Source organism: Mastacembelus armatus, chromosome 7 (assembly GCF_900324485.2).
Source record: "Mastacembelus armatus chromosome 7, fMasArm1.2, whole genome shotgun sequence".
Classification (NCBI taxonomy): Eukaryota; Metazoa; Chordata; class Actinopteri; order Synbranchiformes; family Mastacembelidae; genus Mastacembelus; species Mastacembelus armatus.
This window is the reverse complement of record NC_046639.1, coordinates 20,331,183-20,403,271: the sequence shown is the minus strand read 5'-3', so window position 1 is coordinate 20,403,271 and position 72,089 is coordinate 20,331,183. Positions and strand designations below refer to the sequence as shown.

At 39.0% G+C, this 72,089-nt stretch overlaps 1 protein-coding gene across 1 annotated transcript; it reads right to left on the bottom strand.

Annotated features, from left to right (window-relative positions):
* Window positions 1–34,061: 34,061 nt before the first annotated feature.
* On the bottom strand, window positions 34,062–63,190 carry ntsr1 (neurotensin receptor 1 (high affinity)). Its single transcript, XM_026333262.1, has 4 exons — window positions 62,453–63,190; window positions 43,501–43,702; window positions 37,737–37,821; window positions 34,062–34,317 (listed from the first exon to the last, which is right to left on the bottom strand). The coding sequence occupies exons 1-4, from the start codon at window positions 63,119–63,121 to the stop codon at window positions 34,062–34,064; spliced, it is 1,212 nt and encodes a 403-aa protein (XP_026189047.1). The 5' UTR covers window positions 63,122–63,190.
* Between the last annotated feature and the right edge of the window lie 8,899 nt (window positions 63,191–72,089).

The window sequence follows — 72,089 nt, the reverse complement described above, 5'->3', positions numbered from 1 at the left end:
AAACACGCAAGCATCATCTGCGCTGACAGGACAGAAACACAGCACACGTAGGAGGAGGAGACAAAGACGATAGCTTGAAGGAGAAAGTGGGGAACAGGAGGAGGAGGAGAGGAAAGCCAATGAGATGAGAAGAGGAGGCGGCATGTGTCAGGGACTTTGTGAAGGTGAGAAAATGGAGAATGAGAAGATGGGTAGGACTGGAGGAGCAGAAGAATATAATGTGGACACATACAGAACTATGGAAAGACATCACATACATACACTTAGCAATTGTTCATCCCTCTCTCCTCCAAGGTTTCACTTGTGAAGGACAGTGTGTCCTTGTTAAGTACGACAATGTGGCCTTGACTGATATCAGCAGATAAAACTACTGTTCTTCAGCATTTATGTATTTATGCATTAAATTGTGCACGTAACAAAATGCAGCATAATGCAAGGAAAGCGTTTGGATGCAGTCGTGATGAAAAGGGGTATCAGAGCTGACGGAGCAGACTGCGGTGGAATTGTGTATGTGCATGTGAGAAAGTGTGACTCCCACTACCTACGCTCAAGAGTCTCCTTGAACACCCTGTGCCATCCCGCCGAAAATACAGCAAAACGCTGGTAAAGAGAGGGTTACAGCTGTTAGACAGCCCTGGGGGTCTACAGCACTAAGTCACTCCTGTTAAACCACAACCCCTTCAACAGTGAGTGTGTACACACTACAGGTGTGTTTGTGGGCCCCTCTGGTCCTTTTCATCATTTTTCCTGTGTGATGGTGGAACCTGGACAGTGACAAATTGACATTTAAAGTGTTTTGTAATAAATGTTTGGGTTTTACAAGAGAAAAGTCTGGTTGGTTTGGTAATGTGTGCCTGGTTTCTGGCCTCACTGCTGTCCTCTATGCAATGCATAAGACAATCAGCAACAGGACCTGTGTCTAGTGTGTAGACTGTGTGTTTATACACCAAAGTGGCTACAATTGTGAAGGAAAACATAAACCACCAGAGCAGACCAGACAGCAGTAATTGGTGGTTATGCTTTCCTTTATGCTGCTATTGTTATTTGGACATGCATGTACTCTAAGAAGATTAAAACAGCAGTGAAGCATACACTCACACTTTCATCATGAAAGTGGCCCTGTAATCGCAGGTTCAATGCAGATCTCTAATGATGACTACTGGTTTTCTCAGTGTACACACATCAGGCTAATCCTGCAGAGTCACCGTCCTGCTGCAGCGGATACAGGCTAGCTTAGCTAAGATCCAGCAGAGCACAGCAATACAGCTACTGCACAGCTTTTACCATCAATCAACATTTAACACAGAGGTTAAAAGAGAAAAGGAAGGAGAGGAGAACATAGAAAATAACCCTAAAAGAGATAAGCTTCAGTAAGTTACCAGATATTTCTGTTTACTGTCTTGAGATAAAAACAATTCTTTTAGACCTTTTACACCACAGTCTCACTAGATTATGACTAATTTTATGCCTCACTTGGCTGCAAGTAAAATGCACATGGCATTAATTGGACTTGAAAGACACTTTACACACAACTCTCATCTGAGACGACTGGGAAACTCAGATCTTCATTTAATTAGGTCAGAAGCTCAAAATATCCTACACCATGGGTTTATCATTTGTAAACCAAGCAGCAGTGACTGAAAGCATGCCAGAGCCTTGTAGCCTAGTCACTATTTTTCCTCAAAGGAAAGACAAGCAAAGAGCTTTGCTTAAAAAAGGGAAATCAATACTCTCAATCATGTTAACAGCATGTGGGAGGAGACAACACAGTCTCTTTCACTCTACATTTACATCAGGCTTCATTCAGGGTGAAGATGCATTGACAGATTAAGAGAGCAGTGAATCCTTATCCATTTCTTTATGGTAAGAACTGCACCACATGCAATTCAAAGCAATGAGCTCAGATAAAATAAAATGACTCCTTTCACAATGCACACAGCCAGAAAGATTAGTAGTGAAAATGGGAGAAAAGCTTAAAGTGGCTATAATCGATAGATTTATATTAAAAATGGATCACATGACAACTCTGCAATTCTCAGTTCTACAGTGCTATATAGTGACTTTCCAGTCATTGTTGTGGTTTTCTGGCTGGAAACTTCACTGGCAGGACCAGAAAGTGACTCAGGACTGAAACACTCTGTACCTGCTCTGCACCAACACCAGACAGATGTTAGCAACTGCATGGAGAACACTGTGCAGCATTAAGCAGCTAAAGAGTCAGCTATCACAGGAAACATGAAAAAATAAAAGTTGCCCCAGAAAATATTGCACATTTTGTTAATCGTTTCCCAACATAAAGGCTGACATACTGAAACCTCGATAAACTCTTCATTTACAACAGTCTGTGAATGGATCATCACCTGCTTTCACACTTCTGTATATCAAGAGTTGACAAGTAGATGCTATTCTCCTTAAAGGCAACAAGCCAAAGTGTTTAGGAAGCACTGCCCTATAAGTCATGGAGGACAGCTGCCTCATTGAGCTCATTATTATTTACAAATGTCTGCAGCACACACACACACACACATGCACACACACGCACACACACACGCACACACACACACTTGTCCATTTCCCCTCACAGCTGCGCAGCTATTAGTAACACCAAGTCCAATTAATGTGTAGTGCATACATCTGAGATTGACACCGACATGCTCTGCACAGAAGAAAGAAAACCAAACAGGAGCCTTTGGATATTTGAAAGAACTGAAACAAACTGTCGCGTCTTGTAGAGTCCCAGTGTTACACTCAACTATCCTGTTTGTGAGCTCACAGTGGAAAAAAGGCAGATTTAGAGATTTTTCTCATCATGGGCACATCTGAACAAATACCATGCTGTGAAAATGATTGCCAAATCACCATGACGACGGTCAGTCCACCACTTGTGCTGAATGTGAGCAGAAGGAGAGCTGCCATTGGCTGAGAGGGCTGACACAGAGCTCGTCTCCTGGCTTGTTTGTTGTTGGAAAGTCACCACAAAGACACTAAATGGCTGCAGAGAGACATTCAAAGGCCATTTAGCTAAAAACAAAGAACACAAACATCTCTGTCAGTCTGGCTCCTGTATTGGAAGGTCAGGAAGCCTTTTACATGTTTGTGCCCTCAAGCCCAATGGCTCAACAATATGTTCAATCAATAGTCATTTAGGAGGATGCCTGTTGTGTTGTAAAGCTGACAGACATCACCATTAGTTGTGTCAGTGTCAAGGTTAGAACCAAAACTATATGCTTTCCTTCCTGCGTGCTTACCTGAAACCACAGGCCTGTAAGCTTTTATCTCCCACATGTGGAGGGAGAAAGGTAGTAAATTCAATGAGCACTGAGCTTTGTTCCATACAGCCTCGCTGAAATGACATAAAGCTTTGATACGATCAGAGCAAACACAAAGATCTCGTTTCTGTTATATGTCAGGTGGGATGTGCTTTTCTGAAAAACACAAATGCTGCAAGGTCAAACACCAGCGCCACGCAGCCTGTCACGACTTTGCTGTCTGCAAACACGGATGACACTTTCTCTAAGACACACTGATCTATTTCTCCATACGGAGCCGGGGACGTTTCTAGTCACAAACAAAACACCACGGTTAAGTAACTCGGCTGGTTTGACCGCGTCACCGGTGGAAAACATGGATATGACACCGAAAGGCCCCCCGAGAGTTAAGCACTCAAACATGGGCGCACATGATGACGCGCAAACATCTGCCGGAGCGCACTGCGCAGCATCCCTCATCAGCTGCACCAAAGTAAACACACAGCTCGACAGCCCGAGCGTCGTCGTCTGTGTGCGGCTTCAAATGAATGTCCAACTCCATCAATGCACCATTTCTATTCTTTAATGCAGACAACACTCTCTCCACTACACTGGCGCATCATCCGCAAAAGGACATTTCGTCAGTGGCTCTGATGATTTTAATGACAAGCCCTGGCCTCGCTTACCTGTGCCCCGTTTCCCGTCTCGCTATTAATCCACTTCCATCGCCTCGGTTTTCACGGCTTCCCTGCGGGTCTTCGCCGAGAGCTCCGCTGGATGGAGCGGTGATCCTGGCTCACAGCCCGGGATGAGAGGGAGGAGAGGACAGGAGAAGGGGCTGGGCCAGGGGGACGCAGGAGGTGCGCTCAATGGCCGCCGCGTGAGGAGAAGCACAAGGGTATATAACTGGAAGCATCTGCGTCACGTTACGTCGTTTTTTTCTTTTTTTAAAGGCAAACACCACTTAGATAGTTGAGAAAGGCTCATTTGGCTCACGCAGGATGACTGTAGGTGTTTGGGTAGAGAAAACAGCGACAGCGGTGGAAGAGGCAGGTGTCACCTGAACATGAAGCGCTGGGTCCGCAGTAAACATTAACACTTCATGAAGATGGACTTTTACTTTGAAAGTAACCAAATTAATGCAAACAAGCTCAAACTGCAGCCTGTTATGACACGCGGGTGGAAAACACACTATTAAATGCGTGGCTCATGGTGATTAAAGTGAGAATCAAGCAGGTTGTAAAATAAATTGCTGTCACATTTTCAAGTTTGCGTTGACGTAGCCTGTTTTTAACGAGACGTCTAAATGATTTAAAGAAGCAGCACTGCAGAGATGCACTAAAAGCAAAAAAAAAAAGTCATGCAAATGCAGGGTAGAAAGCCTATCATACTGTACACTGTACATAATACAATACAATACAATATTGTATATATAACACAATATATAGACATTTGTCTCTTATATATTGGTTTGTTATGAACATATTTCTATGAGAATAAGTTCTACTAAAGGCAGCTTCCTACTCGACATAAGTCTTCTCTTGTTAATTTCCATTATTTCAGCATAATGTACTATAACTCTTTATGTTTGGCATCATAACTTCCATGACTGACATTTGGAAGTTTCTAGGGGCCAGTTTGCTTTAATAAGGTAGTCTGTAAAGGAGCAGTGATTAAAAAACTGAGACTGTTAAATCAAATTTGACTTTTTTTTTCAAATATCACTAGAATAATGTACTTAATATGTTAAAAGTTAAACTACAGTGACTTCTCTTGACTGCTGTATTAGTATTTATATTAGTTTATTGTATTACTTTAAGTGATCCATCAACAGGTATAGACCATATGAACTGGGTAGAAGCATGACCAGTCTTGTGATGACACAGTGTTACTATGATTGTAATGCAAAGGCTGCCATGCAAATATATTTACAATAACAATGCTTTTATTTTCAAACCATTCTATCACCATAACCACTGTATTAAGTTTTAGGAAGGGGGACCTGATAAACAGCAGACCAAGCAAAACAGTATAAACAGTATAAGTATGTACATCAGTGAGTATGCCGCTATCTGGTGGAAATATTGAAGAAGCACTCAGGTGGTAAAATATGAGCTAATTAATTATGTCACATGACTTTTGTTTGACTACGATGCTACACTTTCAACAGCAGAGGTCACCACAGCATTACTTTCTCCAGATGGTCCACATCATGTCAACTTTCTCAGCTTTGAAGCAGACATGCTTTAATTAACCAGAAAAGTTCAAACAACATATTATACAATAAAAAAGTCACTAATATGAACACTTTAAATCTACAAAGAGCATCACTAATTTTACAGTAATTGTTATCACTACTAACTTTAGTAGGAACTAGAAATGGCAGCACAGAGTTCAAGTTACTTGAGTCTGTATATGTGAATTTCACTCAGTTACTACAGGATGAAATTAGAAAGTACACAAAGTTACAGTTAATTATAGTACAATTAATTATAATAAACCACTGAAACAGTTGGAATTCTTTTCACTTACTTTCCTGATAAGTAAACTGATTTACAATTATACAAATAGATCATAGTCACTCTTTGCAGGATCATTTAGTTTGTCTCTCTGACTTCACTATTGGCTTAATACATTTTTAAAGAGCTGGGCACTGTAGTTTTTTTTTAGCAAACCTTGCTCAAACAGGAAGAACAGATACATTTGCTGGAGACTACTTTCAGCTGTGAACGTGTATCTGTTCTGTGGACTAACATCTGATATTAGATTTACACACAGTACTCATTTCCAGGATGTATCCCCTCCTCTTCTTGTTTAGTGGTTGATATGATGTTGCATCAGTGTGTATATCACTAAGTTTCTTTTCATCACTGCACATATTTTAGATGCATCCCACCATAAATGGTGGGATTCAATTTCATGGCTGATGTGTGTGGGAAAAGAGTTCCAGGAAGAATTCTGTGATCATACCTCTGTGTATGGGGGTTCACGGGGCTATCAAAGGCTTGATGGAGATAGCAAACTATTACGAAAAACAGATACAGGAGCTTCTACACCAAGTGTCTATTAACTTCCTCATCCAACTGACTTACAGTAGGTAGCCCTGTAGGCGCCGAGGCGTGCTACGTAAGAGAACTGAGCTGTGGCAGCATGGAAGGTGCAAAACTTTCAAACCTTCTTCTTCAAACCATTTGTTTCTTTAATTTGAGTCATTTTGCTGTTCCCGCTGGCTTTATTGTTGCCAAAATGCCTTAAGGATGACAGTTATTTCATGTGTTTGCTTTTTAGAGACATTCATTTCCAGAGATGAGGACGTAGTGTACTCTGACCTATATAGCAACAATAAAACATGATGTTGAGCCAAGATCAGTACAGCACATTTCCTCCAGTGGCTCCATAACAAAATCTTTAGGCATTTACTGAATATAGGACATCTGACAAAATCTCAGGAGTTAGTGTGGAAATTCCCAGATTTAAATTTTGATGGATGTTTTCATTCCAACCTGATGCTCAGATCATATTTTCTCTCTGCTGTGTACTGTGTCTCACTGATTGTGAATTAGTTTACAGAAAAAGGTTATATTCTTAGTAGTACACACACACATATCCTATCTCTGTGAGGGCAGTCATTGAAATACAACATTCCCTAGACACTTATGCTAACCTTACCCGTCACAGCTAAATGCCTAACCTCAGTCCTTACCCTAAACCCAACTCACACCTAAAGCTAACCTTATCCCTATAACCAAGTGTTAAACCTCAAACAGGTTTCTGAAAAAGTGAGGACATTTTGGCCTCAAGTACCAGAACACACGCATACACAGACACCATATATAGTGTATAGAATGTAGGCTTATACAATATACGATGTTAGAAATGTATTTACTGTAAAAGCTTACACACGTCTAATCAGCTTAATCTCTAAATTTAATAAAACATTGACAGCTTAAGGAAGATAATGATATACTTTCACTTTGGACAGCAGTGGTATACTGTATGTTAGTTTGCCCTTTCAGGCTCTATTGTAGCCTGAAAGGTGCGTGACACCAAATACTAAAAAAACTCAAAATACTCAATACACTTAGAAGTCTGAACATGATGTCTACTGAGAGAAATAAAAAGCTGAACTCGCTCATACCAATGAATCTGAGGTCAAACAACAAGAGAAACCAATTTTCAATGTTAACTTTCCATGGGTCAGTTGCCAATGGACTAAAATTATTTAAAAGAAACTTCCAGACTTTGTAACATTAACAAACACCAAGAAAGAATGGGTGCAAGTTCACTGCAACGTGTAAGCACCTGGGCGGACTCTGAGATGCTGGGGTTTATTTCTCGTAAATATATCTGGTATTGACTGATCCCCCTTTCTCTGTACATGCAATGTGTCCTCCCCAGTCAGTGTTTACAGAGGGAAGGAGAGAGGGAGAGAATCTGTGTGAGAATGTGACGCAGAAGAAATAATAAAAATGCTTCCATATTGTCAGAACACATTACATTTCTATTGAACAGGTGTGAAATGCTATGGCACACAGGTTTAATCACTCTTTTTTGCATGAAAGAGGAAAAGAGGAAACAGTGGATAGTTCAATTATAGAAAGGATTTTTGAATTTTTGGGTATTTATATTGAGCATCTGTCAAGAAAAAGCTTGAGTGACTAAAACAAGAAGATAGGATATGAGCCCCTTTCAATACAACACTTCAGACAGATTCAAAAGGCTGTGAAAATTAGTTCCCAAATTAATTATTAACTGAGAAAGCCCTTGACAAGGTAGTGTGTAATTTTTTTACCTCTCCACTTCTGCAAAAAATTGCAGAAAATTATGAAAACTTTTAGACAAAACAGCAGCTTTCTGACAAAAACTGTCAGGTAAATATAATTATTACACAAATGCCAATCTCTTAGTGCCACAAAATAATAATACCCCATAGTACCTTTCAGTGTAAATATTAATACAATATATATATGAAAGTTTCCACATATTTTTCATTAGAAAATATACTTTCAAAACCACCTCGAAGCAGGAGGAAGAAATAGCTTTATAATTGCTGCCTACCAGATAACGTCAACATAACCTTGACAGGCTTCTCTTTATTAGATTTATACAATAGTTTATTTATACAGTGATGAAGCCCTCCAAAGTGCGAAACAAGGACGGCAATAAAAGTGCTCTCATGCTACAGGAAAGTAGATAATGAAAATGCATAGAAATTTAAAATCTAAAAAAAAAAAAAATCAAATGCTATGTGATGCTGTAACTGTGCTAACCTTCAAAGTGACTGTGATCAATGTGTGGCCTTCTGCCTGTGTCTCCAGCTCTGATGCCTTGTCACAGAAAATCATGTTCATGGTCTGAGGACTTTATCGGTTCCCATAGTAACGCCCAAAAAAGTTTTATTTCTCTCAGTGTCCCTGAACACACCTCACCATCAGGCTGCACAGCTAAGTGAAGAGTGAAAAAAGAGCTTAATGGTGAACAGGTGCAAGTATTAATGTGGTTGTATATGCAGTGCATGTATGTGTAAACTTATACTGAGGACTCATGTAAAATTAAAGGGAAGATCAGGTTTTGTTTATACTTCCAGCATAGGGACAACGTGTTTTATTTATTTTTAGTGAAAGTTAACATTTCCATATATTATTCTTATACTTGGGCAGCACTTTTCTACACATCGAGTGCATTCAAAGCACTTTTACACTATTTGCCCATTCACCCATTCGCTCACACACATACACCAGTGGAACAGCCACCCGGAGCAACTTGGGGTTGTCACAAAACTACTGATCAAAAACATCAAAAACAAAACAAAAGAAACTTTTTTTCAGATCAGAAACTGGAGATAAGCCCTCAGTAATAGACAGCTGAGATGTTCAGGCCTAAATCATTTTTAAACACCAAAGAGAATATTGTAGTTGTGTGTATGAAGCACAATGTTGACATACAGTCTTTGACAGTAATTCATGTTGTAAAGTGCATGTGGGAATGTGATACGTGCGTCACTGCCTGTACATTGCTGGTGTTTATGCCCCCTTGACAAACTGAGAACATGAATTTCTCACACTTTCGTTCGTCGCCTTTAACAATTTTACAGAAAACAAACACAAAGTTGCTGCACTGATCAAACCCACTTCTTGATCGATCTGCTGTGTCAAAAATGCTGCAAGTTAATGCTTCATTTGATGAATTATTTGATTGTTGCTCAACTTTTGCATGTTCTTATCAAAACATTAATGATTAAACACTGTCAAGGTGACAAATGAACAGTAGAAAGAAGTGGTAAAAACACAAAACTGAACGCAAACAATGCATTTGATGAAGGATCTGCACAAGTGAAGGATGGCAGAAGCTTTGAAGTGTGAAGCGTCTTTATCTGAAATGTGACAGAAATAATCACAGACACTAAGGAAAAGACAGACCTATACATCCCAAAGACCATAACATATCACCTACGGTAAGTGAACCCAAGACTAGTTGACCTGCTGATTATGTAAATGACTGTTTCTGCATCTACTCAGCTTTCTATTCCTGCAAGGCACATACAGTAATATAGTTTACAGTTAGACAGGTTGCAGATTTACTGCCTGATGTCTTGGTAATTTTCATGCATGAAAGCAACATGTGTGAACATCTGTGTAATGACGATGGCTGCTGCTATTTGAAATGTGAATCCTATTAATAAACACACACCCACACACCCTCAAACAAATGAACATATGGACATATAGGACAGACATAGAAAGCACAGAATACACAGCTGCTTTGTGTTTTTTTTTCTCCCTCCTGTTGATATTTGTCAGCTGAGGGCCATAAGATCAGAGAAGGAGCATTAATCTGTCTGTGGATCAGTTTGTAATGCAGCTTTGGGCTGAAGCAATGATCTGTAGGTTGATGGTATAAAGTTCTGTCCCTCTACTCAGTTTTAGTGTCTGGCCATACACTTGAGGGTTGTTTTCAATCCTCAAACCTGAAATCTTTACTGGCTCCTTATATGACTGAAAGCTGGAGCTCCGTTATCTTAATCTCACTGTTCTCCTTATATTTTATAACACAAGTGTCAAAAATTGAGAGGTGTTCTCATCTCCCTGCATTTAATATCGCTGACATCTACTCTGTATGCCACCGTGAACCTCATTCAGCATATTTTCTCTTTCATGTCTCTCTCTCCTGCCTGCATTTGGGCCTGTGATGCTGTCCCCTGTCTGCTTGTCTTGCCCAGTTTCAGACCAACAGCTCTCTTTAAAATGCCATTAAAAACAGCAGGGGTGGTGTGGGAATAAAAACTGACCTGGGGATGTTTAACTCAGACCAGACCACTAAGTCCCACTTATAGGGTAGCAACACATGTCACTGTACAAGGACTGGGTAGTCAGCTAGTCAGCAATCTCAATTCTTAAATTAACTACAATCATGGTCCTGTGTGGGTATTTCCTGAAGGTGGTACATACCAGTGTCAGCTTGATGCGCACCAAATTGTAAGTATCACTAGAACGGATCAGTTTCTCCTTTTTTTGCTAGCACTCTATTCATAATTTGTGTAGCAGCCCATAAGTAAAAAGCTGCAGTTTTTCCTCAGGTGGCTGAATGACTCAGTTCGAGTGGCATTTCTCACTACACAGCTGAAGCGCAGCCTCATATTTATTTCATTTTGCCTGATGAGAACATCCATCTATAACTCCTATCCTGCAGAAGGTTGCAGGGGGATTTAGGCTGGAGCTAATCCCAGCTGGCATTGGATGGGAGGTGGGGCACACCCTGGACAGATGGGAAATTTATCACAGCACCTGATTGTCCTAATTTACTCTGATTCACCATGGAGCCAGATATAATTGTTTTTCATGTCTTGAATTCCCAACATTGAGAATGTTGATTCTGATTCTCTGCTGAAAAACTTTGAGTATTTGACCGTAGTTTGGTTCTGTTCATTTTCTGCTAAACTCACGGATATTAAATGATGAGTTCTTTGAGACAAATCTGTGATTTTGGATTTCTTACAGTTGCAGGTTCATTTACTGGTGTAAACTGGAACTTTTAATAAATACTATATAGGGATAAACATCATGTTTGAAAGCCAATATCAGCAATATTTAAAACCACTGGACACAGTCTTCAAATTGAATCAAGGGGTTATTCGGCTCATAGAAACTCCAAAGTAAAATGAAAAGTTTTCTAAATACATCTTCCATCACGAACTCACACAGGTGACTCCAGTGGACAGAAAGTTGCTATGGAAACTCTCTGTGCTCTGCAACCAAATCAAGAGGATTGAAAGAAACAACTGAATAGGGTTTTATGCATCTGACATTAAATAACCTGTGACCCTAAAGAGGAATAAGCGAGCATAGATAATGGATGGATATTAAATAATTTATTAGTTTAGTCTCTAGTCCCATTTATTCTGCCACAAACATTAATAAGCTTTGCCAGAGCACAGCTCTGCCATGTTATCAGGAATTACAGTACTGTGCCACCTTGTCTTCATTCTTTGGCCAGATCCACAGGTAGTTCTGAGATCTACATGCACAGTCTCTTGGCGCTTCACCTGAAATGCCAACTATCTAGTATTACTATACAGAAGGTTTCATTTCACCAGTGAAGAAGGAGAGTTGTCTCTATTTACATGAAAAAGACACATCAAAATAAACACTATGACATGTTTTCTCATTTTCAGCAACAAATAAAAACAAAACAATATTGGACAAATGGACACTATGCTACTGCTAAAAGGAGTCTTGTCTATTTGCCAGTGTCATGACAGACCAGACATATATTAGTGACAATGTGCACTGAGGATGGCGTCTGTCTAAGAAAGTAGAGACTGCACTATGAACTAAACTTAAATGTACCCAATACCAGTATCAACAGTATCATACACAGTTGCAAGCTGACAGGTTTTAGATTTTTACTAATACACATGACAAATCACTTGAAAGTCTTTCTGAGAGTCTACAAGGCCACTTCACTAACTCCTAACAGTGCACACACATAATGCGTTCATGAGCCCACACACTCCTTTTGATTTGCATGCACCAGATACCCTGATCAGTTGAAGTGGGTGCTAAAATTCCTGGACTAAATGAGATGATATATTTGTTCTTGCAGAGCCCAGTGGCTGCATTTTTCATGGTGACATGTTTACTACTGCATCATTTTTGTAATTATGTTTTACTGCCCAACTGTAAGTTCAGCTAATCAGCCTGGAGAGCTTGTTAAATGCAGTAATGTTCATCAACATGAAAGAGTCTGAACAGCTAATAGACCCTGAAGACTCTGTATCATCTATGAAAGTGCTGTATTTGTGAAAGCAGATAAACAAGTGCATGTCATGCATATCTGTGCAGGTGTATAGTACCAGTCAAAGGTTTTCATTCAATGGTTTTCTTTCTGTTTCTCCATTGTAGCTTAATACTGAACATATAAAACGAGTGTAGTTACCACAACATCCTGCACTGTCACAACACCCCATCTGTTTTGTACTTAGTGGGAGCATCATTCGTTTTTGTTGATATCTTTAGTGTTAATTTAAAATATAAAACAAACAATATCCTTGATTAAGAAGGTGTGTCCAGATTTGCAGACATTCATACATTGACATGTAAGGATCCAGTTAATCTAAGAGATGATTTACTGTAATCATTCATTATTCATTCCTGGGAGTTTATCCATGACCGAATAATAAAATAAAACAATAAAACCTTAAATGGGTCATTAAGAATGTACAGAGGAGTCACTGCAATCGATCAGCCAAGATACCATAACAGTGAATACATAAAGAGGCTCTTTCAGGTGTTCATCTGAGATCTGAAGGTGAAGGTACTAGAGAGATCTAGGGATATATATACATATTTATTAAACAGCTCCTGTAGATGAATAACCTGATAATGTTAGAATTATACAGGAAAATCTGTGACATTGTGTTTTATATCATATCCTGAAAATTAATGAAACCAGGGTAAAGGATTTAATTTTCTTTTCATCTAAAAACACTGACAGATGATGATGAGGATCTGACACAGAAAAGAAGTTGAATAAAGTTAAATTTAAGATCGTAAAGTATAATGAAAGCACCAAAGCAACATCTTGCCTGGGGCACCAAAAATGTCCAGGGCACATAGAATATATGTGAATGAGATTTTTGATATTTTTACACAACTAATACATTTCTGTGTTTGATGTTATAATACACACATGGCTCATTGGCTCAGAGCAGAAAAAGAAAACAGTGGAGCTCAAGACTTTTGATAGAAGCCGATAGCAAAAAATGAACTTTAGAGGCAGGGCATTAAGTAGATGGCGAATTTAACATCAGGCAGACATCCTTGATTCAGCAACAGGATAAAATCTTAATCCTCTTTCCTGTCTGAGAGTAATGAGATTAGAGAAGCTGAGATGGAGCATGGTGTGATTGGCAGCTCTCGGTGAGATTTTCGTCTTCTCGTGTCCTTCAAAAATCTTTTTATTTTCATCTGTTGTTCATTATATCTCTTATTTTTTTACCACTAGTTCCTTTCATCTCATTTGTGATTGCCATTATGGAGGGAAACCTAAAAATATATAAAAAAGTATAAAGCCTAATGAACAAGAAAAGTTTTTAAAAATATATTTTTTAATTTAATATTAAAAGTCTGTTACACATCTTATGTAGGCATGGCAGTAAATCAGCTGTTCACACTGCATAAGGGCTGCTTTGTTTTGCAGAAACTGCTTTTTTCAAGTGCTGTTCTTCAGTTTGCTATTACTAAAGTTGAAGTTGTTTGAATGCTGCACCATCCAGAGCCACTGACATCCTCTCTCACACCCAACAGAAAATGTTACACTGTAGGAACAGATTTAACAAAAGCTGCGAGCCCTGTTAATCTTTTGCAACAGAGCGCTATTAAGTTGTCAGACATATACAACTTTCTATACTCACTAACTATAACACAGACCTTTTGTAGTTGTGTTCGGTGCTTTAAGTGGCATAACATAAAAAAAGGTGTAAGGTAGAATTGAATAACCACCAGTGCGGCACAGAAATGACAAGTGTGGGGGCAATAACATTCCTGCAGAGACATTCAGAAACCTGTTATACAGCAGCACCAAATCGATGTTGGGCCTATGAGCAGCTTTTTCTGTTCGGCACAATCAACATATGGATTTGCATACCCAGACCACCCAAAATAGAAAATAAATGTTATCATTTGAAGCTTTTTAAGAAAAGGACAGTGGTTCAGCACTTGTTGTTCCATTTGGCATCTGAGCTGTGTAGACCTGTGGCACCTGAGTGACACTAGAAATACAGAAAATAGCTTTTACAACAAATTTCTTGAGAACAGAGCAGTTGTAAGATCTGATCAGCCTCCTGTCTGACATTTTAACTGGTCGATTATATAGTATATACTGTATCATCATAAGAGGCTTAGATGTGGACATATCATAAAACTCAGTCTCTAACGCTTGTGCAGCCCTGCTCACTATTTTTAGAGCAATCCACAGCCTTTCTTCTGTGTAAAAGTGTAAACGGAAATGAAGCAATGCTGTTTTTACTACAGGTCATGGTGGTCAGTTGCTATAGTAACATTTTCAAAAGCACAGCAGTCAGAGATAACATCTTCAAGGCAGTGATGGACAGATTATTACTGTAAGGAGAACTACTTTCGGTTCTTCACAAACGTAAAATTGGACTGTGGATACTACTTGTGTCCTACAGAGGAGACGTTGGGACTTATACAGTGGGCAACACAGGTGGCTGTGGTTGGACAGATTCATTATCTCGACTGCTAAACCTGTAGTTTCACATGGAAAACATGCACAGGTCTGTCCCAGGGTTCAGAGAGAAAAATTAAAAGACTAAATTTTGACACTTTTTTTTTGAGGAAAGTAAAAAAATAATTTAGGTGCCAGAATGAACTGGAAAGGTGTTATGAAGTTATCTCTTTAGAACCAGTGTGAACTGGTGAAACTGGCCAAAAACAGTTTCCCCATATATTTAGTGTGTGTATAAAGTTTATATAAGAGATTATAATGCTTAAGTGAAAAGTTAGTGTAAATATCTCCCATCATCCAGATGGATCTCTTGAATCAGCTGGTGGTTTTCTGTGGCCACAGATAAAGCTAGTGGCAGAGCTACTGCAAGTATAATTCTGTTGTGACTTGGAATTTGACATGAGTCTCTGATTACACTCTGTGGAAAACAGAATATCCAAACAGGAGAGACAGATTGAGGGGAATGCTGAGAATGTGTCTCAGGTGTTACCCGTCTGCTGCAGGAGACCAGCTTGACAAAGACTTTTGGTTTCAGCTCAGCTATTCAGTGGGGATGTCAAACTAGTAAGCAGCAGTCAGTAAAAACATAGATTTAGAGCTATATGAAGCACATTCATCCATTTTCAAGATGCTCTCATGGGGCTTATTCAAGAAATTATAACAAATCTAAATTTCTGAGAGCTATTCACAATAGTTTAAAAGAATTTTGGGCTGTTATTTAAGACCCTGATGTGCTCCTGAAGCTGCTTTAACCCATTTTCTGCATGCCCCTTCAGTCTCATTCAGCTGCCATACTCATAACACATCCCAGCATATTTCAAATGATCTACTTTCAAAATCGCCTCAGAGGATCTAATTTACAGTTCGCATTGTTGTCAAAATCTGTCTGTGATCAGTGTTTTTGAGCCTTCTTGTTCTTTTTTTTTTCCAGTTTCCTTCAGTGAAATTTAAACAGTGTAATTCTAATTAGAAATGAATGAGAATGCCAGATAATTACATTCAAGTGCATGCACGCTTACAAACACCCACAACAGACACTTATGATGTAGTTTGCCTGAGTGCATTTGCAAGTGTGAGGGCTAAGCAGTGCTCCGACTTTGTCATATTGGCTGTGCAAATTTGAATAGTTTTCAAAAACAAATCTAATCTGTATGTGCAAGTGTGTGTATATGTATTAGTTTATTTGTGTGTATGAGATGCTATTTTGGAATCTGAGAACACACACACGCTACTCAGAGTGGCAGTACAGCAGTGTGTGTGTTCATGTTACAAGACAAACCACAGTCAGTGTTGACTGTGGGTAAACATCTGCCCTGCTGTGCTCAGTGTACCAGTGTTGTGTAAACTACCACACAGATACTGTATAACTCACACTTCTGCAAGACTCACAATTTGTGCTGTTTCTTCTTTGAACAACTGAACGGATTGTGAATCTTGTAAAGAGAATACATTCTTTAAAACTACTAAGGTCCTGTTCCATGTTTCATAAGGTGTGTCTCAATTCGGGAGCTGCATCCTTCAATGGCTGATTGTGTCACAGCGTCATGAGAAGGATGTCTCATTTCAAAGGCTCCTTCAGATGCAGATGAGAAATGTGGCCTTCTTTCCCTGGGAAACGAAGGCTTCAGCTGGTGGATCATTCATAGCCCAACCTATCCATTCCTATTCTGTATGCACTGGTGATGAATATGCTGGACACAAGCTGTCCCGGTTGATAGGCAATTGGGGCGTTTTGTGAACACTTCGGTTCAGCCTATACTTCGGCCTACATGGTCTAAAATGAATAAGAAGGTCACGCGTTGTGGACCATGTCCTTTGATGGACGCGGCCCCTGAATTGACACACATCCACATTCAGTACTGACCCCACCACCCCCATAATGGGAAACAAATGGCAACAGTGTCTTTGGAAAGTGTAAGTTGCACTGAATCTAAAAATATGTATCAAGTGTTTAAGTTTGATTGAGTTATGAAATGAAGGAATCTCTGTGACCCAGAATGCAGCTACTGGGCATTAAGAGGCACGTTTTAAAGCACCTCCACTGTGCAGCAGATCAGCAATTCTTTAAAATACACTCATCACAGGGGATTTAGCATAAACATCCTGATTCCACAATTTCTTCTGATTGCAATGCAAGAAATCAGGCCAGAAGGAACTCCTGCTGTGTTTAATTTCTTTTCACACCACTTTCATATTTGGGCTGTGTATGCTGAATAAAAGTAATATTTTAATTACTGTTATTATTTCCCAAAACCACTTTCATGTCTGTGTTTTGAGACTAAACAACTTCAGCCTAAGCACATACCAACCATTCTTGCTTTCTATATGTATATTGTACATTTTTATTTTGACTCTATTGCAGCAGTGTCAGTAGAAGCCACCAACCACAAATTTAGTTTGTGGTGTGACACACTTATTTACATAAACATGTTTCAGATTTGCATTTAACACTGTTGGAGCCAGAAGGAGCATTAGCCTGTAACATTTTGGTAATCTCATTAGAAATGATGGAAAATTAGTATGGAATGAAGATGTTCTTAGTTTTCTAATTCTCTTACTGGTACTTGACTTTTTTATGTTCACCAACGGTAAACTGCACTTAAAACGAAACGACGGTTCACTTGTCATTAAAATGTAAAAAAAAAATCCAGTTTTTCCTGATTGACTGAAGCAACTGAGCTTGTTGATAAAGATAATTAAGTTGTTTGTGTGACTGACACATCATGATACCTGAGACAGATCACAGCAGCCTGTATGTGTGTGTGTGTGTGTGTGTATGTGTGTGTGTTATTTTTATGTTTTGGATGAGCAACTGTGGATTTTGAAGCATCACTGATATTGCTGGCAGATGTATTTGCTAAAATTAATGTTAATTACAGTGAGAAGGGGTTGAAGATCCAGAACCGAGTTGTGGGTATTTATGCATTTGTGCAACCAAGAAAGGGATTTTGTTCTGCTAGTTCACTGAAAGCTACAACTTTCCTGTCTTCCACCAAACTGACCTTATGACTCCAGATATCCATTAGCTGTAGGGATTAGCTCCCTGCTCCCGGGATGTGCTCTATTTGTTTTTCCTTTTTACTCATTTCCTCAGAATCACTTACCTTAGGCTTAGCGCAAATGAGGAAAGGAAGAGGGGAAAGTGAATTAGATCAGGAAAGTGATTTAAAGAGAATCCAAACAGTTGATTCAGCCCACAAGGACCAGCAGCTACTTTCTGTGTTCACTTTCTGATGAAATGCATGTGCACAAATATTCAGCTTTGGTGAGGTTAACATGCAAATTTGCTCCAGTGACTAACAGTAAATTGTCTCAACAGTGGAGACTTGTGAGGGGATGGAGAGCCAAAATGGAGGAAGTTACAAACGGCATCTTTTCTATGAATTGCATGCAAAGTGTGTAGTGTAACAAGAAAGAAATTCTTTTCCTCAAATTGAATTGGTTTATTTTTAACTTCGTACTTAACTTTCAGCTCCACGTAAAAATTTGGTGGTTTACAGTTTGTACACGTCAATAAATTAGAATATCATCAAAAAGTTGATTTATTTCAGTAATTCAATTCAAAAAGTGAAACTCATAAATTATATAGATTCATTACACAATTAAGAAGTTTTTTTGAAAGGTGGAACCTAAATGAAGGTTGCTTGCTTGTTCCAAAATTACAGTGCAGTCCTGACCATCATTTGTGATGTTTGTGACTATACAAGCTGGTAATAATCATTTGTCAGTCCAAATGGAAAGAGAGACACTTACTATTCTAAGCAGGTTTTAGTCAAAAAGTCATCACAAGGCTCTCTGTGGAGATAGGAACTAAGCCTTAGAAAGGGCCCGACAAATGCTTAAATTTGTATGGTAATGATGTTAGGGTAATTGGCTTTCATTAAAGTGAAATACATTTTTAGTAGAAGGCCTTCTACAACATCTGTGGCCATGTTATTACTGATAACCAGTTATATTGCCCAGTGTAACTGGAAACACCCCAGCTGAGCACTGCAGGGTTTTTACAACAGATTCATTTACTTGATTAAACTTTTTGTCTAGATTTTAACCTGAGGAGCTGACCCCACTAACCCCCATAATGGCAAACAAACTGCAGTTTGTTTACAATAATTCTTTGTGTCTAAAGCCACCCACCCAGCTGTCTAATTGGCAGCAAGTATGCAGCCTTAGCTATAGGCAGTTCATGTTTACAATGTACCTACGGCTGTAGAAACAGCTGTCACTGTCTCTAGCTGAGGAGCTGCACTGCACACCCAAGACTACAACATGCATAATCCTAATTAGTAACAATCACCACTGTTGCTTGTGTGCACAGCATTCACTCAGTTCATACAAACATTCATTTATCATTTGTTGGTTTGACACATGTCTCCCTGCATGCTGCTTATTCTTCTCCGTTCCTTTAATTGTAGTCAGAGGTGCTCAGTTTGACTGTACTTCATGTGAATGGATTCCTTTCATAGTCATTGTTTAGTGTCTGCCTGTTTGTTTTTCTCTTCCTGCAGTTTTAGGTTCACATTAAAACTGGTCTACAAAAATTATCAACATTTGCTATTTCTGAGCCACTAAAAACTAAAACTATATCTTACATTGTTGAGTGGTTCTGGTTTGTAAGATACTGGCAAATTAGATAAGGATAGATCTCTGATCAAAACCAGACATTATAACAACCCATTTTTAATGGATCTAGTGATAAAACAATTGTTTTGATACAAAAAAGATTTTTAGATTTTACTTTTTCACAAAGTACAGCTCCCATGAAAATTTACTAGTGCAAATGCTTTGTAAATTTGTAAGGCTTTTCTAGACAACTCACCAAAAAAAAAAAAAAAAAACAGCTGTAACTGGTACTGTTAATTTTTCTATAAGAAAACTGAACAGGACACCTCTAGAGTCTGGGGGGGTCTAAAGGTGAATGTCAATGTGAACCATTCAAATATTAATTTATTTAAAATATAACTCAGATTCATATACCACAAAAAACTTCCAATATAGTGTTCTCTGCAGGTTTAATTTATTTTTGAAAAAGGCTGAAGACCTAGACAGAAAAAAAACAGTAACAGTACCCAGAAACAGTAAGAAAAAAAAAAAAAAAATCACTTAAATACAATTCTGATGAACTGCGCAAAACTAGAACTAGAAGTGTCAGGCTTTGTGAGTGCATGCCTTGTCAAATTCACATCTGCCTAACAAGATGGTCGGAGCTGAACAACTTCCAGAAAATAAGGCCAAATAGGCCAAACACAACCTATAGCTACTAATGACTCACTCCTCCTTCCATCGTAAAAGTTACTCTCTTTGCTCTGACTCTAACAGTAGGACTTAAATAAAGGGGTACCTTAGGTAAATAGATATGCTGAGCATGAGGCAGGGTTTGTATTAATGTGCTCACATGGTGCATGAAGTGTCAAGGCAAGCTCATGAGCATAAGGCTGGTGTAAAAGTGCACTATGAGGATTGTTCTGGACAATTTAAAAATAAACAGGGGCTAAAGGTCAAATCAACACTGAATAAAAGAGACTGAGGCATATTTAACAAATGAAACATACTACAGTGAGTGTTACATATAGTGAGGATGAGCCTTGGCAGAAGCATAGGGCCTATACACATAACTCTGCTTTATAATTACAAATGCAAATATGTGCACTGTTAATACCACAAGAGTTAAGTATTAACATTAACTTCCTATAAATAAAGCTTCCATTTGTTTCATGTTCAGACCAAAGTTTTGACTGGTTGTGCAATTGAGGTGCCTTGAGTGAAAATGATCTGCGCACACACACACCTTTCCTGTTTCCTGCTTCTGCTCCTACATTTAGCCATAAACAGTCAATCCTAATCCTCATGGCTAGTGATTTATATAGAAATGCATATCAGAGGGACAATGGGTGCAGGAGAAGGTCAATTAATTACATCAACAGTGTTGCTTTGTGTTGTAAGCCATAGCTCCTGCCTCTAGTCTGTCCCCTATTGTGTCCGAATTAAAGAGTCATGTTGAGCTGGGGCATCATGTAGCATCACATACAAAGTGAACTTCAGTCAAATGATTATGCTTTCAATTAACATAACCTCATTACACACAGTGTCCGTACTTCAGTATGAGCACAGTCAATTGTGCTGGGCATTACTGCAAATTGCATTTTGATGTTGGCCTGGGCAGCATGGTGGATGAGTGGTTAGCACAGTTACCTCACAGCAAGAAGGTCCTGGGTTTGCAACCTGGCCTTTCTGTGTGGAGTTTGCATGTTCCCCCCATGTTTGCATGGGTTTTCTCCAAATACTCCAGTTTCCTCCCACAGTCCAAAAACATGCATATTAGGTTGACTGGTGACTCTAAATTGCCCCTAGGAGAGACTGTGAGTGTGTCAGGTTGTTTGTCTCTGTGTGTCTCTATGTGGCCCTGTGATGGACTGGTGACCTGTCCAGGGTATACCCCTGCCTTCCACCCGAAAAAGACCTGGGATAGGCTCCAGCAAATCCCCGTGACCCTGGTTAAGGAATAAGTGGGTATAGAAAATGGATGGATGGATGTTGGCCTGCTCTTTCACAGTGTAAGACAATGTAATGTATCGACTTGTCATTTCAATAATGCTATCCAAAACAGCAGCCATAACTGAACTCAGGCTATGAAGGCTGGGATATCCCAGACCTAGAACTGAATTTAACAGAATAATTACATCAATCCCAAAGGCAGAAAGTAAACATTATATCACTAATGATATCAAACACAGTAGTTGTCAGATAATTTTCTTTTAAAGCAGCCAGTAGCCAGATTGTAGTGGTAAAGCACGGTTCTGTTGGGTCCTTCTGTCTAAAGCTGGACTCAGTTCAGCACACAAATCCAAGCCCATGACTAGAGAATTTAAAGCTGCTAATCCATCAGTATCATGGTCCAAAAAATCTTCATGGTCCTTTGAACATTTGTTTCATCCTCAGTTTCCCATTCACACAATCTTCTAGTGGTGCTAATGCATCCCTCAAGCAGCGTTATGCTCTGTTACCTCCATATTTATATGCACAGGGCAGTTAGAATAAATGCTTCGCATGTTGTCAAAATGAATCAGGTTGAGTGAATTAGTGATAGACAATCACCACCAGGCTTGGATACCTTTTAAAAATTAAAGACTAATAAATTAACATAATTTAACATCACCATTCCTAACATTCTTATGATACACTTGAACTGCATAATAATAACACACACACACACACACACACACACACACACACACACACGCACACACGTGCGCGCGCGCGCACACACACACACACACACACACACACACACACACACACTTAACTGTCAGTATCACCTGTAGGCTATCTATGTATGGGCCAGAGACATTCTCCTGTCAAGTTTGTTTGTACCAGTCTCAACTTAACCATGGGAAGTGGTTTATGCATGTTTCAAACCACATTGTGTGTGTGTGTGTACACTCATAATCAATGAGGCTGTGGTAGGAGAGAGCAGTAACAAATAACTGAAGTCAAGATGGACAGTTTCCAACAGCTGTCAGAGTATGCTGCAGAAACACACACACATATCCTGTTAGATCAATACGAATTTAATAAAAGGTTAATGGGCCGTTATATTCAGCTTGTATATCAATAATTGTTGTTTTAATGATGATCTACATGACAAGGAAATCCCTATATTTATAGTTTTATAACTTTTAGCATGAGATGATGCATTTATTGCCCTTTTACATGGCTTTTGTCAAAATGAGTCAGTTGCAGACATTAAATAGTCAACCAGCACATGCAGTTAACATTAATTATCCAACTAGTTCTGCACAATAAAATCTGCAAAAAACATAATTTTAGCTAACAAAATGAATGATCACCAACTAAACAAAATAAAGTTGATTAGTGTGACACAAAAGACCCTAAGTATGTTGGTAAATCTTCTGCTGTTGTCACCAGACAATGCATATGTGCCTGTCTGCCTGCAAGTCCAAGTGTCCCTGAGATAAACACTGAACTGCAATTTTCTGGTTAGGCCACTACAGTGAATGTATGTGGGTGAAAGGATGGATGAGAAGCAAATTGTGGAGCGATTTGAATAAAAGCACCATATAAATGTTCTCTAAAAGTTGAATTTCTATGGAAGCAGAACAGTGACAGTCCAACCTTGGTACTGAAAAATAAACTGGCACTGAACAATAACACTTGGTAATAAAACATAATCAGACCTGAAAAGAAAAACACCAGCATTGACAAAAAGGTTAATACTGAAATTCAGTTTTTTTTTTTTCAGTGACAAAGGTTTTTTTTTTTTTTTCAGTTTCACAGTTTCGGCATGGAGGGCTCTCAGGGGTTGGGACTAAGAAGAGGGTGATTGCTGCATATTCAACAGCATCTGCACACGGAGAGACATCTGGCTACACACAGCTGTACAGGCCACTTCTCTATCAGGACCATAGACCTTGGGCAAATGGCTTCTGTGAGCAAGTAAATCCTTTTAGATTTTAACTAACTTTGCTCATTTAATGACATTTTACTGGTTTAGCAGAGGTCCACAGAAGCAAGTGCTGAAGTTAGCATATATATTAAGACTAGGCCTTGGCTAGGCAGCTAGTTAGCTAACCTGTGATTAATGGAGATGTTAACTAAGTCTCCTGTCTTTCTTCAGTTCAGAGGCCAGTGTGACTGCTGCTGCTGCTGCTGCACAAGGTTTCATGAACATGTGTTTCATGTGTTAACAAAAATTTGTTGCAGTCTCAACACCAGAGTTAGTGCTCAGGGTTTGTACTCAGTGATCCTGTTGCTCATGTGGCTGCTGCTGTGGACTTGCCTCAGAGGACCAAACCAATATAATATTATTAAGCTGGTTAAAATGAAACTTCATCTCAGCCCAGTTCTGTGTGAGAAAACACAGCATAGAGACAGACTTGCTGTTTGGGAGCTCCTGCTGAATTCATGCTGGTCAACAGTCAAGCTAGGCAGGGACAGTGGTCCATGGTGAGCCATTATATCATGTAAAAGAACCACACTGCAGTCTGTAAGTACATTTTAGATATTCATAATCACATTTCTGCTTAGGCAAATTTGTAGTCTCACTACTCAGAATGGTAATTGAAGATATCCACAATAACACTTACTAGTAGAAACTGTATTTATGTTACAGCATAGTAGTTAAACTGAATAGCAAGGTGCTCTTTGTTCCTTAATGTGCAAATTATAACAGTCCCTTGTAACCATGTCCCTTAGCCCTGGCCCTCATAGCCCTCCTCTACACGCCAAAGTTTATTTGTTAGTGCCAAAGTTCAACTGTCACTATTCTAGCTCCATACATTTCTGCTTGTGTCTGCTTGTGACAAGAACCTGCAGACAGTTGGAGCAGGGGAAATACTGGATGAATGGATGACTGAACATGGCATTGATCTTTTTAACATTTACACCCTGTGTACGGCACACACAGTTTGTAAGAAAACACAGGGCTGCTGTTGACAGTGTGTCAGATTGGAAAGACCTGTGTGGGATGGCTTTCATTCCTGTCTTGTTAACACTACAAATGTGTACTGATGTCACATCTGTCTGCGATGGTGGAAAGCGACTGATTAGACATGTAGCAAACTGTTATCCGTAATTGTGCTTCAGAAATGGAGGTGGCCCAGCAGCTTTTAAACCAGGTAACCACATAACAGGTCTGTTAGGCTTTCTTGCCTTTTCCGTTTTCATCATTAAACGTGACGGATTTAGAGGAAAGGATTCAGTTTTATGACTGCCTGATTAAACCACAGGGTAACTCTTATCATATCATTAATTCTTGCCAAACGTGTAATCATTTTTTTCCCTCTTTTATGTCACACCCGCTTTTCTGAGTGAAGAAGAATCTTGATGTTTACTGGCTTACAGAAGATAACACAGTTACAGGATTTCAGGCCTTCTGCTGCATAATTAATGGGTAAACCTGTTGAAGCAGACATGGAATATGCTGCTTGTCTACCATTGTGAGGTTCAGGTTAGGAGCAGGTAAGCATTGGTTCAAGTGGTTATTGATATACAAAGGAATGGAAAATCATGAAGGGCTTTATATGTTAGCAATAATGTCTCAAAATCAATTCTTAAAACCATGGGAGGCAGAGGAGAGCAGCTAAAATATAAGTAATATGTTATTACTTTCTCTACCGAGTTGGAAACTGCACAGATTTTCTGGAAAGCTGTAAATGATGAAGGTTATTTTGGCTGAGCTTAGTATATGATGCTGTATAATAGAGATCCAGCACAACAAGGCAGTTTCATGCTTTTCATAGGTCAGATTGGAGAAGGAATGCTTTTGTTTTTGAAATATTCCTTAATTAAAAAAATTAAGATTTAACAGATGCTTCCAATTATCTATTAAATCCTAACTACAGTCAGCTGTCATAAGGAGGTCAGAAGAAGAATGCTGTTTAATGGTGTTTCTGTGCTATGAAACTCCCATTGAATCCATATTTGTTTTTGTGTGATCTGTGGAAGGAGATTTTTTTCCAGCACTGTGGTACCTTAGAAATTGGTCTACATCATATAGAGCTGAATTATTGACTGTGTTTAAGCCTTATCTTTTGTATGGTATATCCTTCATCTTACAGCACAAAAGTCCGTTTGCTTACATTTCCAGTTTCCTAACATTGGTTTCCTTTAACCACGATGATTCCCCAAAATTAACTATGTAGGTGTCATTGTATTTATAAGGGATGTGATTCTACTAAACTGTTGTTGGATCAGAAAATGTGTATTTTCTGGTTTAATTTAGAGGACTTACTGTCTTTTCTCATTTTGGATTCTCACATATACTTTTCTGTCTGGTACCAGTCTTTAGGCTGTAAACAAATGCTTCTTCAAGCTTCTTTCTAAATCATGCCATGTGATAATAATGACTGAAAATCATAACCTCAGCACAGGGTTGGTTAAATAGTTTGTGTGTGGAGGGGAACATATGTTTATTTCAACTGGGAAATAACTAAGATGATGAGGAATTTGATGATCTGAGGCTGAAAATTCGTAATGCATTTACAGTAAGTGACGCACTTGTCTGTGCTTGTACTACTGTCTTTGTGGATGAGAGGAACCTTCCATTTGAGAATTAATAACCTGTGTGTGCTTTATCGTGTGTGCTTTATTAATTTGTCAGTGAGGGCTGTTCTTTAATAAAACAGCTTCACACACTAAAAGATTTGAATAAGTTCCAACAGACAAGCTTTCTGCATCTTGTATCGCTGCAAACACTCCTCAACTTACTGAAATCTCCAGGTGCAAGAACAATTAATGTGGCATCTTGATGAAACTCCTGAGTGACATTAATTACAGGAAGAATCCTGCAAAATACCCTTCAGGGGCCAGTGACCTCGAATATCTGGTCTGCGTCCCACTGCGGGGCACAGAGCACCAGCTGAATAAACATCAGCTCACCATCATAACACTAGCAGGAACCTGTCACAGACTAACTTTGACATTTTAATCTGACTGTTAATTCTGATTTCTGGGCTTTAACTAACAGAACAAAGAGCAAATCACCGGGCAAAGCAGCATGGAAGCAGCAGCCAATTTGAAAGTTATCACCACCATTAACTTTAACAAGCTGAACCGAGAACTGCTGAACAACATGAATAACATTCAGCAAACATTTGTGGTCTAGTTGCAGTGAGAGTGACTTTGAAAAGAAAGTAACAGACTTACTGTGAATCCAGGGGAATAAACACAGGAGGTAAAGCCAACATGCAGCAGGTGGAAGCCAGTAGCCCAGTAGCCTAATGCAGAAAGGCCCAGGGAACAAACAAGTACAAAATAATCCAAGCCAAAAGTCCAAAACAGGGGAGTAATCCAGGAACAGGTAAAAAAAAAACAAAACAAAGACAGGCCACAGACAGGAAAGCTAGGATTATGAAAACACACAATGTGATCTGGACAAAAGGAAAACTAGTAGCATTCATAATGGGAACTAAGGTGGAAACAGTCAGGTGATCAAGATCAGGGAAAAGTTCAGGGACCTCTAGTGGCCGGAGGGGAAATGACCGGACCTGTGACACTTTGTGTGTTAAAAAAGCACCTATATATGTCATTATTATTGTAAAAACTACTTTCTGTTAAATATTTTCTAAACCACAAATTTAATTTTACATTTCTAAGAGATACATTTGTGGAAACTCCTAGAAGCTGAGAAATATTTTAGCAGCTGTGAAATGGAAGTGGTTCTTACTGTTGCTATTAAATTTAATGATGTGCTGAATGTTATATGTTAAACTGTTATATTGCCTTGAATATCTGAGCCACTGTTATTGTACTGAGCAAACAAAACTGTCATATTAAGTACAGACCATTGGAGTCTACAGAACTATTTATCCAGCAATCAGTTTGAATGACCTTACAGCTGTATGAGGCTGCCATGACGCTCCTGCTTCTGTGATGGATGTTATAACCCCATCACTGAGACTGACAGACAAAAATACACTCAAGCATGAGATTTATAGACTATTATGCAAATAAAAAAGAGGCTGTTATTTAGACTCTTCCACACATTATTGTAATATTGCAGTGTGTGTGTGTGTGTGTGTGTGTGTGCGTGTGATGTAACTTGAGTTGATTTATGGCATAAAGACACAACAGGACTTCAGCAGTGAAATCCAGTAAACACAAATATGTTATCATGGAACCACAGAATTTTTAAGCACCAAATCAAATTCTTATTTTTTATTATTGTTGTATTTACTGTTGTAATTCTGCAGTAAGGTGTTAGAAATAACAATCTTAATAAAAGAATTTATTAGGTTGGCGTCAATGAGCTGTTATCAAAGTGTGGCCAAGTGCCTGTACTGCTCTTTCTCACATTAATGCAATAATTTCAGCAAATCAATCAAACAACTGCACTTTTACATTTGGGATGTCTGGTTGTTTGTTTTCACATGTGGCTATTCAGTGAATTTACATTTGTTAGCTGTTCATTCTCTGGATCCTAGCTTTAGCCTTAGTTTTCACATCCACTAGGGATTCACAGGAGATGATGTCGCAGGTAAACCAGATTCTAAATGTATCAGACTTCTGTAAAGTTAACATACACTAAATATTTCCTATTTTTGTTGCTTCATATTAAGAGCATGTGGTTTTTCTTGTGAATGAGCCACAGGAAGCATAATGTATTTGTCACTGATGTTAGTTCTGACCATGACAGCTCATCAACTATGTTTCTGCAAAACAAGACAATTGACCATTTTCTTTGGTATTTTTTATCAGCACTGAGTTTTTAGAAATTGCAGGAAGTGATGGAAAAAAGGGGCAGCCACAGTGAGCAAACCAGGATTATCATTTCTGATAAGAACATTAGTGTAAAATGTTCTTCCACATTTTATTGTATTCATTTTCAAAAACAGTGAATTTTATACAGAGATAGTTCTTGTATTTGGATATTTTCTAGGTTTTTCTGTAGCAGGTGTAAATAATTTTCCATTTCCAGCTCTGTAGAATTCTGATAGGCTGACAAAAAGAGAACTGAAGCAAAACGTAGTGAGGTATGTTACTGAGTCTTTTGTCTATGACCCGGTTATTCAGTGTGACTGCTTTCCCTCCTCTGTCAGACTAATGAGAGCGACAGCTCATGGAAGCCTGTGGGAACGCCATCTCTAAGCTCCCGCATTGGCTCTAAAAACAATTTGCTGTGCAAATTCCCAGAGATTGGATTTGGATACCTCCTGTGTTGGTTTACCTACCTACAGTGACTGGGCAGTAACATGCTGTTCATACATTTGATCACATTTCCCTCTCCGTCTGTATCTGGTTCTTTTTCTCTCAGCTTATCTGCCTCTTTCCTTCTCACACACTATCCCTGTTTCTCTATCTGTTCCCTCCAGCCTCTGAATCTGTCCTTACATGCTTTTCCTTAGATTTTCTGTATTAATTAATGTCTGGGTATTTTCAGGAAGTTTTCTGGCACCCTGTGTTGTTGTCATCACTGTGGAGAACTCTACACAGGGGGATTAAAAGGACAAGGAGCAGGGTCATGGCTCATTCACATGAAAAGGAAATCTGCTACAGGGATGAATTAGTGGCAACTAACACTAACAACTCTCTGACTCGTAGACTACACTGCATCATCATGAGCGTCATTGCAAATGAGAACTGGTTCTCAATTGACCTACCTGGTTAAATAAAGGTTAAATAAATAAATGAGCGTCACACCTCAATATTGGCTATGTATTGCTGCCCGTCATGCCACTCACTCTGACCAGCCCTTTACAAAAGCTTACCCCTGCAAGAATGTGTTAAGGTGGGTGAGGAGGACCAGTCCTGAGAGTGACAGGCTAAGAATGGAGGGATTATGCTTCCTTATCTAAGAAGCAGGTTCTTCTTGGGCCCCAGACCTTTGATCCACTTCTCATTTGTGGAATTTTCCAATTTCACTAATGTACAGAGGTACAGATGGTTTCCACTGCAGCAGGTGGAATTTAAGCTGAAGCACTGATATGAATAGAAATGCTTAATGTTTTGTACAGCAGACTCTCCTCTTCTCATTACAAACAAGCAACCATTGTTTACAGCCACTGAAATGATAGATTTTAATAATAATATTATCTTGTATCTTATACAGGCATGTCTTTAAGGATGCACATGCATGCAGGTTGACATGAAACACTAGACTGCCGATGTATGCCGCATGTAAATTAAACTTTGTTATCAATGAAAACCTTCTAGGATTGATGTAACTGTACACTATTAGAATGTGTGTGAGGCCACAGAGCAACCAAAGGAAGACGGTGAAAGAACAAACAAAGGGCAACAACATAAACATGAGGAGTGGGAATAATGGCTCTCAAAGAATGAAATTAAATTTGTCTCTGAATGTCAGACCACTGTCATAAAGCAATTCAAATGCTGCCCTTCACTTCTACTGGTTATTAAAGGAAATATTCACCCACTCAGAAGTGACATATGAAGATTAGTTAGTTGTGGTCTGCTATTTGTGTAAATTTACATTTGGCAGAATGGAATATAGTGGATGGGGAGAAAGAGGAGAGAACTATTTTCAGTCCAGCTGCTCATGGCAAATATGGAAAAACCTTATCAGACTGGATGAAGAAAAGCTCTAGAATGTGTGTGGATAAAAAAGTTGGTACAAGGTCAAATATAAAGACCTTTGAAATTACCTGTCACACAAAGTTGTGAAATAACTGTCAGATGGGCAAATATTGGGTGGAAGGCCTGTAAAGCCCATTAAAGCAGTGCAGACATGGCCAGCAATACAATACAGGAGTATTGGAGTTTTCACAACTCAACACTAGTTCTTCAGACCTTAGTGTGACACAATTAATTTTAAAGTCAGGGAGTATAAATACTAATCAGTCTTCCATATACTGTGTATCAGAGAAAACACAACTTAATTTTTCAGTAGTGTCTTGAAAATATCAATTAATTAATTAATTAATATCGATTTGTTTGCATGCTTTGACATAAGGTTCAGTTTCCTGTTTGGTGGAGCAGGGTATGGAAATGTCCCATGTTATTCATGCGGTAACATCTTAAGTGAGACATATGACTTGTTTGATAAGGCAGCAGCACTGTGGGATGAGATGCATCTGTTTTGTGAGGGACATTTCTGTTTTCAAGCCTACAGCTATCAATTGTCATGAATGTACTTTGGAAAAGGTCAAACACTAGTCTGCCGAGTGGTGAATCCCTGCATGCATTTGTGTGTTTGCACACTTCTCTTTGTTTGTAGGTCCTTGCATATCCGTCCGAAAGCCTGTGTGGCAGGAATAAAAATAGGAGGTGGGGGGAAAAGCTTACCTGATCCTAGCACGCATGCAGCTGCAGCAAAGTCAGTACATCTGTGTATATTACATATCCTCATTCTTTTATTATTTTTTTGTATAATGAAAAGAATTAACATTCTGTTGAAGAAATGTGTGTTATACAGGTTGACATAGCTGATCTGAATCATCAGATAAAATAAACAAAATATTTTCTTTGATTTAAATACACTGAACACTGGACCAAAACACATTTGGATTATAATACATCCATGTACAGTTATGTACTGCAAAGTTCAGAGTACACAAAACAGAATACTAATTACATGTGCACTTTGAATGGTTAGTACATTTAAAACACATATTTCATTCAGTGTGGCTGTCTGGTGAATCTGTGGTTTAGGGAATCGGATGTTTGTTTGAATAAAATTTTATTCAGCCCAAATATTAAAACCCCCACAGATTCAACAACACCAAGCATAATGTGCAGCAACACAGAGCATTAGCAACCACTACAAAGCACAGCCAGGAACTGTCACCATATTAATTAAGTATACACTATAATAGAAACAACAATTACAGTATAACTAAAAATAATATACACTTGCTTTGTTGCTTTGCTTTGTTGTTTTTGGTAATTTACTGCTGTGACATTCACTAAGACAGTGGTAACAATATCAAGTATTTTTACAGAACAACCAAAGTGCTGGGGTTCGCTGAAGAGTTAATGGGCAAAGTAAGTTGGTATAATCACTGTGATCACTGTAGCATTCTGACTTTCTTTTAAATTAGGCGATCCCTCTGGCATAGCTTCATAGATGTTAATCCTGGTCATTCAGATCCAGACTGAAACCTGAACAACTTGGACAACAGCGTGGATTAACATGGACTTCATGGTCCCCAGAGAATGTATCCTACTGACTTTAATGATCCCCTAAACTTGTCCTCTAGCAGCACCATGAGGCTTACAGGTTGTACATGTTGTAATATGTCTCTAAACTAAATTAAAATTAGTGCAGCCGTTCATATTTTCCAAACTTCTATAATACTATAATCAGGGCAATGCATACACAGACCTATTTTACAAATGCACACCAGAGGACATGGTGACCGTGTGCTCCATTGGCTTCCTTTGTGAAACACAGCACATACACACAAAATAAACATCCAGTGGACGATCCACACAGGGTTCCTCACACACCCCCAAAGACTTGGATGTGATCTGTCCTTCACTATAGGGTCCTTTGTAAAAAAGGCTGCTAAATTGACCCACTCTTTAATAAAGGCTTTGCATACACTCATGATATTGATGTAGGCTTGCTACATCAATTTAAGTGATTAAGCCAGCAAACATAACAACACGCTTCAGAAGTAAGCCTTCAATAACATAAGCATTGTAAACAATAATTTGGCTGCTGTGGCTGGTACTGTATCATTACTACAGCCAGCTATAATGAAATCCATTGATTTCCATTTGCAGCATGTTGGAATAAGTTTTAAAGATTCTTCTTTTCTAAACGAAGTAACACCATGTGATCTCCTGCTGCCAGCTGAAAAAGATCTTTTGTGAATAAAAAGATCACTTTCTACACTTTCACTGATGCCATTTGTTCAAGAAAAAGAACCAGAGACTGGGACAGAAACACATTCATGAGTAAAATTGAACACAATTTTACATGCGCTCTGTGGAGAACATTCAGGTACAGACATGCTTAAAAGTACTGGTACAATTCCATGGAAAAGAAACCTGCTCTCTCTCACTCTTCCATGTTTCTCAGGTGTGATGAAAATTTTACAAAACCCTTGACTGACACTACTTTTTATGTCCAATGCAAGTAGTTTCAAAATCCTCAGGTTATGCAATAACTGCGGATGTCATTAGTATTGTATAGTTAGGATAAGGAAAGATGGAGACAAACACTGTTCCTTAGAGGACAGACTGCAGAGATCTGCTCTGTTATTCTCTTTGAATGATTATCAAACCTCCCTCTTCTCTCTGACAGCTTGCTTTTACACTTACAGCTAATAAAATGTCAAACACTGACTGTAGGTCTGTGGCCCCCTTGACCTCTAAACTCTTACTTTCCCCCTCTGTTGATAAAGGGCACATGACTTCAGCGTTGGATGTAAAGCATGACCTGTGGAATCACTCAACATGGATGTGATTCTGATGGATACGGGGCTGGTACACTGGGCTAATAATAATTTGTCAAAGAGTAGTAGAAAAAGCACTTCTGGTCAAACTTTCACACTGGAACGAGATGCTAGATCTAATCAAATGATCTTGTGCTAGCCAATATTAAGTTACAAATTGAAAATGTTCTCAGTGAATCATGGATAAATGCTTGCAAAGGCATGTCTCTATTCCTCTGTTACAAGAGCCCAGATTGTTTCACATCTTGATGTTTTAGCTCTGAATGGAAAACCTGAAGACTGCAGCTCTCTGCCTGCCTCTAATTCCTCTAGCAGCAGCTGGTGGGAAGGCAATAATAGCTGTTGAAGAGCTCCATTTTCTGCCCCCACAGACCCTCTCAACATGTTTCAGGTAAGCAGGCTTGTGCCTGCTCATCAATTCATTTCCAACATTTGTCATTGCAGCACATTGTGACTACTGTTTTCGACAAAATACACCAAATAATCAATTTCAGCCACTTCTCCACTGTCTGTTACCTCTGATTTTTAAAAAAGCTTTTATGAATGTTACCAATTACCAGAAATAACCATAATGTCTGTTTGCACTATTTACTAAACACGGCATTCGTATTTCAGAGGCTAAGCAGTGTGAAAGGGCCCCTTCAGGGCCAGAATCGCTTCAAACTGGGCACAACTTCAGATCTACCAGTTCTGATTAAAACAAAAAAAGCTGGATGATAAAGGCAAGTGAGGCAAGTGGCAATGATGCAAGATATTCTTCCCACGCCGCTGTCAACTCAGATCCAAGATAGAGAAACACAGACTCTCTGCCCAATCCCCATTTTTTTCTAACATCAAAGTCAGGTTTACCCAAAACATCACAAAGGAGAGTTACATCAGAACGCATGTACTGGTTTAAAGTATCTCCACAGACATTTTTACAGAGAAATGACTTGCTAAGAAGGTAATTACACATCATTCACAATTATTTAACCAATAGAGTGTAAATAATTTTTTTATATAAATAAAATGTAGCCAGGGGTCCACCCAGAGGGGGAACCTGAGCCAAAATGACAATGATTTGGACTTCAGTATTGGATCGTGCTAACAGCCTTGGACCCAGTACCAAAGTAAAGAATTTGTACCTGTGAACACAAAGTAGCAGCAGTGGATTGGTTTCTAGTAAGAGAACATGGATTCCATCGCAGCCCGATCAGTACGCAGTCTCTTTGATGATGTTGGTGGAGAGGGTGTGGTTGCTGGAGATGCTGATGGAGTGGCGGGTCAAGGGACGGCGATGTCTCTTGGGAGTATTGCGGCAGGGCACGCAAAGGTAGCGCAGTGTGGAGAAGAAGATCTGGCGGTAGGTGGCCGACACCAGGTTGTAGAGGATTGGATTGATGGCTGAGCTGACGTAGAACAGGACGTTAGTCAGCATGTAGAAATAGTGGTAGAAGTCATACAGGTCACTGTTGGAAGAGGGTGAAGAGGAAGATATACTTTAATGACATGTCAACTTTACAGTTGATTGGAACTTGTCTCAATGTGCCTACAACAAAATGAAAATGTATTAATAGCTAAACCGAAAATGCTGATAAAATAATTAAATAACCAATTTAAAAATAATAAAATCATATCAAACTGTTAAAAAAATCAATTGCTTATACAGTAGTTGCGATCTAAGCTGTTTCTTCATAATTTTGGAGGCCTTAATTTTTCCAGCTAGGATTCATAAATTTCATTTAGTCCAGGGAGTGTAAACCCTATCATTGTAGTGTAGTCTGTCCATTTCAAATTAGAAGAGATGGTGGTCCCTAAAAATCTAAAACTGCACACTTGCCTCATGCCTCCTGGAAAACCGGGAGACACTACTGTCTTATATATGAATATGTGGTATCTTTAAAAAAATAATGCATTTGCATTAAATTATTGATACATTTTAGTGTGGCTCTTGTTTTTTTCACTTGATTACAAAAATTACTCTTAATCTCTTGAGTCTAAAGCAAACTAATGTCCCAAAGCCCACTGCAATCAAAGACAACAAATTCATATCTGAAAAAGTGTTTAAAAGCTTCATTTACATGCAAAATGTGCAACAAACTCTAGTGTACTAGAGTATATGCAATCAGCTGCAATCAACAGAATCCTTCGCAGTTTATTAACTGTGTTGCACTATCCCCATCCACTGAAGACTCTTGTGAGGGAATATAACTGGACCCAACAAGAGATAGACTAAGGTCAGTAGACATATATGAAATAAGAGTCAATGAGATGCTGCTCGAACAAAAATAAGAATGTTAGCAAGGTTGTTTGGCAGCAAAGGCAGCCAATGAGCATGCATGCAGCCACACACAAAGATTCACACCCACACTGGCGCAATGATTGAAAAGGAATTAAGACACTCCCAGTTTCAGTTGACATAATCTGGGCTGCACTTTGAAGTTGGTTAAGATGTAGTTAGGAGACTTCAAGCAAAAATGTTCCCAAGGGCCACAGAAAGGTTAAGGTCAGTCTTTTTCTTGTTTGACTAAAAGTGTTCTGTATAATAGGCAGAAAAATAGAAATTAAGAAATATGAGTTTTAATTTACTTTATTCCACTGGACAGATACTTAAAGAATGTTTGTGTTGCGAATCAACAGACTAAGAAGATTAATTCAGCCAAACACAGACAGAGCGATGCCTGGTGCACGGTAATGGCTGGCGAGCACCCTAGCCCTGTAATCTTCTCTTTACACGTGACTGCTCATTTTAGGTCTTGCTGATCCAGTACCAGGAAGGCTTGAAACGCGACCAATAGACCAGCTGTTGAGAAAATATCTCCAAGTTTGTACTGTAGGCTTCCTGCCAGCCTCTGGCTTCATTAATGCTGTCAAAGCTACAGTTAAAGGATAGGAAGGAGAAACATTTCATATGCTGGAATTTAAAAAGACATAAGCTGGAGAATAATATCAGCCTCTAAGGTCCATGTAGTAATCAGGGAATGTACATGTACAGTATGTGTGACCTAGATGATCATGTTCTCACCTCCTTACGCATAATTCAACCATCAGCAGGTCTCTCAAGAGAACATACACCTTCTTTCTGTGTAAATGAATATTAAATGGAGGGTATGTAACAACACAAACAACAGGATGAGCAAAGACAACTTCACCCATAAATAACAGATGATAAAGGGAAAACAAAAGGTTTTAACTAAGTCATATAATATAGATAGCCCTGGACATCCGATCAGTTACTAAAATCTGAAGTATTGATTGGTTCTTCTCTTGAAATGAAAACGGGTCACTGAAATGTGCACAAAGTCAATGATGTGTATGTCTGCCTGCAAACAGTGGGAACATTAAAGATGAATGAGAATAGGATTGAAAGGGACAACAAGGACAGTATTGAACATGACCTTTTCATTATATATAGTCATGTAATTCTGCAGGCTCTGGAAATGTAATGGGGGATGACACATGAGCCATGAGGGAATCTTTACTCTGTTATGATTTTGACTTTAACAAGAAATCACTCAATGCAGACCCTCTAATTGCACATGATGTATGGTAAACTATGCACTACAGGTGTGATTCATATATTATTCAGTTTATTCAGTAATTTAAAAACAGCATTGTTATAAAAATATGTATTTAGTCTCTTTCATAAATTTTAATGATTAACTGACAATTGATTGTTAACACATCTAATAATCAATCAAGGAAAGTGCTTGAAATTTGCATCTGTCCAGTGCAAAGCCTGTTTCTTCAAAAAAGTAATTTAAAGCTGCTTTAGTGATGCATCCCCTCCACTCCTTAAATGTCAGTCTCAATAAAACTGATAACTTAAAACATCTCAACAGGTGAGGAGAACAGAAATCTAGTTTTCTGTATATGCTTTCCAACTGCTTTTGAATGTGTGACCTTATTTTAGTGCTGCTTTTTACCATATAGAAGACAAATATTTCCAAAGAAAGACCCTCTTTCATCTGAATTGCAGCCAAACTGAAATGAGGTTCTACCTTTATGTTACCAGAGGGTTGACTCATGATCGGGCTGATGCTATACCCTGTGGTTTCTTGTGTGCCTGTAGCAAAAACCTACTGAGAGAATAATAACAGTGCTTTCCAATCAATAATGCCTCCACTTGGGGCATGATGCTGATAGACGTACCAGGACATGCCACACAATTTGCATAATTCACTTATTTTAAAGACAAATGACTGCTCGCATTTTTACCACCAGTGTTGTATGGTGACAAGGGGCTTTATTATGTGATACAAAATTTAAAGCAATTTCATATGAGTAAGTAATTTAACTAATTGTAGCTAATGTCTGTAATGTCATGGTTTTGTTGCCTCCTAGGTACATTGAAAACTGAAAATAAAAAGATGTTAAATTGTTTTTTAAATTGTCTCATAGTGTAATAAAAAAGATAAAGTCTTCCTAGCAAATATATAAAAACTGCAGATGTTAGGCTGCACAAAAATACATCTAGCTTTCACAGAAAATATAAGAAAAAGGCTTTCCTAGCACTTACATTCATTACTCGATCAAGTCTGTATATAAATGTAAAGGTCGAATAACTAATGGTTAATAAAGAGTGACAGAGAAAAATGAGGGAGAGAGCAAATGAAAGAGCAGATGAGAATGTTAAATGAAGTCAGTCTAAGATGCATCTGTCCTGCTCGTCTTGGTCAAGAGAATTTAACTGATGACCCTCTAATTTAAGGCTAATGACAATATTTATGTATGTGTGTACTAAGGTTTGTGAAAGTGACAGTGTGTGTAAATGGCGATGCAGGTGAAGGTTTGTGTGTGTACATGCAGCATCTGTAAGTTTCTGCAGAGATCATGTGATTCTCTGGAGATTCCCTTGCATTAGAGGCTGCGAAGAACGATTACTCACTCAGACCAGTTGGAGACGTAGCAAAACATGAGGCGGCGAGCGTGATAGGGCAGCCAGCAGACCACAAACGCTATGACCACTGCTCCTGGACACAAGGCAGGGAACGAGAAAGAGAACATCAGACAAACGTAAGTGGAAAGATTCTACTGTGAATGCCAACAAATCCAAGTTGAGCAAATAACATGAATGTAGATTTGTATTCAGGACCCACAAATAGCATCTAACATTTTGAAGTATTTGATTTTCTATCATAAAAGCCACCTCATGCCATGTCATGCCCATGTGATAATCAGTGACAATGTGCTGTAGTGCAGGGGTCAAATTAGCTTTCCTCATTTAAACAAAACCGAGACCACTGCAGTGGCACCACTAATAGTTTGCATAATTAGCTATTAGAGCTCCTGCATGCAGTCTACTACCCACTGATGTACTGACAACTATTACTGGGCAAGTTATAAGAGTATTTCTTTCCTTATAGTTTATAAGTGGATGTCTGGACATTTATTTGAAATCCAAAGTGTATGTCACAATCATAAAATATCTATCACGTTTTTGTCTGATTTTTTTTAAACTTTTTTTTAAAATTTTTTTTTTTACCTAAATTGCTGAAACCCACCAAATTTAACCTAAATTATGCCTCATAGTTCTAAAACCTCTGAGCTATTTTTTTCCACAGCAGACATTTTGGCATACAAGGTGTATACGAGCACAGGTGAAGTTGAAACCATTAAAATCGGTTTAATTCCACTTGAGCTGGTCCCATGGTCCTTGTTGAGCATGCTGTATGGGACACATGATGGCAGTGAGTGATCACTGATGAAATTTATTTCACCTGTGCTTTTCTGCTTTGAAATGTCACCATGTCTGCAATAAAAATGATCTGTTAATCAGCATAAAAATGAAACAATGAATCATGATTTGGATTTGAGAAAAAAAAAAAAGCATTGGTCTGACTGGAAATGCAAAAGGCTTCAGAAAAGGGAATAAAAATTTAAAAATTCAGATTACACTGGGTGATATGGAATAATTTAAAACTGTAGTATGTGTGTATATAATAGAAGAAAGCTCAGATGAAAGAAAAGCAGTCATGGGTTACGTTTCTAGCATTGGATGTTATAAGGTCTCCAGAGAAGCAAATCTAAGGACGTCTCTGGTTACAGCTGTGCATTTTCCCTCTGTCCTTATGTGTAGACCTAAATAAAAAACAGAAAAAAGAAAGAAAAGCTCAAGAAAGCTGTAACCCAGCATGCATATGCTTTGTATTTAAAGAAAGGATTATGATATAACCATCTGGTGCAGTGGTTAGCATGGTCGCCTTAGAGGAAGAAGGTTCTGTGTCAGAGTGCAAGTGAAAATGACCTGCTATATATAAAAGAGGGAGTTAAGGAGGGAATGGTAAACAGGTGAGCATGTGGGAATCAGATGACAGGATGGGCAGAAAGGGCAGGGGTTATTGAATAATGAAAAACAAACAGAATAACTGCATGAATAACTGAATTAACCATGATGTGTTTAAAAAAAAAAGCAACTCTCAACATCTTCTGTGAAAACAATGATAAAGCTCCCAATTTGTAACTTCTGCAAGGCTCGAATAAAATAATGCTGCATAAAACAATTCAAAACTGCATGTTTTTTAAGAAATTTCCTAAATATATGAAGCATATTCCTCATGTGTTGTCTCTATTGGATTATACCTTTAGCAGTATTTGTATTTAATAATGAACCTTAGGAAAACAGTATTTTAGGTTGCAGAGTAAATAAGTCAGATCTTGACAATTTTGACACAGTAAACAGCATATAGTCTAAGAGCCAAGACTGAGTTTAGCTGTAAGTATAATGTCACAATGAACTCATCTTTTACAGTTTTAGAAACTTTGACCTGCAGCAAAGTATATTCAAAAAGTGTCTTATTGTGACTGATGGACATGTAATACAGTACCTCTAAATCATAATTAGTTTGAACAATCAAAGGCTGCCTGTGGTACTAAGTGCTGCTATTGTAATTGGCAGCTTCTGGTTTCCTGCAGCATCTAAAAATCATTGACCCCCTCTCACCTCTTAAAATTCAAACAAATTCAATACAGGTTACAAAGAAACATTTCTCGCCCCTGCTAAGTTTTTCAGAAAATTAGAAGAAAAATGTATACCTGTATTGTACTGTAACCACAGTGCAACCCTGAGAATCCTTTGTTGCAACATCTTAGCGCACTTGGTGTTGCTATTCTGGAGTCAGCTTAGCTTTAGAAACCGCAGGACACTCATCTGGTACTCAGAAAGGGGCAGTTATCACTGCACGACAAGCCACCCACACAACATAGATTTAACAGATATTTAAGTTCTGATTTGTATGCATGTGATGGGTCACCATGCACACATGCACACGTTACCAAAAACAGGTGCTCTCATTCTACACTGTCCAATTGTTCGAGAACAATGAATTAGTCACACAGTGAGTATGACCACAGTCTAGCACCCGACTTTCCTAAATCTCCTACATCAATTTCAATTAAGAATAAAGAGTGGTAATGTGACTGTGTCCAGTCCAAAAATACAAAGATGCACCAGCATATATTATTTTGGATATAAAAGAATATTTATAGCATAAATGATTGTTGAAGATATGCCAACTAACTAAACCAGTTTAACCGGCTATAGCACCTGAAATCCAAAGAGAGGTGGCAGAAAAGACTATTAGAGGAAGACTGCAGTTAAAACAGAGGAGAATAAACCAAGAACAACAACAAAAAGCAATAAAACTGGCTTACCATTGACCAAAGTATTTAAGAAGCTATCCATTTGGAGAAATCAACCTACAGGGTGCCATTTTGGTGGGATGGGATGCACTGATTTATAACCATAGATGAAACCTCTGTATTGTTTAGTTACAGTTTAGTTACTACAGCACTCCTCTGGGTGATAACTGGTGCAGGAAATGAAATGGCTTTCATCATAAAGCCTGACTCTAAAAACCTGTTAATGCAAATAAATGTGAAATGCATTTGGTTTAATGGTCTACAACCTCTGTGGAGTCAATAAAAGAAGAACTTCTCTAATCCAATCTTGTGTGTACTAAATTACACAAATGCTTTAACCATTACAACATACCTGCACTCACATAAACAATTTTACAGAGCCTGGTTTTAAAGGAAGAAGCGTCTCGCTCCTGATTGATTCGTGTATGTTTAACTTGTAAGAGTAATACACTGACTCAGGACATTGTTTATGCATAAGGTAAACCTTCATGAAGACAAGATAGACATTTTCGGCATGCAGAGGTCACTGTGCATTTATATACAGTATGAGAATCAATCAGAGTAGTGTTCCTGCGGCACACAGCTGCAGACTAATGTAGGGAACCAAATTCCTAATGATCTCAAATATGGCCCAACTCCAGCTATGCTACGTTTCCCTGCTTTCCTGTGACTCTGATTGATTTCTTCTGCACTTTTATTTCCCTTGTCACATTTAGGAAAACTTATACCTTATTACTGCACTACAACTGTATTTCAGGTCTACAGTCATCTTTGTTTATTTTTATTTTATTTTCATTGTGTGTATTTGATTTCATTTGATTTATTTTTAAATCTAATTAGTCCTAATTAGTTTTAATTGATCTTATTCTGGTTTCAGTGCGTGGTTTTTTTTAATGATGTTCTAAATCTTGTCTCTTCTTATTTAAAAGACTGAATGGCCTCTATGTTTGCAATGTGATCTGTAAATTAAGCTGCTGTGTCTGGAGAAATGGTATGTGGGGTAACTTTTTCATTGAAGCCTGTGGGAACTTCTAGAAACCACAAATAACGGGTGACAGCTCTAACTGATGCTGGCCAGATCTGTGGTTTCATGGTGCAGCAGAGTGATTAGTAAAAGCTGGACAAAGACAGGGTAATCATGACAAACTGGGTTTTGAATTAGGACACACTGAGTTGGAAATTATGACAGACACACACACAAAAAGAGTGAGTCTAATTAAATTAAAAAGAAAAAAAAAACGGGATAGCAGGGTTCAGAGGGGAAAGGTGAAATTAATCTGTGCCCCATCATGGTAAATGTCTCATGGTTGACGGGGGCAGAATGTAAGACATACAACAGTGAAGATCAGCCCGTCTCTGTGTGATAAAGATGGAAATTAGTCCGAGTGGTATCAATTAAAAAAAATGTTTTACTCATTATTGAAATTGCTTGGCATTATCAAAGCAAATGGGGTTGTCACTAAAGTGCAACAGTACTCATTGCACATTTTACTTGAATTGAATTGTTTATTTCAAACATATAAAATAAAAGAGAGAAGACAAACAAAAGAAAACAATAATACAAACAAAACTATAAGTAATAAAAAAAGCCCATTTACAAGTTTGAAAAGAAGAAGGGCAGAAGTACAACTTATTGAATCCCACCTCTTTCCCGATAACTAATACTGAAATACATGAAGACAGATCTAGGCAAACACTGCTGTAATTGGGACTATTAATAACACAACTGGACCCATCTAGCCACTGCATTTACCTTGATCTAATTAAACTTTAAATGAAATCTGTGACATGATGATGAAGGTCAGAACAATGAGTCATTACACAAAGACAGAAATGTCAAGCACAGATTTCCTTGTAATTTAACAAAAGATCAGATTCAAAAATACAGAAAGTATGTCTTTGCATTGGCTCATTACATCTGGGAAGAAACAAAAAACAAAACATAGACATCTACATAATATAAAATATTCCCACAAATTTAGACTAATCCCAACAAAATCCCCTCAAATGTGTCTAATTTCCATACACTTCATTTATCTTTATAAACACAAATTTTCTCCCCATAGATATTATAAAAATCAGAGACTTTTTGTCCAATGACATCATTAATCTTTCTAGAACTGGTTGTGCTGAATAATGCACTTGAGTTGTGTTGGATTTTAAAGTAAAACCAAAAGCTAAAAGTGCAAATACTACAATACTGTAATAATAACCCACTGCAGCACTGATGGATGCTGTGGCTTTGGAGCTGCTGCTCTGCTGGTGTGAATTAAATGCACATCGCTGACAATTTGATGGAGGAACTGTGTTAATCTGTAAAGGTCTTGATATCTTTAAAGTAAGCGTGCAGGTGAATGCATGTGTGAATAAATGCTGATTGTGTTGTCTGCCTGTCTTGCTGCATGGTGGTAACACAAAAGGACAAGTTAAAAGGTTCCCTTATAGGTAGTTGTCTAAGGTCTGGTCATTTAAAACAGCAACATTTCATGGTGAAATCTTTTATAACAAGCTCAATTCGAGTGAACATTGACATACAAATTCTCTCCACTGACCAACTGTGGGCTGTTTTGATGGTGGTGACCTTTGAGAAAACAGTAAACAGTGCTGGGAGGTTCTAGTATTATGTTTCACTACCTGAGAGTATGCTGTGCACCTTTCAGACCACAAGTCGATTGTGCAGGTAAATGTTAAAAAATCTGACAATTTATAAAACACTGGCATGTTTTACTTGACATACTGGTGGGCTAAGAAAATACTGCAAAGGACATTTAGATAACCCCATTCAAATAGCCAGTCCCCGTCCCCCCGATATGAGGACCTTTTGGCTGGACGTCACACATCAGGCTGAGGGTGACATGGTTTTAGGGTTAATGTTAGAATTAGATTTGGGTGAAGGTTAGGTTAAGGCTTTGGGATATCATGTTCAGTTGAGATGACTGAGGTTGTGTCAGTGAGTGTCCTCAGAACTAAAAGTTTAACATATGGGTGTGTTTATGCCTGTGTTCACTTACGGAGAACAAGAACTCCGTGGCGAAGCGACTGAGCGCGGTTGGGCTCCACAGCGACATTCAACATCGTGGGATTTCCCCTAATGATGCAGACACGGTTGTCTTGCCCCGTCTCACGGAACATTCGTAGCAGCTGATTGGCTATGACACCATTCAACACAGATATGGCCACCATGGGTACCACAAAGGACAGAAATGCGTTTACCTGTTCAAGGAGGAAAGGCAGAAAGCTGGTTAGATTTTAGAGTTGACAGACTGGTGAACGGTAGGCATATATATATATATCTGTGGCTCTTCCACAAATGATAACTCAGAGCTGTCACAAGGTGATTAACAAAGTCAAATTTGTTGGTTGCTGATCTGATGCTTTTGTAGGCTGCATCTCTAGGTCTCTGCATTAAAGCATGTTCAACTTACATACTTCCATGACACACTCATCAAGCCAGTGTAATGTAAAAGCACATGAAGCCATAGTTCTCAGCTCTTGCTTCATTTTTCCTGAACAAAGAATGATGAAAACAAACTACGTCCCTGAAGTCTTCTAAGCAATGACAATGGACAAACTCTCAAAAACACTTGATGATATTTGATTTTACGACTGCCAGCTTTGCTCATATTTAAGTTTTGTGCAAACACCTCTCCTCGTGCTGTGCTGCCTCCTTGCCGACAGAATGTACAAGAGAGACAGTGAAATGAACAGTGATTAATGGCAGGAGAATGGAGTGAAAGTGTGACCAGTAAGAAGAGAGCACATCAGTTATGGCAGCTGACATCTTACTCCAGCTACCATTCAATATCTGCTTAATTCATGCCAATCTAACATTGCTTACATTAGTAATTCCATTCAACTTCCCTCTTTCACCCACACCTGCACACACACACACACACACACACACACACAGACAGACACACACAGACACACACACGCACACACACACACGCACACACACACACGCACACACACACACACACACACACACAGTGCTGTTGTTTTTCCCAGGCATAATCATGGATGAAAAATGTTAATGGCTTTAATGAACAGGCTGGCTGATTTCTGCAGGTCCCCTCCTTCCTAGACATCGGTGAGTAATTAAAGTTGAAAAGGAGAACAGAACCAAAGTAGCAAAGCAAACCTCAACTTCAGAGAGACACAAAACCCCAGCATGGATGGTAAGAAGAAAATTACGAAAAGCAGACAGAAAAATGGCAGCGTTAATGTGGATAATTGGTTCTGACGTGGAAGGAAATTGAGATATGAAAGAAGAAAGATTGGAGGGGACAGGGTGACACACAGAAGTGTCTTATTATGACATTTGGATCCACGCAGAATTTTAATGGTGTAAAGTTACAAAATCTTTAAATCAATATGTGGAAGGATATAAAGACTACAGGAGGGTTTTTGGTTTGTTTTCCTTTTCTTCCTGTTTCCAGGGCTTAAACTACATACAATATATAACTCTTATCTAGCACTGAGAACCCATTTTTCTATTTTACCCCCTTGTCAGCTGAGATTTATGACTGGGTGTAGCACTTGTCTGTGGGCTGACTGGAGGTGGGGGGTGTGTGATACTTTCTGGTAGCTTCCCACCCTGATAAGAGCGCTAATACAAATGAAATGTGTACAAAATGTGTTTTTTCCCCCATTTGAAGCTTGGGTTTAAAAAGGAAAAGAAAAAAAATCTATCCTGTGCTGTTTGTGGACAGAGAGCCGCTGAGTCACTGGGCATCCACGTTACATTTCCTGCTGGAAACACTGGTGTTTATCTGAGCACTGTGAAATTTGCTAAAGGTTTGTACAGAGAAATGTGTGTGCTAGGAATACACATATTTGGCTATTTTAGGTGACCAGTTTTTATTTCGTTTTCCTCATGTACTTTGGCAGATATACTGTAGTATGAACAAGATCGGATGTGGTTAGAAAAGGAAATCATCGGACAAACGTATCAAAAACAGAGAATTAGATCTTTACATGTATAAAACTACAAAACAACAACAAAGTGAGGGTCATGTTCCTCTTGTACTCAAGCTGAGCACAGGAAACCCCCAAGGCAAAGTGAGTGCAAAGCTCTTTTCACTGTACACACACACAGAATACACATCCACCCCGGCCCACACTCTTATATTCAGTTTTGTGGATATTCTGGGACTAATTTGCAACAATAACAAAGCTTCATACAGAGAACTGCTAGAGAACATCACTAAATACCAAACAATTCTGAACACGGATAAAATGAGAACTCATCCTGGACTTCAGGAGACTGTCTGACGTAGCCACTGATGAGGTCTTTAGTTTTCTGGACAGATTTCCAAGAAGCTGAACTGGCCAACTAACACCATGGTCACAGTCAAAAAGGAGCTCAGCACAGGCTCTGTTTCATTAGGCAACTAAATAAAAGTGGGGCTGAGCTGCTGACCCATGACACAGGCCTAAAGAGGACTCGCTGACAGCATCCTGACTAGGGGGGGTGGGGGATGATATTTAAGTACTAATCTGAGGTTTTTTAACATCCTTCAGAAGAACTTCAACACACTGAAGAATGATATAAATACACATATAAATATCTAGCATGTCAGCGAGCATGGAAGTGACACATATCTAAAAGTTGATTTTTGTTTTGCCTGTAAATACAAACTGATTTTTGAGCACTGTGCTTTCCAAAACGAACAATTCATTAAGCACATCCACTTCACACAAGTGTGGAAGTGAGGAAAGCAGCCATGTTAGAACTTCTCTGGTAAAACATTAATGACCAATAAAGGACCAATATGATATATATATATAGATATATATATATATCTATATATCTATATCTATATAGATATCTCTATATATCTATATATATCTATATATCTATATATCTATATATATATATATCTATATCTATATATATATAGATATAGATATATATGTATATATATCTATATATATATATATATATATATCTATATCTATATATATATATTTTTTTTTTTTTTGGCCAATATGTTGTGCTGATTTTAGATTTCAGCACCATCCCCACCTTGTAAGCTGCAGCTTAAGTCTCTTAACACACTTAAGTCTCTGGTTAGTGGAATTTGCCATAAAGAGCCAGAAAAGAGGAGCTGAAAAAGTACTTCCACTTTTTTTTGCATGTTTCTGGGTTGCAAAACCAAAACCACACCCTACCCCATCCTCACAGTGACATCCTCACTGTCATGAGCATAACTAATAATTCATCTTCCACATCCTCACTGTCAACACCAGTAATTCCAGTGTTACTGACAGTATCATCCATGGTTATGACAGAGACAGAGACTGTGATGAAAAAATGTACTGCAATATTTAAGCTCCTGTTACTATGCATACCAGCCAAATCAGTGATCATTGCTATCATACCTCATGTGGCTGTGTACTGTCATGTTTTTTTTTACTGTCATGGCTGACTAGATTGATTTCCTGTGGCTGTGTACTGTCATGTGTAGTATGTAGGCTTCAATATTGAATAATCCCTGGAAAACAACCTACGCTCACACTAACATCTGTTGTGCATTTTTCTATGACCATATTAAATGAGAGGTTATATACCGAATCTGACTTTTACCCATGACACCTCCAGGAGACTGACATATGGTGAGTAGTGACTGGGATCACTAACACAGTGTTGCCTGAATACTTAAGTATCCTGGTGGAGTTTGCTACTGATCATTAGCACTAGCTCCATCATTATTATCCCATAGTGCTTGTGTGCCTGTGTGTAGATGTGCACAGCATTTGCTTTATTAACATTCTACAGGTTCAAATTAAGACTTAAAAGTCTGCAAGAAAATCAGCATGAGGAGAGGCCAGGAATTAGAGAGAGGGAGGATAATGTACTTTTCTTTATGCAGAGGCGCTTTCTAAAAGTGTTGTAGTCGAAACATTCATTTATACATTTTAGTGTTTAACATGAATTTTGCTTTAGGGATAAATAAAGTTTATATCATCTCAACTCATCATCATCATGTTCATGCGTTCTATCCACAATTCCACATGCACAGACCCACTAATGTCATCCTTTAAATAAATTAAAGCAGTTTTTTTCCAAGTATGGTAATAAATTCCCTTTTACAAGACAGTTTGTGTTGGTCACATCTAAATGTGACAGCAGGATCCTCGTCGGGCATCACCTCCAGTGCTGATCGACAGTTTCAGCCTAATTAGTTAGATTTGAGAAAATAGTGACCTATTGGATGAGGTCTGCTTTTGAGTTAACACAAGAAAAGGGTTTCATTCTGGATGATGCCTGACAAGATGTCAGCTGTGCATGCAGGGAATGGAATTGTTAACTAAAAAAATTCCAAGTCTATCATGACAACAAAGATGGTTTTAGTGTAAATGCACTTTATGCCTGCACTGCACTTTATAGATAGACTTCTCAAATGTATTCATTGATCATAAGTAGTCATCTGAGCATGTATTACATGTTGTGTCCTGAATATTTGTGTACTGAATATAGCTCCTGTATAATATATACAGTGCTCAGATATGTATATGTGGGTGTAAATGGGTGGGTTTGACAAAGCTGCAGCTCACACCAAACAGCTGCATTCGTGCCTTTCCAACAGCAAGGTGTGACACAAAGTGAAACACACACACGCACACACACAGACACCCTCACACACACCCTCACACACACACACACACACACACACACACACACACGGACAGCTGCTGCATTGCTATAGCACAAACAAGTCTGTGCAGATTCTTTTGAGGAGATGTCACTTAATGATGCAGCACTAGACCAAACAATTACTGCAAATGAGGACAAACACCTTCAAAATGTTTGCAGTCGCTTCTTGCCTTCATGCCTTGCTGAATTTTCAATCAGAGTTAAACTTTTTGTTGGGAACATTTTCAATCTTCTTAGTCTGAGTGAAGTGACCAGGAAGACAGCCAAGCCTGTGTGCGTGTTTGTGTCACCATGTGTAGTTTTCACTGTTCATTCTGTTCCCTCAAGCTGTTAGCTGGCATGTACGCACATTTGTAGAACAGATGTGATTGCACCTTACACAAATGCACTGACAAACACAGCAAGAGGCTAAAGCTCCCCTAGTACAGTGTGTTTTGATCACTGCTTCACACCTTCTTTTCATGTTGCTCAGCTTTCTCCTATCAGTTTGGCAACCCTAACAGGAGAAGGCCGATGTTTGGCTGGTGTTAACAGACTTGGTTTGCTGCCTGTGAACTGTCCATATGGAAAAGGCAGATTTAATATCAGCTAAAGATTTTCTTGAAAGGTCTGTGCATACTTGGTGAGGTATGAGGACAGATCTTCTAAATGTAAAAATAGTCATAGTGAAAGAAAAAGATAAAAAAAAAAAGAAACAAATGTTGACTGCTGTGCAGTACCATGGATATAAGCAAAGCAATAATAATAAATAAAATTTCTAAGTAAAAGGAAATGTGTCTAATTATTTCCTCCATGTTCTTAGATGCCGCATCGTCACCAGTACTGAATTACCTGTATGTTTATGCAGCTGACAATCACTGTAAAAACAACAAGAAGAAGGTTTGCATACTATTGTACTATAGTTGGTGAACATGGTGGAGCGTTTAGCAGCTTAATGTTAAAAACTAGACCAGAATTAAATAAATGAATAAAATCAATGTTAGCCCTAACATTAATCAGGCAGAGTCATGATTTTAAATTAAGACTGATGTGATGTAATAATCTATGAGTGTTGCCTTTACAGTATATTGCACTGCTCCAAAGTGATCAGACTGTGTTTGTCATATGAAAGCTCTCATATGTTTATATTCCACTGACCTTAAAAATAAAGTTCCCTTTGTGCTCTAATAGTTTTATATTCTTGGTGCAGTAGCTGTCATTATTTGTCATGATCATGCAGCACATCACGGGCTGAAGCTCGTATAAGGTAAGGTGCTGTTGCAGTCATTTATGACATCACGTCTATAGTTTGTAACATAAGTTTTAAAATCCAGTTGCTGTAATTTAAACTATACTGCGATTTTATTGAATAACAGTTGGAGAGAAAAGCATGTTCCATAAAGATGTTGGCAGAAAGTGCAGACAACTCTATTATTTTTACTAATTACACTCAAGCGTGTATGAGTCAATTCCGCAATGTGTTTCTTACTTTAGAGACAAACTGTATTTGCTGTCTGTCAGTGTTTGTATAACTGAGATAAAGTAACTAATATATTTTAACCACACTCAGAGTCCCACAAGCTTTGCCTGCCACAGAAACATGGCCTGGCAGAAAAGGACTACTTATTTTTCTCTACCACTCCAGTTATATTCAATTAAATACTAAACTGGTACTTGGTTTATCAGAACCTCAGTATTGGCCATTTAGTCCGTAAACAAACATTCTGTCATCCTGTCACATGGTTTCTAGACCAAAATTCAAGCTCTGCAGACACAACACTACCTATTATTTTCTGTTCTTGGTCAGCTTCTTTCTCCCTGTCTTCAGTGCACACATTCAACTGCTGGAATGACCATTGGGAGACTATAAAATAGATGTTCTTGCTGCCTCTGCATCAAATAGAAACAGAAAAAGATACAGAAACACAAAGCCAATTTACTCCCAAGGACAAAGGAGTAACACTAATTTAGCAAACTCCACTCAAAAACTATCTTTTGTTCTGACAATCATAGATTTTTTTTCCTCCTTCCTGTTCCATAGAAAGCCCACTCTTTCTGTTCTGGGCATCTGATTTGCCGTCTGGTCTTCTGTGAATCTTCTCTGCTCGTGCATTGAACCTCAACCACAACCACTTGTTAACAGTGAACCTCGTGCAACTTAACTCAACTGCAGCAGCAGGTCTGCAACCCCCCTATAGCTATGCTAAAGGAAATGTTATCACTTGAGTTTGAATGTCACCAACTGTGCAGAAATATGAGTGAGGAAGAGAAAACCCAAGCACAGACACAACAAGAAGACAGGCTGGTAGAAGCAACAAGACAGTTCATAACAAAAAAAAAAAAAAAAAAAAGCAGTAAAAAAGACTTAGACTGAGTCCTAACTAACAAAACCAGACAGGGAAGGGATCAGAAACGAGCAGAGAAGAACACAAATAGAAGTCCCAGGAAACAAACAAGAGGCAAAGTCCTAAAATCCAAAACATGTCAACCAGTCCAAGGAAGTGTAATGCCAGAGAGAAAATAATAATAATAAAAAAAACAAAGCAAAAATAAAACCATGTAATTCAAAGAAAAATGGACGTACAGGGAAAATAGAAATTGTCAGAAATTGCTGACAGGCTATAGCACAAATACTGACAAGGCAGATTTCATGTACAACATGAACTTTCTCATTAGTCATTCAATGAGTTTTATAGATGTGAAATCTTAAATTGCTGGAGCACATTTTTAACAACTAATATCATGTTGCTTCTGATGATTAATTCAAAAACATGCCTCATTTCACAAAATATACATTACCTTATTCCTTACTCACATCTTTTCCCTGCATTTCTCTCATATCTAAAACTGGGAGCAGCTGAGAATGTGAGGACAAGAGAAATCATCTTTCCCTTGTATCTTTAAGAGACAAAGACAAAGATGGAAGGAAAGAACCATGTAGGAAAGATTTAGTGAAATATGTTTATCCACCAACCATAGGGGGATATTGATATAAAACTGAGGCACTTGGTGGAGGTAGTGTCAGTTGTGTCCAATCACAAAAGATTTCCAGGGTGTGACTTATGTGAGGGCTGGTGTCTTGTGTTTCCAGACACCTTAATAAGACCTTCTTGATCTTCACTCCTAGAGGAAGTATTGGAAAGTTCTTCATGATGGCTGACTAGATTGATTTCCGGGTCACAAGAGGATCAAGGAAAAATCAAGGGCATTGAGATGTACTAACTGTTGGTAAAACACAAAACACTTCAATAAATCCTCCTCATCACCCACAGTTAAAACACCACCATCAGCAGCTGACTCATCCATAAGAATTCTGATGGCATGAAAGACAGAGGAGAGATGCTTAAACTCTCCATACAGAGGATGAAAAGGACCGAAGCTTTTGAAACAGCTCTCTTTCTGAAGATGGTCGGCAGATCAGACAGTTTGACGCCAATGATCTCATGGCCACTTTACCTCTGTGGTGCAGCCTGTTCTTGTACGCTGTCAAGCGTTTGCCAAACTGAGTAATAACAGAACAGGTGATAACTGATTCTGTCATGGACAGTGTCGTCAGCTTTCCAAACACACCAAAGCAATTTAGCTTCGTAAGGAAGTGCAGTCGTCAATGGGCTCATTCACAGACTGCTGTAATGCTGTCATTAAATGTCAACATACACTGTCCTTTTAACATGTAAGAATTACAATTTAGTTTTAAGGACTAACTTATTTTTGTGTCTAATTCATATTAATGCACTACTTTGCTTGTCTCTTGTATCAAACATGACATAGGTTTCTAAGCATTTGCATGACTAATACAATGAGACTGCATGTCCTTGGTTTAAGTAGTTTAAGCATTTTGGTAAGAAACTTTTATAAAACAGTTTATTAGAATTATTACCCTAACATAACTAACAGCAGTGCGTTGAATGTTTCCATTCTGTTTAGAACAAATAGAGAACATATTTGTCTTTTCCTCTGGCACACTGCTTTCATAAGCGCCATGACCTGGTTCTTTGTATCTTGATAAACATCTATCTCTCTTTCAGCGGCGAATAATCCAAATATTTTGTATCATAGTGACATTGTTTAGACAGAGGTCTCTGCACAGGCTACATGCCACGTGGTGTTTTATAATCACACACAGAAACACTGATGCAAATAGGTCTGGCTCTTACCTAGTGTCACCTCTAACATCTACTGTGTGGAGAACCAAAGCATGCTTTCACAATGTGCAAATATTTCATCCCGCACTAACAGTTCAAATTTCAAATGTTTTAAAATGTAATGAACAAATATTTTATGCAAATTTGCATAAAAGAGGACAAGGTTGGTTAAGAAAGGAGAGTGCAAACTGGAAAACTTGGCTGAAAGTAAGCCATGTCATCTTTCTACTTCTATACTGTAATTAAAGTAAACATAAGATGCAGTATTTTAATTGTAGATGCTTGGATGAAGTTGTGTACCTGACACATGACCAAAACAATGGACTGATCATTATGGCCTTCACACTGATCTTTTACTAATTAGCAATAAATAAAGTACAGTTGAGGCTGAGGGGAATGTCATTAGTCTTGCAGATATAAACCAAAGTGTTTACAACAAATTCATTTACTAGAAGCCAAAGGACTTGGATGAGAAGTCAGAAAACTACCATATTATTACAATTCATTCTTAAGTGGCATCTGTTACTGTCTAGCAGGCTGGTCTTTTGTCCGAGGCCAAAGCTCCATTTGCCACTGCTACTGCTGCTGCAAGGTAAACATAACAGAGGCTCTGCTTGTGATCCAGTGAGGTCTGGGTTGGTTCCTTTAACGAGGAAAACCAAACAGAGGAAGAATATATACTGCAGCCCAGTAAGATGTTTAACAGAAGAGTCCTGAAATCACTTTGTGGAGTTATAGTATACGTATAGTACACTGAGTTTCATCAGAAGCCCCAAGTTATCTTGATCTCTTATTTACTCCCTAAGTAAAGTTTTAGGTCAGGTTTCATAGTATTTGTGGTCATGAAACACCAGCTGCTTTAGACTGATGAATAGTTGATGAATAGGGGTTATAATACACAGATATTCATAGTTGCAAAATGCAAATCTCTTCTGTTTCTAACCATGGTAGAATAAGTTATCTATTTTAAGAGCATTTTCATTATTACCAGGCATAAATAAAGAGGCTTGTAAACACCAAAACTCTCCCCCTACAGAGGTGTGCAGTGATTATCAATCTTAGAAGGTCCGGCCTGATGTCAGTTATGGATGATTTGTGGGTTAAATCAGACGTCTGTTTATGTGGGACTCAAGCGTAACTCAAGTATGAGTCGCCAACTTAAGCGGCCATCTCTGTTGAAATACTGCACGAGGCCAACTCAGAAATTATGCACCACCTGTTTTGTCTAGACGTTCAGTCTAGCACCTTTATCTTTTGTCTCCAAGCTGGAGCAAGTATAACACATTAAAATCAATAAATCACTACCATGTTCATTTCAGCAGGATGCTGTACCTGTATAATTACATCTGCTCGTCATTTCTGGCCACGTACAGCAGTATGCGCTGTGTGGCCCAGGGTTTTTTCTGGGAAATGTACAGCAATGCCTCGTGACAAACGAGAGAGAACGGTTTTAGCACAAATCAGGAAGAGTGTGCTACTCTCCCCTTTCTGCTAAAGTTTCCAGAATGTCAGGCAGGTGGTGAAAATGAGTCAAACGATGTTAAAATTACTCCAACATGCTCCTTTCAAACACTGCAAGGAAATGCTCTCTGTGACAGCAGGAAGCAAAAGGAAAAGGAGAATGTGGATTATCAAGAGTTTGTCCAAAATACAGACTGAACCCAGAAACACCATTTATGGCAATAAAGGATTATTATTTCCAAACTATTTGGGGACACTTTGTCTCTAAATGGCAATGTAATAACCATCAAAGGCTCTTTCTGTTTTCCGTCAGCTGCAACTCTCTCTGTCAACAGTTTGGATGTGTTGTGATGCAGCACAGTGCTGTCAGTATGCACCAAGACATATAGAGCCTGGAAATGAATTTGACATCTGTTCTACAATTATCACTGTCGTCTACCAAATTACAGTATGTGCCACTGACGGAAGTTTGAACTGAGCAATTAATGTGAATTACAATTGAATAAACGATAATCACAAAGAAGAAGATAAAGAAGTGCTCATACCGGCCTAACACTTACAGAAAAAGACACACCATTTGTTATTTCACCTGCTGAGCTTCTGTAAGTAGTGGTGCACTCACACTGAGTTCTGAATTTGTCTAGGTGGTGTCCAGCAAACGATGTGGGCTTCATAGACAATTGGGCCACTTTCTGGGGAAAACCCGGTCTGATAGCGAGAGATGGCATCCATCCCACTTTGAATGGTGCAGCTCTCATCTCTAGGAATTTGGCCGAGTTTCTTAGCCGACCTAAAGCCTGACAATCCAGGGTGGGGACCGGGATGCAGAGACTCAGTCTAAAACGCTTCTCTGCAGTTTCCTTAGAGCCGCCGCCCCCTTCAAACCACATAGAGACTGTGTCTGCCCCTCGAACATATAAATCAAACAAATCAGAAGTTAACAGAAGAGGAGTTATTCATAAAAACTTAATAAAAATTAAGACCACTCCTCTTATTGAACAGAAAAAGAGAACTGTCAAATGTGGATTATTAAATATTAGGTCCCTTTCTTCTAAATCTCTGTTAGTAAATGATTTGATAACTGATCACCAAATTGACCTACTTTATCTTACTGAAACCTGGTTACAGCAGGATGAATATGTCAGTCTGAATGAATCAACCCCCCTCAGTCATAAAAATTATCATGTTCCTCGAAGCACAGGTCGAGGTGGAGGAGTAGCTGCAATCTTCCAGTCAAACTTATTATTAAACTTTCATCCTCAGAACAATTATAACTCATTTGAGAGCCTCACTCTTAGTCTCTCACATACAAACTGGAAAACACAAAAACCAGTTCTACTTGTCATTTTGTACCGTCCACCTGTTCCTTACTCAGAGTTTTTAACTGAATTCCCTGACTTCCTGTCTGATTTAGTGCTTAGATCAGATAAAGTCATTATAGTGGGAGATTTTAACATTTATGTAGATGTTGAAAATAACAGCCTCAGCATTGCATTTAATTCTATATTAGATTCAATTGGTTTCATTCAAAACGTTAATAAACCCACCCACTGTTTTAATCACACCCTTGATCTTGTTCTGACCTATGGCATCGAAATTGAACATCTAATAATTTTTCCCCCAAATCCTGTTTTGTCAGATCATTCTTTAATAACTTTCGAATTTAAAATGATGGATCATGCAGCGTCTGGAAGAAAATTCCACTACAGCAGATGTTTATCCGACAACGCTGTTAATAAATTTAAGAAAATGATTCCATCTTTATTTGCATCTATGCCAAGTATAAACATAGTGGAGGGCAGCTGCCTTAATCCCACTCCCTACCAAATTGATCATGTTGTTGACAGCGCTGTAACCTCACTGCGTGAAACGCTTGATTCTGTAGCCCCTCTGAAAAAGAAGTTAGTGATTCAGAGAAGACTAGCCCCATGGTATAATTTACATGTTCGTACCTTAAAGCAGGCATCACGAAGGCTGGAAAGGAAGTGGCGTTCCACAAACTTAGAGGAAATTTTTCTAGCCTGGAAAAACAGTCTACTAACATATAAAAAAGCTCTCCGTAAAGCCAGAACTGCATACTATTCATCACTAATAGAGGAAAATAAGAACAATCCCAGGTTTCTTTTCAGCACTGTAGCCAGGCTGACAAAAAGTCACAGCTCCGTTGAGCCCAGTGTTCCCTTAGCTCTCAGCAGTGATGAATTTATGAGTTTCTTTACAAATAAAATCACAACTATTAGAGATAAAATTCAGCAGATGCTTCCTATACCTGCAATAAATGAATCTTTTACTACAGTAGCTCTTGAATCATCTGTAGGACCTCAGTTATGTTTAGACTGCTTCTCTCCTATAGATCTCTCTGAATTTACATCAGTAGTTGCTTCATCGAAATCATCAACGTGTCTCTTGGACCCCATCCCGACTAGACTGCTTAAAGGCACCCTGCCATTAATGAACTTATCTTTATTGGACTTGGTAAATTTATCTCTAGTATCAGGCTACGTACCACAGGCCTTTAAGACTGCAGTAATCAAACCTTTACTCAAAAAGCCTAGTCTTGATCCAGGTGTCTTGGCTAATTATAGACCAATATCCAACCTGCCATTTATTTCTAAAATCCTAGAAAAAGCTGTTGCTAAGCAGCTATCAGACCACTTACACAGGAATGAACTATTTGAAGATTTCCAATCAGGATTTAGAGCACATCATAGTACAGAAACAGCACTGTTGAAAGTTACCAACGATCTTCTCTTAGCCTCAGATAATGGACTTGTTTCGATACTTGTCCTCCTAGACCTTAGTGCAGCATTCGACACCATTGACCACAACATCTTATTACAGAGACTGGAGCATGTGATTGGTATCAGAGGAACAGCGTTAAAGTGGTTCCAATCCTATTTATCGGACAGATTCCAGTTTGTTCATGTCCATGATGAACCTTCCACACGAACAAAAGTTAGTTATGGAGTTCCACAAGGTTCTCTGCTAGGACCGATTCTGTTCACCCTGTACATGCTTCCTTTAGGATATATCATTAGGAAGCACTCTATTAATTACCACTGCTATGCGGATGACACTCAGTTATATCTATCTATTAAACCTGTTAACACAAACCAGTTAACCAGACTTCAAGCCTGTCTAACTGACATAAAGGCTTGGATGACCAGTAACTTTTTACTTTTAAACTCGGAGAAACACAAGTCATTATATTTGGGCCTAAAAATCTCAGAAATAACTTTTCTAAAATTATAGCTACTCTAGATGGCATAGCCCTGGCCTCCAGCACTACTGTAAAAAACCTTGGAGTTATTTTTGACCAGGACATGTCCTTTAACTCACACATAAAACAGATTTCTAGAACTGCATTCTTTCACCTGCGCAACATTTCCAAAATTAGGAACATCCTGTCTCAAAATGATGCAGAAAAACTAGTCCATGCATTTGTTTCCTCAAGGCTAGATTACTGTAACTCATTACTATCTGGATGTCCTAATATCTTAATAAAAAGCCTCCAATTAATCCAGAATGCCGCAGCCAGAGTCCTGACAGGAACTAGCAAGAGAGATCATATTTCTCCTATATTGGCTTCTCTTCATTGGCTCCCTGTAAAATATAGAATAGAATTTAAAATCCTTCTTCTCACATACAAATCCCTTCATAATCAAGCTCCTTCATACCTTAAAGACCTCATAGTACCATATTATCCCAATAGACCACTTCGCTCTCAGAGTGCAGGCCTACTTGTGGTTCCCAGAGTTCTCAAAAGCAGAATGGGAGGCAGAGCCTTTAGCTATCAAGCTCCTCTCCTGTGGAACCAGCTCTCAGCCTGGGTTCAGGAGGCAGACACTCTCTGTACTTTTAAGGCTAGACTTAAAACCTTCCTCTTTGACAAAGCATATAGTTAGGGCTGGCTTCAGGCAACCCTGAACCATCCCTTAGTTAGTTATGCTGCTATAGGCCTAGACTGCCCGAGGACCATCGGTGCACTGAGCTCCCCTACCCTAACCCCCCCCCTTCTCTCCCACCTCATGTATATTCCACCATTGAATGTTACTAACCTTGTGCTCTCTCTCTACCCTAGTTTGTGCTCTCTCCCTCCCTCTCTCTCTCTCTCTCTCTCTCTGTACCTTCTGCAGGTGTCCCTGGTCCTGGAGCTGTTTATCGCTGATGTGCAGTTACTGGCCCCACCAACTTGCAGTGTCTATTTGTTGTTTATTGTTGCTGTTCTTTTCTCTCTGCTCTATCCACTCACCCCAACCGGTCGAGGCAGATGGCCGCCCAAACTGAGCCCGGTTCTGCTGGAGGTTTTTTTTTCTTCCGTTAAAGGGAGTTTTTTTCCTCTCCACTGTCGCCAAGTGCTTGCTCATAAGGGAATTGTTGGGTTTTTAGTTTTAGTTTTTGTAAAGTGCCTTGAGATGATTTGTATTGTGATTTGGCGCTATACAAATAAAATTGAATTGAATTGAATTGAATTGAATTGAATTTCTAATGGAGAGTATTTAGACATGTCAGTCAGCACTGTGTTTGTGTGCTGAGTCCTAAAGTCAGTCTGAAGGACTGGGATTATCTGTGTGCGTATTAATGCTTGTTATTCTGAGTGTTTGAGCACGTGACCTAATGTACAGTATATTTGTAGGGACATGATATAATATGGAGTATATTGTTACATACATGTGAAAACAACAGTTTTTAGATACAGTAAGGGAAACATGATTGCACCACACACCAAAAGGAAAAAAGTGATGAGAAAAGTAATGTTGTAAAAGTCCTGTCTGCATGAATCAGTCTGTTTCGCAGTTCAAGCTGATCCTGCTGCACATACAGCATGACCCCGACAACCCAAGCAGAAGACGCCCACACAGCGGGAGACCACTCAGTGCAAAAACATAACAAAGCTCACAGGTATAAAGGCCAAGGTACGTGAACACCACAGCACCAGGCTAAATGCACAGCATGTAAAATGTAAATGTGCTGAAAATATCTGGGCTGATGACAGCATGTTACTTCACTCCAATGTGCTCATATTTGTCAGCCAAAAACAAATCCTGTCGGGGGCAGTAGGTTGTTTGGGTTCTCTATCGTGTGGTTGTGTTCTCTCTTCCTCCTTCATATACACATGCTCATGTGTAAAGTTTTGTTTTTATCTGTGGAGGAAGGAACCCAAAGCAATTAGGAATTAGTGTGAGCACCTCAAAGCAGAGATCACGCCCCTAAAATTAAAAAGATATATCCCATGCTGGATTCCCAAACAATTCAGCACGTAATCCAGTGTTACAGCACTTGCATCAGCTTCACTATTTACAGTGCACACCGAATTGAATTAAGCTACTGGTAATGCTAAGCCAACATTTCCTGTCGCTGCTTTTAAATAAAAACATTCAACTAGGAAATCACAGTCAAAGACAGACTGTGAAGCAGCCACGAGAAACAGAATGTCTGTCATGGAGTTACGTCTGACTGTAAATGTTAAAAAAATTCACCTGCAGAGCAGAACATTGATTTTCAGCATGGATCTCCCTGTGCAGAATCAGATTGCAGTTGCTCATGATAAAAAAAATCCTGAATATTACTTAGCTGCTTTATAAAATCAGTGCCAGTTAGACTATCAACCTATACAAAAGCTAATTTTCAGTCGTCTTTCCGACACATTTGTTGCCCTGAAGAAGTCAGCCCCCAGTTGTCCATAGTTGATCATCACCAAATCAACCAGGACTGGCATCTTAAGGATTATAACTTTAAACTGACAGAAACTGTAAATGTTTCAAATGTGATTTTTACAACCCAGCAGAGTCTGCCTTTAAGAAGGTAAAACTGTTTTCAGATGGTCTACATTATTTATGTTTGCCATTCAGAGTACCATACTTTAACTCACAGTGTTGCGATTAAATTTTGGCCTTCTGGTTAAATGCAGTGGGACATGAACTCTTAATCATGGGAGTGCAGTGCTCCTAGGAAACTACACAGGATCAGCCCCCTCCCCCTCCCCCTCACACACACACACACACACACACACACACACACACACACACACACACACACACACACACACACACACACACACACACACACACACACACACACACACTCACGATTGTCTCGCCTCACTTTTATTCACTGTTGTGAAAACAAAAGCATTTAGGAGCCCTCCACAGCAGCAGGGTGCCTGTGAACTGGTTCATTCTGCAGCTTTCATACACATGCACCTTTCAGTGAATAAAAAAAAATACACACAAAATATTAAAGGAGCCATTTGATTATTTCCTCCTTGCCTGTGTGGGCTATATGATGTCCCACCAACTCCGTTTATTTACTGTTTACATCATAACATCTACCTTATCATATATAATATCATCTGTTCTTCAAATCTAGATTTTAAAATCCTACTCCTCACATACAAATCCCTTCATGATCAAGCCCCTTATACCTTAAAGACCTCATAGTACCATATTATCCCAATAGAGCACTTCTCTCTCAGAGTGCAGGTCTACTTGTGGCTCACAGTTTCCAAAAGTAGAATGGGAGGCAGAGCCTTTAGCTATCAAGCTCCTCTCCTGTGGAAACAGCTCCCAGCCTGGGTTCAGGAGGCAGACACCTTCTGTACTTTTAAGGTTAGACTTAAAACGTTCCTTTTTGTTAGGGCTGACTCAGGTGACCCTGAACCATCCTTTAGTTATGCTGGTATAGGTCAGACTGCCTGAGGACTCCCCATCAGTGCACTGAGCTCCTCTCTCCTCTTCTCTCCCTCCTCTCCTCCCCCATCATGTGTATATGCCACCACTCAAAGTCCTTAAGTTTGTGCTATCTCTCTCCTGTAGGTTATGCTCTCTGTCCATTCTGCCCTGGCCCCACTAATCTGCACAGTGTTTACTTGTTTATTGTTGCTGTTCTTTTCTCTCTCCACTATCCACTCACCCCAACCAGTCAAGGCAGATGGCTGCCCAAACTAAGCCTAGTTCTGCTGGAGGTTTCAGGGAGTTTTTCCTCTCCGCAGCTGCCAAGTGCAGCCATTAAGGGATTTGTGGGGTTTCTATGTAAAGTGCCTTCAGTTTTATTGTGATTTGGTGCCATACAAATACAGTAAACTGAATTGAATTCACGTCAAAGGAAAAAAATAAATAAAACAGTCATATTTCTGCATTAATAGACCTCTTCTGTGTGAAAACTGTTTCTTCACTGACACAGATCATTTGCTGGAGCCTGGCTCACGAATGCTGATAGACGATAAGAATTGTTAATCTCTGCACTGCTTCAGTTACTTATTGTCATTCAAGAGTCATCACTAGAGTAGACAGAAAGGCAGAAAAAGATGAGACATGGAAGGACAAACACAAGAAAAAAAAAAAAATCAATGCAGTTACATAAGCAGAAGAGTGTATAACCAGACTGCAGCAGATGACTGTGATGATGGCAATCATAATGATTATACAAAAGCCAAAGACATTTTCAACACCAGCTAAAGTGCTTTTGTCTCATACTGAGCGACACGCAGAACACCTCACCGAATAATTTCCACTTCTCTCACAACTTAAACTGCAACATTTCTGAGTAAATGCCATGGGTGTGCACTGTAAAGAAAGCCAAGAAGATCGAGCTAATCACTGATACAACCTCTGACCTGCAGAGCGTCTTCATTTATGTGGTGGGGCAGTGGGGACAACACCAGCTTTTGTTAGAGGATGTTGTTGTGCTCGCAGTATGGAAGACGTGCGTGTATCTCTCTGTTTCTCATTCACTCACTCACTGATGATTCATTGGCTCTTTACATTAAGCAACATGCACCATTAAGATGCACCTATAATGCTGCTACTAATGATCATTTCCACTACCACCAGCGTTTTAATGCTTTTTTGGAGAGTGGCAATAAAATCTACAGCAAAGAGCACAATAACAAAAATTATATAACAAAACAATATAACACTGAAATAATAGAATATTAGAATATATATATAATATATAACTTAAGAAAATCTTTATTTTGGTTCAGCTTATAGAAATACAGCAAGCAAGTGCAGCAGGTAATACATTTTCATTGATTGCCTGGTATTCATTTTTCAGACAATGATATGATTTATGTAGTGTGGCCTGAATTTGGTGATTAACAACCTGGGGCCAGAGCCAGTGGTGACTGTATTCAAATTAATTCCCTTTGTCAAAAACCCCAAAATATTCAGGCTGATGTCAAACAAGAAAAGGCAACACATCTTATTTGATGAGCTGGAACAGCAAGTGTTGAAAATGTCTTTATTGATACATTTTCCCGTCAATCAAATAATAAATGAATCACCTATCATTTCAGCTTTGCGTGCAAAACACAAGGAATGCACAGAAACATCAGGTGACCGTTCACTGAGGAAACGTCACACCTGCAGCAGTCTGCATGTTTCTCTGAGCTTAGAAGACTTTTTTATATCTGTTCATCTTTCTCCTTTAGATTTCAGTGACAATCTTGGTTAACAAATAGTTTGTTTTTACCTGAGCCAACATTGCCTTTCTTTTCTCTTATAAATGAACAAATGCTTGGCACGCACAAAAGGAAACGCGTTCGCGCGTAAAGCGCAGTAAGAAGACAACTGTATTTCACTTCATGTAGCCGGAGACGTCGGTGTTACACTAAATTCTCTCCTTTAAATGGCACCAGTGCGTAATGAGCAACTGTGGAGACATGTCCGCGCAAAGCCAATAAACAGAGCAGCGATAAGACACTTGTCAGACACCCACCTGAAGCACAGTCTTCATTGTGACAGGGGACACGATGGTGGTGCATATGTTCTCGTCGTTGCGCATCTCTTGGCCCATGATGAAGAGCATCGGAGTGGCGAGTGCGAAGGACGCGAACCACATGGCGGTGATGAGTTTCTTGGTGCGGCTGCGGGACATGATGCTCTTGGCTTTAAACGGGTGGCAGATGGCCATGTAGCGCTCCACGCTCAGGCTGGCGATGTTGAGCGCGGTGGCGTAGGAACAGCTGTCCCGGAGGAAGTAGTAACCCCTGCATACGGCGTCCCCGAACACCCACGGGTGGTGGAGCCAGATAAAGTTATAGAGCTCGATGGGCATGGAGAGTACAAGGATCAGCAAGTCGGAGACAGCAAGACTGGCCAAGTGGTAGTGCACGGTGCTCTGGAGGTTGTGCAGAGTCTTTTTAGTTAGCAGGGTGTATAGGGTGATGGAGTTCCCCAGAGAGCCCACAGCAAACAGAGCCACATAGATGACAGTGACTATCACTTTGGAGTAAACATCTGTGTTCACTTCCAAGTCCTCCTCCTCCATTTTGGTAGCAGCAGTGTTGTTATCAAATGAAAAGTGTGACTTATTCCCAAAGAGTGTCTGCGTCAGGGCGCCAATGCCAGACAGGTCGCGCCACGGAAGCGTGAAGTTTAAATCCATGATGCATTTACGTGTGAACACATGGAAAGTATGCCTGGTCAGACTGAGTGACCATCTGTGGACTTTCACTTGTTCATCAACCTCAGTAATACAGGCTCACGCTCCGAGAGTCGGCGGAGCTCAGCTTTTATATTTGGCAGACAGGAGGCGTGGCGCTCACATGACGCACAGTCATTCAGTGAATGGAGACTGCCGTTTTGTTCATTAATGTTTCGCCTTGGAAACAAAAATAACGCGAATGACCAATAAATCGAAAATGACTTCCATACAGGCATGTTCTGATTTTTTTAATTTATTTTCACACCCATAACAGCGTCTCTCACTGTGTGTGTGCGCACATCAAGCTCCTCTCATCCATCCTCTCTCACACGGGCACCGAAGTAATGTTTTTCGACAGCTGGAGAGCCCGCTGCTGTATAGTTGATTGCGTTTCAGGCTGCAGCTATGATTGTGTCTTCATTACTAATGATCCAGTCTCAGTGTGGAGCAATATGATCACCGGACAGGCTGGGGGGAAATACTACTTTAATGGCTGCAAGCAGCTGCTGGGACCAGTGTACCAAAGCAGAAACACTTATTTTCGTCACTTTAAGGGTCTTGACATACTACAGTCTCCCCTAACATTTACCATAATCACCACTAGCTTGACCCTGACTATTGTTATTATTGTTCATTGATATGTCTTAATGCTGTTAGTGGGCACGTCCTGCTGCAGAGCTCATTATTAGTCATTTGTTGCATACATACTGTGGGAACACACCTACTGTAAGAGATTAAAATTTGTGCTGCAGTATAATATGGTCTCTCAGCAGAGGGATTTAGATTGACTTCAACTACCTGCTGGTGACATTAGTCAGACAGTGAGCAAATCCTGAGAGGCTGTCACAAAGGAATAGACCTATATATTATTTATATGTGGTCATTGTTTGGTCTGTTTTCAGTTGCAGTACAGGTTATGGCTCCATACAGTACATGACATATCATGTTTACTGCGGGACAGGAGGTTTGTTTCTCATCACTTAGCCAAGCTGTCGATGAGGTGCTGGGCAGTAAGTTAAAAAAGGAGAAGAGAAAAATATCTATCTATCTACTTTTTCAGGTCAGTTATGTGCTATGGATGTAGTCTGCTCTTAGGTTTTGTCTAATGTTTGAAGATTTCCATTAGATTGGGTATCAAAGCCAAATTGTGTCAGCATTAGTGACATGGAATTCACAATCCAGAAATGAAATCAGAATTATTTACACATGTTTATGCCAGTGTGTGAATAAATTATGGGATTCACACATTTATTTCACTGCAGTAACCAGGCAAAGGTTGGTGGGTCAGTGACCTTTTGTATGTGCCCAACAGATCCTGTTAAACAGCAAGAACTGCACAAGTTAATTCTAGCTAAAACCATTATTAACCCTTCAGTGTGTGGGTAATTATATCAAATCTAACAATTTGCCATCATTCTCATCTCTGCTTTTATATGATCTGATTCGTCACTGAGCACAAATATTAGCTCCCCATTGTCAGCAGTGTCAGGTACATCTTCAGTTAACACCTTAAGCTGTTCATAACATGAGCATTCAGTCAGCCCAGTTTGTTTTCTACCCCCAGTTTGTGCCCAGTTGTCACAATCATGTCGCTCTGAAACCCACACAGTGTTTAATATGACAGGCTGAACAATCAGCAATGGCATATACAGCGTGGAGGTCGAGAACACAGTGAATCACCAGAAAAACTGTTAAAGGCAAGTTGTTTATGTCCTAAGGTAAGAGCTGAAATCTGACTTTTCTCAAAATCAATCAGCTTGTCATAAACAAGTTTTCCTGGATTTCTACCACAAAATGGAGTTTAGAAATTGGCCTGTAATTGCTCAAAGTGTTTACTTTTAACAGAGCTTTTTCCACAAAGGAATAGACTGCTATTTATTAAGAGCAGGAGTGCATCTACCTGTTGCTAATGAATTTGTGACATGAATGGTGCATACAGTGCACCAGACTGTAATTTACAGCGCATTAGCATCTGTGGGAGTTGCATAATAAATATTTTCGAAGTAATGTATTCAGTTTATACCATGTAGACACAACAGCCTGGAACTTGCATACATCCCAGTGCTATAGTCCAAGGTCTTTCAGCACCTATTTATCAAACAGCTGGGGTGGATGATGAAGTTAGACATATTTCTATATTTTTGTTTGCATCAAAAAAGGAAAAAAAGTGTTTCCCCCATTTGTCTGACATGCTGCTTTCACTGTAATGGTTTTGTAGAAATTGTGCTTTCAGAATAACATTGCCCTCTTCATCTAACAACAGATAAAACAAAAGCTGGGGAAGCAGCCTTTAGTTTTTGTAGTTTCAGCTGCTACAATTTGCTGCCAGATTGTGTTAGATAGGCTGAAAAAGTCTAAAATCAGGCTGAAAATGTTATTTCACTGTGCATTTAATTTGTTCAAAGTGTGAAATTGTCAATTATCTGTATGCTTACATGCTATATATAGCCTACATGTTGTTTTTTCATTTCAATTTGAAACACATTGTCTTCCTATAAATACATCAATCAAACAAATTAAGATATGCTATATGTACTACATGTTTTAGAGGATCAGTAAAACTAAGGAATATCCTTGTTCTAAAGTGAAGTAAATCTTAATCCTTAAAGGAGTCCAGCACATGTCCATCAGTGCTTCATGGTCCCTTTATGTGAAATGACCGGATAAGTGCTTGTATTCCTTCAATAAGTGCCTCAGCAGTATTCCCTTGACATTTTAACATTTCGAAAGGTCTCACTGTCACATGAATGATTAATCAAAGTATTTGATGGATAGATTCTCCTAAAGAAATCAGAAATACTGCTAGGAGAGCTCCAGCTGTGAAGGGGCTCTATGTCCCTTATGAGAAGTCTCCTCTCCACCCTCCACTGCTTTTCTGACATATTCATCATTATTGACGAGCCATCAGTACAGCTATGTGTGTTCTAAATAGGGAGTTTCATATATTATAGATGGTATATAGTGAAAACCCTGAGGTTGTGGGTTTTATTGATTCATGTATGTTATGAGGTTAGCCAAAAGAAGGTACTTGAATGAATTTAAAGAATAGAAGTAGAGTAGAAGCGGACACACATGAGAAAGGGTTCAGGGTCATTTGTTAATATAAGCTTTGGCAGTGTGAGTGTGCTGCAAGTGAGATTTTTTAATTTTCTAATTGGCATCAATACTCAGCTAAATATGTGTGAATCACATATTCTCAATGGGCACATTTGCATCCATCATTATATATACCTGCTTATTCCTAACCAGGGTCACGGGGATCTGCTGGAGCCTATTCCAGCTCCCAGGGTGAAAGGCAGGGGTACACCCTGGACAGGCCACATAGAGACAAACAACCTCACACACTCACACTCACTCCTATGGGCAATTTAGAGTCACCAATCAACCTGACATACATGTTTTTGGACTGTCAGAGGAAACCAGAGTACCTGGAGAAAACCCACGCAAGCACAGGGATAACATGCAAACTCCACACAGAAAGGTCCCTGGCGGGTTGCGAACCACAACTCTTGCTGTGAGACAACAGTGCACAACACACTCAACACACTCAACAGAGACAACACACTCATCCACCATGCTGCCCGCGCACATTTTAAAACAAAAATAAAAATATGTTCCTCACTCTGATCAACCATATCACTGTCACCATCATCTGTATTATTTGTATTAATGATAGTGCTCTGTATTAAGGATTGCTAAGTCAAAGAAACTTCTAGTTTTATGTATTGGCTTTAATATACTCATTTGCTGTGTCAGAATGAAATATGTTATTTAGCTTTATAATCTTTAGTCTAACAATTGTGATGAAAGTAAAACCTCAGTAACATTAAATTAAAGAAATCATTTAGGTTCCTGTTATCCCAGGTAAAAAAGACATTTAAAGCCTTTCTGAAACATAGCACTTGTCTCTGCCTAAAGTGTATTATGAATTTTTTTTTTCTTCAGTGTGTTTTCTGAGGTTTAGTTATTTAAATTTATTTGTTGTTAATTTGATGGTTCACGCTTTTAATCAGGAAGGAGCAATGAGAAACTGAGTGTTATGATCATTGTCTTTACTAATTATAACAGCTGCATTGCTCTATCTTCTTAATACACCTCATACTGTGCTGCATGAACAGACTAGACTCTATCCATTCAAATATTATACTATTAATGTCTTCAACACTATTTGTGTCTCATCCACTACTGAATATACTTATGAAACAATATTGTTGCTAAAAATCCTCATTACATTCACAGAGGTCCAGGAAATTTATATTGTTCAAAGTCCAAGAAATTTGCAATTTCATTCTAATTTCCTTGAAGCAAATGGGTTACATCTGCTGCACTCGCCCTGGAGCATTTTGACACGTCAACTCATATTTCTGTCATATTACGTCTCATTTTGGCCCGTTCTGATGGACGAGCTTATTCAGAAAGGTCAGAAAGTTCACATGTTCCTTTAATATTACGATTTAATGCACATTTATGTGTAAGTAATATATAAGAAATTATCTCCTGACACACACATTCACATGAACACAGAGCACCTAACTTTACATGCCCATTGTACGATGCTACATGCTAAAACTAAACTAACAAAGATCTTACCCTAATGGATCATGTCAGTCTGGACCACTCAGTCGGTCTTGACATGCTAGCTTCTCTGTGAGGTTGTACGTGGGCACCGGACAGTACACTGAGCTAAAATACATTACATTGTTCATACGACTGGCTACTTATCATCCTCAAGCCACACTCTCTTTTAGCGTAAGTATTAATGAGGCTATTTTTTTGTTGTTCTTTGGTGCTCAAACGTGTTGAGTTTCACGTTAGCAGACATGGGTCAGTACTCAAATTTTAATCTGCACTTTTGTAAAGTGCAGATGTTTGTAATTACATGGACCTTCCAGGGTTTCTGTGTTTGTTAAAGAGGTAACTGGTTAAATCAATCAAGATGCTCAGTGAATTATCACCTGTGCGTTCTTGACAGCAAAATGAATCTTGGGGTGTGTTGGATGTGCACTCTGCCATGAAAGGAAATCTTAAGAGGTGCAGAGAGGGGTGGAATAAATTGAAGTTGGCAACAATCAAACTGAAGATACAGTAGAAAACCAGAAATGCTTTCTTTTTGATCAAGTGAAGAGTGGGTATAGTTGACTTTGAAAAGGAGAACTCAGATACTGGGAAATAACTATCCTGAGCCCTAAATAGAAGCATCCAAAATAAAAGGATTTATATATTTGGTAGTAGATAGTAGTAAGAAAACTGTTTGGAATAATGAAAAGCTTTATTTATATCCCAGGAACAAGAAAAGACTCATTTAAATCCTAATGCATGCACCAATAGTCAATGAACAATTAACAGAGCAATGAAACGGTGCTTGAGGGGCGTCATTATAATTTCATTAGATCAAAAACGGCTTTCACAGACATGGTGGAATATAGCCTTAATGAAAGTGAATTTACATCTGAATCTGCCTTGCTGAAGCACTCAGGGCTTTCCTAATGCTATTGATTGTGTAAGCTCAGGGTGTGCAGTCCTGATGGAGCCAGTAGGACAACATGCACACTGATGTAGCATTAGAAAACTCATAGGTTATAGAGCCTATGGATCAAGTAGGATCAGAAGCAGAACTTCTGCATGTCTTCATTATCCAAGCCAGAAAAAGCCCAGGATCATTATTTTCTTGAATAAGCGCTAATTTAATAGGCCCAGTGGTAAAACTTCTGGAAACGAAATCAGTACATGCTTGTAAAGCGAGTTATGTTTTGACTGAGAAATGAGAAATAAATCAGTAACCAGAAATGATCACTTGGTTTAGTGCTGTCAAAGTTTGGGCGTGAAATAGCAAAATCATTTGGCAGGATCTATAATCATCATCAAGCTGTGTTGATTTAAAGCAAGTGTCACGTTTATTATGTTTAATCTTCAGGTAAACACAGTGTGAGTGTGAGTGTGAGTGTGAGTGTGAGTGTGAGTGTGAGTGTGAGTGTGAGTGTGAGTGTGAGTGTGAGTGTGTGTGTGTGTGTGTGTGTGTGTGGTGTGACTGCTAAGGGAAGGAGGAACATTTAGGAAAAAAGACATTTTGATTTTATATGCTGCAGATCATTTGGAATATATGTTATTTACACAAGACATTATTAGGCATCTGCATTCAGTAATGAAAAATGCTCTTTACATACCAATTCAATAAAAAAAACCAGAAAAAAAATCAATTGTTATATACTGACATATTGATTATGTTTACCAGACATGTATTCATACATCTCTTTAAAATCATAACCTGCCTGTATTCTCATATGCTAAAGGATTTTTTGAAGTTTACAGTGTTATTTTGGCAAATACTGAAAGTTCAGAATCAGAAGTTACATCCATGGGTACAGAGAAGCTAAATAAGTATGACAATCACTGCTGCAGAAGCTTAGCCCAAATTTTCACAGTCTGGGTTAGAGCAAACTGTGGGACAATGAGTTAGTTCTATACTTTTTAGGTACACCTGTCTAACATTAATGCATTAATCCACCTGCCCTGCAATTAATCCTCCATCACAAAGGTGACAACATTCAACTTTTAAAAACAGTTGTTGATTCAACTGTGTTGACATCTTGGAGGCTGCAGTTTGAGCCCCATTACACAGAATCAGAAACTGTAATGAGTATGATTAATATATTTGTGAATTTATACACTATATAGCACTGTGCTGATTTGTTTGTGTCTACATACAAAAAGTGGGATGCCTCCAAATATGTTCCACAAATGTTAATGATCACAGTTTCCAGTCTGAAAACACATATATAAGCAATACTGGGAAGCCACACTGAACAAAAACTACCACTGATATATTAAATTATGAACAGTGTATACAGTGGGTACAGAAAGTATTCAGACCTTTAAATTTTTCACTTTTTGTGTCATTGCAGCCATTTGCCAAAATCAAAAAAGTTCATTTTATTTCTCACTAATGTACACTCAGCACCCCATCTTGACAGAAAAAAACAGAAATGTAGAAATTTTTGCAAATTTATTAAAAAAGAAAAACTGAAATATCACATGGTCATAAGTATTCAGACCCTGTGCTCAGTATTGAGTAGAAGCACCCTTTGGAGCTAGTACAGCCATGAGTCTTCTTGGGAATGATGCAACAAGTTTTTCACACCTGGATTTGGGGATCCTCTCCAGTTCTGTCAGGTTGGATGGTGAACGTTGGTGGACAGCCATTTTCAGGTCTCTCCAGAGATGCTCAATTGGGTTTAGGTCAGGGCTCTGGCTGGGCCAGTCAAGAACGGTCACAGAGTTATTCCGAAGCCACTCCTTTGTTATTTTAGCTGTGTGCTTAGGGTCATTGTCCTGTTGAAAGGTGAACCTTCGGCCCAGTCTGAGGTCCTGAGCACTCTGGAAGAGGTTTTCTTCCAGGATATCTCTGTACTTGGCCGCATTCATCTTTCCTTCAATTGCAACCAGTCGTCCTGTCCCTGCAGCTGAAAAACACCCCCACAACATGATGCTCCCACCACCATGTTTCACTGTAGGGATTGTATTGGGCAGGTGATGAGCAGTGCCTGGTTTTCTCCACACATACCGCTTAGAATTAACGCCAAAAAGTTCAATCTTGGTCTCATCAGACCAGAGAATCTTATTTCTCATAGTCTGGGAGTCCTTCATGTGTTTTTTGGCAAACTCTATGCAGGCTTTCATGTGTCTTGCACTGAGGAGAGGCTTCCGTCGGGCCACTCTGCCATAAAGCCCCGACTGGTGGAGGGCTGCAGTGATAGGTGACTTTGTGGAACTTTCTCCCATCTCCTTACTGCATCTCTGGAGCTCAGCCACAGTGATCTTTGGGTTCTTCTTTACCTCTCTCACCAAGGCTCTTCTCCCACGATTGCTCAGTTTGGCTAGACGGCCAGGTCTAGGAAGAGTTCTGGTCGTCCCAAACTTTTTCCATTTGAGGATTATGGAGGCCACTGTGCTCTTAGGAACCTTGAGTGCTGCAGAAATTCTTTTGTAACCTTGGCCAGATCTGTGCCTTGCCACAATTCTGTCTCTGAGCTCCTTGGGCAGTTCCTTCGACCTCATGAGTCTCATTTGCTCTGACATGCACTGTGAGCTGTAAGGTCTTATATAGACAGGTGTGTGTCTTTTCTAATCAAGTCCAATCAGTTTAATTAAACACAGCTGGACTCCAATGAAGGAGCAGAACCATCTCAAGGAGGATCAGAAGAAATGGACAACATGTGAGTTAAATATGAGTGTCACTGCAAAGGGTCTGAATACTTATGACCATGTGATTTTTCAGTTGTTCTTTTTTAATAAATTTGCAAAAAATTCTACATTTCTGTTTTTTTCTGTCCAGATCGGGTGCTGAGCGTACATTAATGAGAAATAAAATGAACTTTTTTGATTTTGGCAAATGGCTGCAATGACACAAAGAGTGAAAAATTTAAAGGGGTCTGAATACTTTCCGTACCTACTGTATCTATCCTTTCAAAATAAGGGAACCCAGGACATAGACTCTTTACTTGTCCACCCAGTGAGAGATCATCAATTCTATTATTCTAAATTGCCCTGTTTTTGTGGGTAAAGCAAATATGTCCAGAGTGTACAAGCTAAACTGTAGTGAAGTTTGCAGCTGACATGTACCAGTTGATTATGGCAAAAATCCTGATATTTATTTTATTGGCACACTATTGACACTTATTCCTTTGGATCTGTGTCACACTGTGGTTAATTTTGCTGCAGGTACAGAACACCCTCTGTAAAACAAAGGATATCAGTCTGTGTGGATGCCTGTGATTTAAACAATGCTGCCAATAGCTCATCAGTAGATATACAAGGTGTATTGCTTCTCCAAGTGTGAAAAGCAAAAACTCTGTGTTCAATAAAAACTCACAACATAAGTCTCCACTGAATGCAATTTAAATCTTCAATGTGTATTTATTTCTTATGTAGC

What these genes read in the sequence shown, in the direction of transcription:
- ntsr1 (XM_026333262.1), bottom strand. Translation starts at nt 63,121, where the DNA reads ATGGATTTAAACTTCACGCTTCCGTGGCGCGACCTGTCTGGCATTGGC. An exon ending in CAATGAAGACTGTGCTTCAG is followed by an intron (nt 43,703 to 62,452) that starts GTGGGTGTCTGA and finishes CTCCTTGAACAG; the next exon opens with GTAAACGCATTTCTGTCCTT. An exon ending in CCACGGAGTTCTTGTTCTCC is followed by an intron (nt 37,822 to 43,500) that starts GTAAGTGAACAC and finishes CCTTGTGTCCAG; the next exon opens with GAGCAGTGGTCATAGCGTTT.